Source organism: Aquarana catesbeiana, linkage group LG05 (genome assembly GCF_042186555.1).
Source record: "Aquarana catesbeiana isolate 2022-GZ linkage group LG05, ASM4218655v1, whole genome shotgun sequence".
Taxonomy (NCBI): domain Eukaryota; kingdom Metazoa; phylum Chordata; class Amphibia; order Anura; family Ranidae; genus Aquarana; species Aquarana catesbeiana.
The window spans coordinates 375,305,147-375,377,235 of NC_133328.1; positions in this window are offsets into that span (position 1 = coordinate 375,305,147).

Here is a 72,089-nt window from a genome sequence, read left to right on the forward strand (position 1 = left end):
AGGTTTTTGGAATAAACTATTGGGGAGTGGGTGTGTGTGTATTTATTGTGGTTTGTGTGTTGTTTTAGCAGTTGATGTTTTTATGTTAGGTGTGGAATTATTTTAATGCAAAGGGGCTACAACTGTGTTTCATTTTTGATTGTTGTAAAATTATAATACATTTTCTGATTCTGAAGTGTTTTTGTGGACTTTGTTTTGGGCATTTTATTAAACTTTTTTTTGTAAAAATATGTTCACTTTATTAATACAAAATAGAAAAATGTAGCAATAAAAATGTACAAAAAATATAAAAACAATGATACATCTCAACTGGAGATAGGAGTAGCTGCTAAACTTAGATCACCAACATGTTTCAGAAGAGAAAACAAAATGTTTTTTTTTTAATTTAAGAATTTTTATTGTGTTTTACGAAGAGAAAAAGAATACAGAAACATCGCCAATTGGGCATACCCTGGCGTCTTAATGTTTAGATAAACGGCAATGAGGGTAGAGCTTATTTAGGTGTAGCATTTATCGAACTATTTCAAGAACAAGTGGTTAGGAATAAGTAAATGATTATACTATAGATAACTATGGTATGATACAGCAGTCCTGTAACAGTAAGCTAAGTACTGTGGGTGTGGACATTTGTGAACAATAAAAGTAAAGGCATAACAATGTGAACTGTATTGAGTTTCATAACAAGATGTCCGAGAGACTGCAGTAAGGAAAGGAAGCTGGTGCAGGATCCAGCCAAGCTAAAGATAGAGTTGTTACGACAGTGGAGTACTTCTAGAGTCCAGAATCCAAAGTTGCCAGTTTCTGTTGAAGCGCTTAGTGGACATGTTGGCCTTGGCAAAAGAGAATTCCATCTGGAAGTGTGGGTTAAGTAGGTGGATGGTATCTCTTAGTACAGGTGGGTCGGTTGATTTCCACTTCTTTGCGATTGTCAGTCTTGCAGCAATGAGAATATGTGTGACCAGAGTTTGCAAATGGTTAGGCAATGTGGGGATCGAGAGTCCTAGGAGTAGGTCAAGCGGGGACAGAGGTTGGGATATACCACACAGAGACTCAATTAGATTTTGCACCTTTCTCCAAAAATTTTTGACAAGGTGGCACTCCCACCATATGTGTGAAAGAGATCCAGTTTCAGCACATCCCCTCCAGCAATTTGATGAGGTGTTCGGGTAAATTTTCGCTAGCCTTTCTGGGGTAAAATACCACTTATGAAAAAGCTTTTGTAGTGCTTCCCAGTGGTTAATGCAGTGTGATAGGCATAAGGGTAGTATGAGGGCCTTCAGCCAGTGCAGTTCTGAAGGTGGTTGGTCCAACAGTGAGGACCAATACTGCAAGGAAGAAGACAGCTGGTTAGTAGTTGGTTTGGTGAGCAGCTTGTACATAAAGGAGATTCCTTTGGCCTTGGGTGTAGCTATATTGTAGAACTTGAGCACAGGGAGTAAAACACTGTCCGAGGTTGACCAGCATATTTTTGATAGGCTAGATCTAATCCTTAAGTAAAGAAAAAACGTATGTTTGGTTAATCCATACTTCTGCATTAAATGTTCAAATGAAAGCAAACCTGATGGTGAAAAGAGCATACCTAGGTAGCAGATGCCGGCTTTTGTCCATTCTAAGAGAGGTAAGTCTGGGGAGATAAGGTGTAGCGCCTCCGTGGGTATTGCTGTCAGTGTGTCCTTTGATATCCCTCCTTTGAGTTGCAGTATTGAGGTCCAAACTCTTGTGGAGGACGTGATAGTATCAAGAGGGTATCGTTTGGGGTGAGGGTTGAGCCACAGTGTGGCTAGGAAGAGTTTAGGGTCTGTGGATAGTAGGTTGGCTTCAATTTGTTTCCAGGTTGTGTGGTGTTTATCTGACCACCATGTTCTCAGTTGATCCAGAATAGTTGCTCGGTGATATGCTTGAACATCTGGGGCACCCAGACCTCCATGTTGAGCTGGGGTTGTAAGTATGGCTTTTTTTATTCTAGGTTTTTTTTGTTGCCAAATAAAGCCATTGATGATCCCTTGGATTTTTTTGATCTGATTTTGCGCTAGAGGTAGGGGTAATGTACGGAAAAAATATAGGACATGGGGGAGTAAATACATTTTTGTCTGAGCTATCCTACCAGCCCAGGAGGCTGGGACCTTAGTTAGTTCTTTTACTAGTTGTATAAGCTTGCCCACGAGGTCTTCCAAATTGATTCTTAACAGCATCCGACTTGGGAATGTTAGTTGAATACCCAAGTATGGGAGAAAGGACTTAGGGGCCCAAGCAAAGGGGGAGCTGGCGGTAATGGTGTTTAAGGTTTGAGAGTCTAGGCCAAGGTTAAGCATTAGAGATTTGCAGTGGTTCAGTTTGTACATTGATACAGCGCTGAACATGTCAAGAACTCGTTGGACTGCTGGTAGAGACGAGAGCGGATTGGTTAGGGCAATGATCACGTCGTCCGCGTATAAGCCGATTTTGTGATCAGTTTGTCCACTTTTTATACCCGTGATCGAGGGGTCAGATCTAATGAGTTGTGCTAAGGGTTCCATTATCATGGCAAAAATTAGAGGGGACAACGGGCACCCCTGTCTCGTGCCATTAATTTGGAATGGGTTGGAGACAACACCCGACGTCCAAATGCGTGCAGATGGGTGAGTGTATAGGCCTAATATGGCAGAGAGAAAGGTGCCCGAAAGTCCAAATTTTTGGAGCACTGCCTCCATGTATTGCCAATAGACCCTATCGAACGCCTTCTCTGCATCCAAAGATAGGAAGAGAGAAGGCGTTCAAGTGTGCTCTGTCCATTCGATAAGGTCAATAAAACGTCTAGTTCCATCTGAGGCCTGTCTGCCGGGCACAAATCCCACTTGGTCTGGACTAATAATCTGGGGGATAATGGTAGAGAGGCGTTGTGCTAAGAGTTTGGCATAAATTTTGGTGTCTGTGTTAAGGAGTGATATCGGCCTGTAGTTGTCTGGGTTGTCTGGGGGCTTACCTGGTTTGGGAATGGTAACCACTAAGGTATCGAGGGATTCCTTAGGGATTATGCCTGAGGTAGCAAATTGATTACACATGGCACATAGGTGGGGGGCTAAGGGTTGGGCAAATCGCTTATAATATTCTTTGGGTAGTCCGTCAGGTCCTGGCGCTTTATGTAGAGGTAAGTTGTTTATCACTTTTTGGATTTCGGTCTGTGAAAAGGGAGTTGCTAGGCTGTCAAGTTGTTCTGGAGAAATCGAGGGGAGGGAGATAGAGGAAAAAATGTTTTTATGTCATCTTGGGTAGGTGCGAGATGTGGATCTGTTTTCGTAAGGTTGTAAAGCTTTGTGTAGAAATTGCCAAATTCATTGGCAATATCTAACGGATTGGTCAAGCGTTTGCCCTGGGGGCTGGTGATAAATGCGATTTTTTTTATTGGAAAGTTGCTTTTTAAAATGCTCCTGACTTATTGGCTGATGAGTAGATCTGAAGTCGTAGTCACTTGATAAAATAATCAAAATTTTTGTGGAGATGACCACTTAGTTGGGATCTAAGCTTTTTAAGTTCTGAAGAAAGAATATTAGAAGGGGATCTCTTGTTTGTTTGTTCAAGAGATTGAATTTGTGTCAGGAGGGACTCGGTTATATGAGAGTGTTGTTTTTTAGCCTGGGCCCCAAGTTTAATAAAAAGACCTCGTAGACAAGCCTTGTGAGCATTCCAAACAATAGCACAGTCAGTTACAGAATTAACATGCCGGAAATAGTTATCAATCTCGGACTGTATCTGGGACTCAAAGGTGGGATTGTTGAGAAGGGAGGGCATCTAGACAGGATCATCGTGATCCATTGATTTTCGTCACAGCCGCTGCAGAGAATCCACATGTGGTGGGTGCATTAATCAACCATTCCAGGAGGGACAAGAAAGGAGCCGTGTAAGGCTGTATAGACGGATACCATATGGTAACCGGGAGGAGGACACCGGGACGGCCATCCGTCTATATAGCCTTACACGGCTCATTTCTTCTCCCTCCTTCCTTCAAATCCCTTCGGTCTGATAATGAATATCAGAGACTGACTGTTGCAGCTACAACTGTGGAAGATATAAATGCAGCTTTATTGAGACCAAGACCCCCTGGAATGGTTGATTAATGCACCCACCACATGTGGATTCTCTGCAGTGGCTGTGACGAAAATCAATGGATCACGATGATCCTGTCTAGATGCCGGCGGTGGTAATTGCTTTTCAACTACAGGATACGGTGAGATGTATGATGTCTCTTCACTGCTGCTAATTTAACCAGTTATATTCAACCAACACAATATTTTTGTTACACTCAAATTGATACAATGTGTCACTAATTTATGAACTTTCCATATGTATATTTCCTTACAAGAAAGTTGTTTCTGCAACAAGCTTGCTAAACGGGATGTATAAGGAACTCTCACATCACAACAGCACCAGTCACTAATCATCCTTTAAAATCTACAATGAAGACAAATTACCTTTAACATTTTATACATTGACTATGAGGTCTATTTAATACTCTTACCGGTGTTTTCTTTTGCACTTCAGGATATCCATACCAGTAATCACATCTGATCGATCGATTGTGATCTGTGTGTGTGTGTGTGTGTATGTGAGAGTGAGATTTTTGAAAGGTGGATTTTGCTAATGGTGGCCACCGCTGTCCCCCCAAGACACTAGGTCTTTTTAATATGTATTGGAATTAGAGGTACACGCTTTTTGTATTTTTGCATTATTAAATTGATGTAAGTTTTGAGCTAATCATCTTGGCTAAGATATTTTTTCTACAAGGATAATCAATAAAAAGTTTTATAGCTTTACCACCGACTTGTCCCCTTTGAAGAATTCCTGTGTGAATTTCACAAATTTGTTTTTGCTAGATATCGCTGAGGGCCTACTTCTCGCAGCATTGGAAGTATCAAGTGTAGGGTCAATTACTTCATTAAAATCTCCACATATTATCGGGGGGGAGGATCTGTAAGGAGCTAGTTTGGCAAAGAGATTGGCAAAGAATTTTTTTTGGGCTGTGTTGGGGGCATAAATGTTAACTATAGTGAGAGGGCGAATGTCAAACGTGGCTGATAGGATTAAGAATCTGCCATTTTCGTCACTTTCACAGTGGTTGAGCTTAAAATCTAATGATGCCTTTACTGCAATCATTACTCCTCTCTTTTTTTTAGGGACGCTTGCAAAGAAGCAGTGGGGATATTTTTTGTGATTGCATTGTTGTTGTTTAAGCTTAGCAAAGTGTGTTTCCTGGGCGCAGATTACATCTGCACGCTGTAGTAGTGCTTCTTTCCATAAGAGGTTATGCTTAAATGGTGAGTTTAGGCCTTTAACATTGAGGGAGGTAATCGAGAGCATCATAGCGGTAGTGCAGTTGTGAGGGCCTGGGTAGAGGGAGAGAGACTTCACCTACTGTAGATGAATGTGAAATACACAAGCAGATGAATAAATGCCGTATATGGTAAAGGTATATGACAAAAACCAGTACATTGCCAAATACAAACAAACTAAAATTCTAGGAGAGAAATATAATCAATGTAGATTGATCTATACTGTAATCAAGAAAAAAAAGAAACAAAAAATCAGAAAATCAGAAAAGTGTGCGCTTAGCACAACTTTAAACCTGAGGGGTAGTGAGGAGAAGGTACAGATGTGTCGCCCAGGCTGGATATGAGTAGATCTGGGGACCTGGGCTTAAACCAAGGTTAGGTCTTTTTGGATGTTTTGTTCGCCATATTTCTGGAGTCAGATGGCTTGTAGGTGGGAGTAGCTTGTTCCGCTTCTCTTGGAGCAATGGGGAGTAAACCCCAGTTGGTGAGCTTCTTGTAGCCATCTTTCGGAGAAAGAATAGGTACGATCTTTTGTTGGTGAGTAACCAGCAGCTTCGTAGGGAAGCCCCATTTGTACGTTATATTGTTCTGTTGAAGGATGGAAGTCACAGGGGCGAAAGCTCTGCGCATCTCCATTGTGGCAGGGGACAGGTCAGTGAACAGCTTAATATTAGTGTAAGGGGCTGGCAGGTGTTTCACAGATCTAGCGGCAGAGAGAACTTGCTCCTTAACATGGAAGAAATGTATACGCGCCAAAATATCTCTAGGGATATCATCGGAGAGGTGTGGCCGTTTAGCAATTCTGTGGGCCCGGTCGATTAGGGTGTCGCGGGCATTAAGGTATGGAAGTAGGGCAGAGATAAGTTGTTGCAAGTAAGGAGTTATTTCGTTTGGTTTGACCGATTCAGGGATGCCTCTGAATTTGATGTTGTTCGGACTAGAGCGGTCTTCTAAATCCGCCAATTTCATTTTAATACGGTGAATTTCTTCCGAGTGATGCTCATGAGCATCTAACATTTCATTGTGCGCCTTAGAGTATTCTTGCAGATTTTCTTCTAGAGCGTCTGTACGCTCTTCTAGGCAGTCTATTTTGTCATGCATCTGGGATAATGACATCTGGAGCTCTCTGTGCAAATCCTGCTGCAGTGTAAGAAGCATAGATTTGAGCATAGCTTCAGATACTGTGTTGTCAGTGACAGGTATAGCAGCCAGGGAGGGAGTATTTTGGGCTCCGTGTGTCCCTGCAACAACATGGGACCATAGCTGCTTCTTTGCATGTGGCTCTTTATTTGGGGAATGTGCAGGGGAGGTAGCCAGCCTCTTACCTCTGTCTTGCTGAAGTCCTCCTGGGGATTCCTCTGGAGGGGGATGTGTGTCCATGCTGTTCCTGTTAATTGATGTGGTTGTTTTTCCCTGAACAGGGAGCGCTGGAGAAGTGGCAGGCAGGCACTCTGTGTTATTGTGGAAGAGCTCGCTGTCGCTTTCGTCAGCGCCATCTTGGGCCTTCTGCATGGCGGCTGCCGTCGGATAATAGTCGGTGAGATGGCGGGGATTTGGCGGCTTGTAACGCCGCATCCATATGCCCTGGAGTCTCCCCAGTCCTTCCCTGCTTTTGTGGTGTAAGCAGCGGGAAGGAAAGTAGCTAAGGGTTGCCGGTATCCAGACTGCGGAGCGGAGCTCGGACTTCAGGCAGCCATCCTGGTCGGCAGCAGGCCATGCCCCCTTTTATTAAACTTTTAGTACAATACATTGTAGTACTTCAAAAAAGAAGATCACAAGCTATACTGAGGTTTGCCACTGGCTATTGCTAATTGATAGTAAGTTGGGGACTTTAGCTTTTATATCTGTTGTGCTGGTTACTTTCACCAGTCAAGTCAGGTCAAATTTAAATTAATCTGATTTTTTGTTGCTGTATTTAAACATGTAAAGGAGGACCCTATCCCCATCGTATATAATTCTTTTTTTTTTCATCTCACACAACAGTCCTTTGTCTATTAGCCTTCACAATGGCCAGAATTGATTTTCAAGAATTTCTATCCATAGACTTCAGTAGAATTCAGAGTAAAGCTCACAATTTTTGGAGCTTATGATGGGTTTTGATGAATAGCCTGCAAATTGAACCCACACTGATTCCCTCACCCCTACTAAACACTAATTTTTGGGTCAGCATTCTCCAAACAGAAATCTAGGGACCATGGTATTGATAACCCATACATGTTATGCAGCAGTTGCTGTAGAACATGAAATAATAAGTGCAGAGTGCAAGAAAGTTATAACTGGATAACTGGACCATACTTATGGAGAGATAATTTCCACTCCTGCTTTCTCTTAACCCCTAATTTGTTTATTTATCCACTTCTTTAGGTAGGAATACATACAGCTCTAACAAGAAATCTTTTTAGAAATGTCTTTTAGAATGATAAAACTTGAATGTCTTATGTTTATTTTAACTGATGTGACAGCAATAAACAAGGCCGACTATTTAGTTTAATGCTTTAACCATTTTTCTTTCATAAGTGACTTCATTCAGTGCTTACATGAAAGAGCGTGACATGAGTTTTTTATTCATGGATCTTCAAGTGGTTTCTCTATTCACATATTTCAAAATAGGTGTTTTACACTTTTTTATACCTTAAAGTAAATGTCATGTCAGCTGGAGGAGCACAATATAAACAATATATTCCACCAAACAAAGCACCTTGAATAAGGAGGCATTTTTTTCTGCTAAAGTGTGCCTAACAAAACATAAGCATACTGTCAGATTTTGTAGCAATCTGTAGAATCCTTTGATTGAGGGAATAAAATGTGTATAGGCTTAAGCTCAACTGTAGTCAAAACTTAAATGTCCTGCTGGGTGTCATCATGCAAAAAACTAAAGAAAGTCTCAACAATATAGACCAAGACAGCAAATAAATCTGGTAGGGGTTTTGAACTAGCTAAAACTAAAAAAGTCAGGAGTAGGGCTTTATTCCCCATCTTACAAGATAACAATTTTTTTTGAGGATCAGAGTCCACTTTGGCTGGATCATGATGTTATGTAGTTGTAGTGCTGTGCCTAAATTTAGACAGACTCTTGGTGTAGGATTAAGTAAGTACATAGAAAGGGTTTATTAGTGTTAAGGCTTAGTTAAGGGGGCAGGGTGGAGTTGAGCTTCATTTTTTTATCACGTATGTACTTGGGGCAGCTTAGATGTTAAGGGCACACTTTAGGGGTTAATTGTTGGGGGAGGGGGTTAGGAAGGGCCTATTTTCAGAGCTGGGTTAAGGGTTAATGCTTAGTGGGCAGAACAATGGCTTAGTGGTTTGCCTTTCCGCTTTGCTTTACAAGGGTCCTTTAGTTAGAGTCCCAAAAAGGACACTACCTGTGTGAAGTCTTCATGTTCCCCCTGTGCTTGCATGGGTTTTCTTCCACGCTCCAAAGAAGCAGGCAGGGTAATTGGCCCTAATATGTACAATGAACATATGCACGTGAGAGATCTTATATTGTAAGCTCCTTGAAGGCAGGGGCTGATGTGAATGTACAATATGTAAAGTATTTTTATCACTATATAAATCCCGTAATAAAAAAAGCTAATATAGGAGGGAAGGGGGGGAGGGGGGGGTTAAGGGTAAAGTTATCAGTATTGAAGGTTAAAGGCATTATAAACATTTCTACCTGCACCTTGTGTTTTTTCACCTGCTTAAGATATGCATTGATCAAGTAGACTCATGGTGTAATTTGTTGGCCTGTACCCACAACCCTTTCTGTTTGTTTTAATACAAGAGGCATGCCACACGACACTGGTTAGTGCAATACCTCTGTCTGTGTCGTGAGAACCAACACTTCCTGTGAGGAAACTATACACTCCACAATAGCTGATTCCCTCAGTCTAGTGCTCTGCAGGTGAGAGCTGAATCCCTAAATTAAATTTGACATAAATTAAATTTGACACAGACACAGCAAACAGGCAAAGCATTAACAGAGAGCTCACTATGCAGTGTATCATATCATTTGCACTCCAACATTTGTGGCAGAACACTCTCTAGAATTGATCTGATCACTCCCTGATACTTCTAGTGTACTAAGCACATACGTATCCACCTGTTAACTTCTTTTACTTGTGCACTTAGATTTATTGTCACATATTTCCTAGAAGCAGTCCTAGTAATCTGTAACATAACTTTTTAAGTCAATCATTCAATTGTGTTAACTTGTGTATCTGTTTGTCATTAATACTGCATTGTTAACATTTTCTCTTGCTCCTATCAGTCCCTCAGCCAGAAGCCACTCCCTGGTTTGATAAAGCAAGGGGCGTTGATCCCCTTCCATACCAACATGTGCACTACATCCTTCCCTCCTATAGAATGTTGTCTTTTACTACCATTAATGCCAAGGGTCTTAACCACCCTTTTAAACGCTCACTTGTCTGGGAGGAAGCCATATCCTAAAAGACTGATATTCTCTGTGTCCAGGATACACACTTTACCAAAAACAAAGCTCTAGCCTATACTCATAAACAGTACCCACACTGCTTTTTTGCCAACGCAGATAAAAACAACAAGAGGTGTAATGATAGCAATACGCTCCTCTGTAGCATTCCATCTTCAACAGGTTGAACAAAACCCTCTAGGCAAATTCCTCATCTTTTCTGCTTCCTTTAATAATTGCCCACTTGTCATAATCAACCTATACTTGCCTAATGTAGGACAAAAATCCTTTTACCAGAGTATACTAAACAAGCTATCTACCTACCCCAAAGAACGTATCATTCTCTGCAGAGACTTTAATGAGATAGTGGACCACTCCCTAGACTCCTCCAATTCTCGCAGGAAAAGCTCATCCGCATTGTCCTCACTTCTCCTCAGGAAGGACATTTAGAGGTGTGCTCATGGTACGGAATGGGATTATACCTATTTCTCACCTACTCAGGGATCATATTCCAGACTTGATCTATTCCTCACATCTAAACTCCTGCTACAATAAGTTACCTCAGCCCACATTGCTCTGACCATGCCCCGGTAACCATCTCTCTAAACACCACACATAACTCCAAATCGAACACGACATGGAGAATGAATGCCTCTCTACTGACTCATGCGGCCTACAAACCACAGATCGGGGCTGGAATAGAATCGTACTTTTCTGTTAATACTGGTTCAGTAACCAATTCCACAACGGTATGGAATGCACATAAATTGGGAATTAGAGGGTTGTTTCTCAAATTCGGTGCCCATGAGAAAAGAAGATGGTCAGATATTACTACCCCAGCACTTAAACCATATCAGGGATCTCAAACGTAGTAAAAAATCCTCTCCTACTGCACAACACTCCAATGAGCTCCGCCAACTTCGACTAGACTTAAGCTCCCACCTCCGCAAAAATGTCGACTTCTTCATAAAACGTCTCTGACTATCTTGGTATTCCCAAGGAAATAAGCCAGGCAAAGTTTTAGCCAACCAATACAAACGTAGAGTAACTCAGTCCAAAATATCATATCTAACTGACCACCAAGGTCACAGATGCACCAACCCACTAGGCATAGCCAACAGTTTTAAAACCTTCTACTCAAAGCTATACAACATCGCCACATCTTCCTCAGAGCCGCCCCCCCACAGACGTTACCATCCAGTCTTTCCTATCATTAGTCCAGTTCCCAACGATCACTCCTTCCCAATTGAATGCCCTTTCACAATCATTTACAGAACTGGAACTCAAGACAGCCATTAAATCCCCAGACGGGTTCTGTAATGAGTACTACAAGACATTTTCTGACTTACTCAACCCCCACTTATGTACCTCACTAAACAGATTTGCAGCGATGGGTGACATCCCCAAGGAGTCCCTAGAAGCCTTAATTATCACCATTCCTAAACAAGGTAAACTCTTTGATGACCCGGCCAACTACTGACCTGTCTCCCTACTCAACACTGATCTAAATCTTTATGCCAAACTATTAGCAACTCGCCTAGCTATTCTCATCCCTTACCTAGTACAAGTAGGGTTCATTCCACACCGTCAAACCTTGGATGGAACACGCAGGTTTATCATCTTCAGACGCCTTCTCTGTTCGTCTCACTAGACACGGAGAAGGTGTTCCATAGATTGCATTGGATTCCAACCCTACAACTAGAGTCTGGTCAGGAGGGTAGTTATCAGACTCATTCTCCATCACTAATGGCACCAGGCAAGGATGTCCATTTTTCCCATAAATTTTTGCCATGATTATCCAGCCCTTAGCTGCAAACTGAAGGTATCACCGTCCTCCCACAAAATATGGCTCTACACAGATGACATCATAGTCTCGCTCTCTAATCCCAAACAATTCCTACAAGCTCTTCAACAGGTACTTAATAATTTTAGACAAGCATCTCTATATAAGCTTAACCACTCCAAATCCTCCATTATGGGTATTCATCTTACTTCTGCTGAAACAAAAGAATTGTCACAGATAACGCATTTCTCATGGGCATCGAACTCAACGCTGCACTATCTGGGGATTCAGTTAGTTACTCCCTCATTGGCTCTTCTTCACAACAATATTGACTTGATTACCAGACTCCAACAAATAAGCTCTGAACTACGGGCATTGAAAGCCTCCTGGGCAGGGCGCATAGCCCTAGTGAAGAGGTTTCTCCTTCCTCATATTTTATACCTCTTTAGAACCCTCCCAATTCCAATATTGCCTTGCTATCTCAACAAATTACAAGGTATCCTCAACTCGTTCATTTGGGAGTGCAAACGCCCCAGGCTGCACCACTCAACATTGTATATAGCAACCAAATATGGTGGAATGGGAGCCCCAGAGATCCAAATATACTAAAAAGCGGCAATACTCGACCAAACAAAACATTTGTGGAACCCATCCTCATCGCCTGCCTGGAACAAATTGAACATACCGCGATATCTAAGGGTCTTCAACTACTTTTTTGTGCATCATGGTTCAACTACCACCCACGTAGGTCTTTCTTGGGGCAGCATGCTGTATATGAGAAAAATCCAATAAAAATTATGTGAGAGAATAAAAGACATGGCAAATAGCATTGAACTGATACACAAACATTGGTGGAACCCATCCTCGTCGCCTGCCTGCAACAAATTGAACATACCGCGATATCTAAGGATCTTCAACTACTTTTATGTGCATCATGGTTCAACTACCACCCACCTAGGTCCTTCTTGGGGCATCATGCTGTATATGAGAAAAATCCAATAAAAATTATGTGAGAGAAAAAAAAGACATGGCAAATAGCATTGAATTGATACAGTGCCGATACTAAGCATTTGCACAATAACTTGTACTCGTGCAAATGCTCTGATACTAAAACCGATACCTTCAGCCTAGGTTTACAATGGTGCGGTGCAGGGAACCACATGTGATTTGGACAGGAATCACACTGCATTTCCTGTTCAAATCCCATGAGATTCATTGCAGTACGAGCCCATTCATTTTGAGAAAATACACAAATCCTTTTAACAACAGGTTTGTGGACTGCCTTAAAGCTGTACATTGTGTTATGGAGCTACCAAAGTTTTCAGAGACAGCACCAGTGACGGCAAACTTTGGCAGCCCATATTTTGCTGTGAAACTGATATTTTTTTATATTTTCTTTTACAGCTTTGCTTAGAGACAGAACATAAACTCACTATTATGTTTTGGGCCTGTTTTGACTGACAGAAGTGATAGTTCCAAATACTTATTTTTTTACGTCAGAAAATGATTTTTCTTGCCGTTTGACCAAAGATAGGTGTGTTTCCAAGAAAGGACCAAAAGGACTACATGCATAGTGAATGCTTCAATGAATGCTCCCTAAAAACAATATAGCTACAGGTGTCAGGTATTTTTATGACAATGCTAACAGACCTAAGTGTGGACACACTAGCCACAGAGAGGTGTTTGTCTTCCCATAAAATTACACCTCAGTTTGATGGCACAGTTCACAAGATCTTATTTTTTGCAGCACTGCATCATCTTAAAGGTATAAAATATGTGTAATAACATAGTTCACTAAAACACTTCACACATTACCCCACATTCCCTGCAACCCCATTCCCAATGACAGGGAATAAAGATTTGCTTGGAGTTCAGTGGTTTCTCGTTTTCTTGCTCTGGCACCAAAAATTTTAAAGGAGCCAGACCAAGGACTGTGAAGAGTAAACTTGAACCTCAGTCCTCACTAACCACCTCTAGCAGCAACTGTTTTCTACCAAGTTTGCTTCCTCAATTACTGGAGTGGAAATAAAAGCTCTCCTTCAACCACCGCCATGCCCATAGGCGTGCGCACCCTAATCACCCTGTGCAATGCAGTTTCCCCCTGCTTAACCCCCATGGTAGTGGAGGCTACAGAGAAAGGGACTGGGAAATCTCTGTCCTCAGTCCCTTTCTCTGCTATTTCACCAATGCCCCTCAATGGGGCTCCTAACACATTATAAAAAAAAGAAAAATAATAACTTTTTTTATTTTACTTTTTTTGTTATTTAAAAAAAAAATAATAATTTTGTTCAATTATTATTAAAATTATTTAATTATTTAAAAAAAATGTAAAAAATAACAAAATAAAATAATAAAAACCAAAAACCACTGACACCAATCTTATCCCTACTAACACCATCCCCTGCTCTACTGCGCATGTGTGTTTAACTTTGGGGTGCACACCCTAATGTAATAGGCTGCGCACACCTACTGTATGTCCATGCCCAGCATCTGAATGCGAGTTTGGCCAAGCTCCTAAAGCTGCTAATCCTCCAGTGCTATCTAGTGAAAACAGTTCTGTTTTACTTAGCTGTTCCTGGCCATTCCAGCTCCACTGTGCTTTTTTTTTAATTGTTTTTGTTTTTACTTTATTGTTTTAGCTATTTTTAATACTTATTTTTTAAAAAGATTTTTTAGAAAAAATTAGTAGCTTACGAACGCATGGTCAGTAACAAGTGACTGCTGCTCTCTAATCACCCCAAACTTAAAGAAAGGGGACCCTATAACCACAAAATAAAGCTAAAGACCCTCTAAAATATACTCAATTACTAAACTACCAGCCCTCGAAAGAAAACTCCACTAAGGGACTGCTGCCTTCAAGCCCAAGCTAATGGAAATGTAAAAAAAGAAGAAAAGAACCCCAACTAAATTAAGAACAGCAACAAAGAAGTTAACAGCTGTAAATAGAACAAGCAATTAATGCTGCTGACAGATATTAGTCCCTGAAGTAACTCTTGTGTTCAATAATGCTCTGTGAGCACCACCACAGGAATACACAGAACTCAAGCACATTTTAGTAAATTCTTCAACACTAAGCTATCCCTATTGAACAAGCTCTAATTGTCCTGTCACTATCACCAGTAACAACACACTATTGTGAGGGGTTGGTTATCCAGCTTCTGAACGTTATTGGCTTCACTAATGCCGCGTACACACGAGCGGACTTTACGGCAGACTTTGTCCTGCGGACTTTTCGACGGACTTTACGATGGACTTTCCGAATGAACGGACTTGCCTAAACACGATCAACCAAAGTCCGACAGATTCATACGTGATGACGTACGACCAGACTAAAACAAGGAAGTTCATAGCCAGTAGCCAATAGCTGCCCTAGCGTCGGTTTTTGTCCATCGGACTAGCATACAGACGAGCGGACTTTTCGACCGGACTTGAGTCCGTCGAAAAGATTTGAAACATGTGTCATTTCTAGGTCCGTCGAACTTTTGGGGAAAAAAAGTCCGCTGGAGCCCACACACGATTGAATTGTCTGACGGACTCCAGTCTGCCAAACCAAGTATGCCGTAAAGTCCGGCCGTGTGTATGCGGCATAAGGCTCAAACTAGGATCAAAGGCTGAGCACTCAGAATCTGGTGCAGCTGTGCATGGTAGCCAATCAGCTTCTAACTTCAGCTTGTTAAATTAGGCTTTGGCAATAAAATCTGGAAGCTGATTGCTTTCTATGCAAGGTTGCACCAGATTTTGCACTCTCCAGCTCTAGTAATTAACCCTCACTGTGTCACACTTTGACATGCAGAGTAAAAAAGAGAGCAATAGCTGCCTGAAAAAAAGTTCCAGACCTTCTCTCACACTACTAAAAAATGGGGTCTATTTCTGTTTGAGTGATGTGATCGGCAGTTTTCCAAAGTTGTGTAAATAAACTGCTCCAGCGTGCATGTCCAAGCTATGGAGGTGTAGAGATGCACAAAGACAGACCTCTGAGCCCTAGGCCCACTTTTTCAGCTTAACAATACCAGAATACTCCTCCAAATGGCCATGCCTGAAAGTAAGAAGACACCCAGAACTACCCCAGAAATGACAAAGCATATATACTAGAGTTCTTCAAAGCTCACAGATTTGACAGAGAAAGGAAAGCAATATGGTGACTACTTATATTTTCTCCATCTCAGACACCTCTCAAAACTAGTATAATAATTGTGCTTTGTTATAATTTAGTTAAATGTGATCAAATAAAGGACATAACAGTAATAAACAGTAATAAATTAAACATAACATAGTGATCACATCAAAGTGATGAGGCAATACATCAAATAGTGAATGAGGTTCAGTTTGTGTTGACTCGGTTGAATTGATGATAGGCAACTCCTATCCTCATATTGATTAGTGGTTCCAAATTAATAATAACTACTGCAGTAGGGAACAGACACAAAAGATACGCTCAGCATCTTTCCAAATTACTGTTCTGCTTTATTATGACGCAATTGAAGGTTTTTATGCACATGATTACGTAGGTATCACATTAATATTACAATTGTAGGTTTATGGTAACAAGGGGCGTTACATAGGCAAGCTTATTCTAATCAGGACTCAAAAGAATGTAAACATTTACTGAAAACATTATTAGTGCTGTGTGCACAGTGAGGGCAGAGTGCAATACATACAAAATACAATACAATTATATACAGAACTTACAAATTTCCATTACAGTCTCCCCTCTTTTGATCAATATTTTGATCACTAACCATACCTGCTATCACCTTTAACCTGGAACCTCCACATGCTTAGGTGGAGGTAGTCCTGGCCAAAGAGGCAAAAAAAACTCCATTGTGGAGAAAATAATAGCTGAGCAACTTTTTCATTACAAAATGACTTTTCATTGTGAAGAACAAATGATTGATAAGACATATTTACAGAGTACTGGCTGTACACTCCTGTGGCCAGAATGGCCTTCTAGCTGAATTGTGGACATGCTGACTTATCAGCATATGTAAACACAGACAATTCTACATAAAATGGAAGACGTACAAAAGACAAATATGACTTCAACATGGCTAAACTATTTTTCAAATATATATATCCCTTACAATTAAAGTAATTGAATCAAAAAGTACCCTAGACTGTGATCACAAGAGGGAAACAAATCAAACACAGAGATTTCTTTAATTAAGTCATTTTTGCAGTGTCTGGTGTGGATCCAGGTGACTTTTCCTTCAAGTTTTGCAAAAACTGTACATGAAATAGATGCTGTATTGAGTCTCCAAACATTTCCTTATATATAAATGTCTCTTAAGAATCCAAAAGTCACCTGGCTTTAGTTTTAGATCCTTCCAAACTTTTAGGATCTGGAATTAGGGAGAAAACACATAAATGAGTTTGTAAAAAAACCTTAAAAGATCATCAGCATTCTCCGTGAGATCCGAATGGAGGACTTCGGCTGCTGAGACAAAATATAAGCAAGTGAGTAACACACTCCCAAACCAAATCTCATAGGGAGAGAGTCCAATATCCCCCTTAGAGGCCTGATAAAATTTAAGAAAACATTCAGGCAAAAGTTTTCTAGTTTCTTACTTTACTTTGTCTGATACATTGTAGACAGTAGGGGGTGTAAAAATAAAACCTCAAAACTTCTAGTAAGGACTCTCCTATAAAAATTATTTCCTCTGTTACTCTCTGTACTTTCTGCACTCTGTACTTACAAACTGTAGTGATATAATATATAATTAATATTTAGGTATTATTATAATGATGATGATGTAAGTACTCTTCCGCAGCAACCCAATTCTTCCAGAGAGATGCACTTTATTGACTTCCAACACAGAACAAAGTCCAAAGTCCACAGATGACAAAGAAATCCGACAGAGGAAATATAATTCAGAAACCCATCTCCTAGGCCTGTGCGTTCCCAGCCATGCACAGACAAGCCCCACTCATACACATACAAGCCTCACTTACAAACCTATAGACTGAATGCCGTGTTATATTCACCAGGCATTGAATGGCTGAGCAATTTGATTGGCCTTTCAATTCAGGACTTTAGTCTTTCAAACAGACAACAACCCCCAGCCGTGAACAGCTGTAGTCATAAACCACCCCAATTTGCACTCCCGCATATCAACATCAACAAGTCCTCTTTAGATATGTGTATACCACCTGAACACCCTTTGAAATGTTCAATTAGGTTAACAGCCCATACCTCACACCCCTAGGTAGACTTGCATGAGACTTGCACATCAAAGGATCTTCAACTGTTCTCTTAAAATTGAGTTGGCTTGGACAATTTCTGCTCAACCCATACTCCAATACAATATTATACATTGGCCAATATATTACAACACAAACTACTTCTGATAACACTTTTTACTGTGGCCTTTGCAGTAGCATTTGCCACTGGACATCCAAAAAACATGTCCATACAGACAAAATGCATACTCGTAAGATCCTAACTTGGACATCTGGATATATCTTTTTTTTTAATCTCTGGAAGGGATGTTCAGCTTTTGGTAACACCTTTGGTAACAGGTAAAACAAGAAGTGGTATGTTATAAAAACAACTGTGGTGAACCCTGGCTCTATCCCACGCTCATTTACTAAGGCAGCCATAACTTCTTGTGACTGATGACACGTTCCATGTGTCAAGCTGGAGGGAAAAGAGTGGCTGGCAGACATAAATGATCACCTTTTCCAAAGTCCTGTTTCATAAGAAGTTGCCCCCTGTGGACCACTTGTTCTTCTCGTTCTGGGGTCCTTAAAGTTGAATTATTAATCCCAGCTATACTGGGCCAGAACTAGGGTGGAATCTGTGAGTTGCACAGACCCATCAAGTGTCCGGGGCTGTAAATGCAGCATCCTTAGTCACCTGGTCTGCTTCCATGTGTGAAAGTTAATATGGCTACCTCAGCAAGAACCTGGAAGGCTGAAAACAGCCGATCAAATTAACTTGGCATGCTTTATTGGTTTACCTGCCGAAGTAAAAACAAACTTCTGGCCCTTCAAATGGAACCAAAAGCTCTCTATATCTCGACTATCTATATAAATATACACTCTTTTTATAGCTCACAGGCTTTGCTAAAACATGGAGCTCTGCTTCTTGAGCTGGGCAAAAAGGATCCAATGACTTTGAATACAGAGTATCCTTCTGGGTGATAAACTGCATACTCAAATCTACAAAAAATGTAATATCTGGGTCTTCAGGGAGTGTGTCCCGCACTGGGCTCACAGCAGCTGATTCCTGCACCATCAATTTAACACATGTGTCTTTTCCTTTCTTTTGAATAAATGTACGCATTTTTCATTGTTAGATTTGTACATAAACAAACTCATATTTTAAACCTTTCATTAGACAAACATTTAGTTAGCTGTAAATTTGCTGCACAGAATGTCGGACCATTGACCAAAACAATATCTAACTTTGTCTAATAGCACCTTTGCATAAAAGCTGCAGCTCTGATATATCGGGATGAACCCTTCATTACTGGGTCCAGCTTGCATAAATATATTACAATGGCTTGTTTTCTATCACGCTGTTTGTGTAAGAACTCCAGTTTCATGTTTCAAAAGACAACTTCTTCCTGGCAATATTATAATAAATGATAACAATACCCTGCGGTCATGGAGAGATGCCCATAAATCCAAACTATTCTTCTGCTTATACCACTGTACTTTACAAGAAAAAGGGGCACATCATTTCACAATCCACACATTCTGCTTTGGATTTCAAAAATAAAAATAAATAAAAACAAAAGGACCAATCTGTATGATGGACCAGAAAGCATCAAAAACTATAAAACAACTGGCTGCAGGTGGCATCTATCCTAACAGGGTGTGTGGACTTGATGTGATGGGTCTGTTATATTTAAATTTTATTTATTATTACTCTTACATCATGGACCGCACATCAAGTTTTCATCAAAAACCTTACAATATCATTTTTGTAGAAAAACTTCTTATGTATCCCATCCATCTTGGCTTTGTTAAATATTATGGCAGCTTTATTCAAAATAACAACCTCATCTTAATCTTTTTTTCTCTCAATAAGGGCTTATTGTATAAATGTAAAATTACAAAATTGTTATCTTAATCTAAACTAATCCCATTTTTTACAAATTTCCCCAATAACCTGGATTTCATTTCCAACCAAAGGTTGTCTAAACCAGTTTCATTATATCTATATAATTGTTAAACTCATATTAGAAATTAATACTCATTATTACTTAATTTTACTTAATTTCCCTTTTTTAAATGCACTGTTTCCACTATCAAAGGATATTCAATTTGTGTAATACACGGTTAAATGTAACCTTCATTTTACCATGTTTGGAAAACAGATTCAAAATAATTGTGATCACATTGTTTACCATTAGATTCGTTAACCCGGCACATTTTGTTATAAATGTTTTGTCTAAAAAACAGAAATTGGCATGATGTCTTTCCAGCTTATCACTGACCACATTCTTTCAGGAAAGCACAAAGGAGGGGGTCACATCTGCATACATGACACACACAAGCAATAGAACTAAAGGTCCCAGCATTCGCACACACACCAATATCTCTCTAAAATCGCTTACATTTTTCCCATTTGTACACAACACATGCATATCATTCTCTCACTTTCTTTTAACTCTTTAATATTTTCCTGTCTAAATTCTACTTTCTTTATTTTGTTCAGATATCTTTTATATCTAGCTTCTATGATCAGACGGTCAGCCAGAGTACTCATCCCATCTTCTCTCTCTGACAACATATAAAGTATTCTGTTTTACCTCTCATTTCTCTGTTTCTGACTTTTACTAGTTGTAGTGCCTGATCCCAAATTCATCCCACAACTTAACAGGAAAATGTCCCTTTCTGTCTAGTTCTAATGTCACCCTTGATCCACCCTGCTCACATAGATAGCTGTTTCTCTAGCTGTTTACTCTGCATGATTCTTAGTCCCTGTGGACCTTGGTAACCCAATTACCCATTGTGGATCCCTGTCCACTCTAACCATTAATCTAGGGGCTCAGTATAGGCGGAACCACACCTTCGGTTCATATATAGCGCTTCTCTTGCGCTGGGCATTTTTGAGGGTCTCTTACCCTTCATTCCCTTACTTAATTCAATGCCCATAATGACTGGCCAGTCTTCTCTATGTGTGCCTATACCCTCTTGCCTCTAAACTACTTTATCTAGCAGATGTACTACATATACCTGTGAACAGCACTATTCTTCCCTTTCTTATCTATAACACTCCGATGGACAATAGACAGGGACAACATAACATATAACCACCAATCAATACAGTTCGATTAAGGGGAGTAAAATAGGTACCCTTTGTCCCGAAAATGCCTTACCGATCAAGGAAGTCTGATAACTCAAATGTAAGCAAAAGGCTTACCTCAGCCGGCTGATTATCAGAAATTCCCGGATCGTGTCAAGCTCCTCGTTTCGGATACTCAGGGTCACCTGGAATCCCCTCCTAAGGCAAGGCTCGCCATGCTGACTCGGTTGAATTGATGATAGGCAACTCCTATCCTCATATTGATTAGTGGTTCCAAATTAATAATAACTACTGCAGTAGGGAACAGACACAAAAGATACGCTCAGCATCTTTCCAAATTACTGTTCTGCTTTATTATGACGCAATTGAAGGTTTTTATGCACATGATTACGTAGGTATCACATTAATATTACAATTGTAGGTTTATGGTAACAAGGGGCGTTACATAGGCAAGCTTATTCTAATCAGGTCTCAAAAGAATGTAAACATTTACTGAAAACATTATTAGTGCTGTGTGCACAGTGAGGGCAGAGTGCAATACATACAAAATACAATACAATTATATACAGAACTTACAAATTTCCATTACAGTGTCTACATTTCTTGAAAAGCAACATCAATGTGTTTACAACCCTGTGGTGAAAAATAGTGTTCAGTTCACTCAATCCAGCAAATCTTCCAAAATATGTGAACAACTGTGCTCCCAAAGAAGAAAGCCACCACCAACCCCCCAAAGGTGCCTGTTCACCTTCAATATAGGCCTTCACAACAAAGGAAATGAACCTCAGTAGAAGACTACACCCTTGTATTATGTTTCTGCCCCCCTCTATTCTATCTGTTTAAATGCACTGCTAAGTCACTCATGTCACTGGATATAGAGGTGTCTGTGTCAACAGGTTCACTTGTAATTATACCTTTGATTGTCGGTATATATCAATACAGGGGGGGGGGTGTTGCCTCTACTAATGATTTTCCCTCTTGAAGGCTGCTGGCCCTGCTCCTACCGCTTCCATTTTTCTCACCTGCTTCATCTAACCACCTTCACCCTAATACTTCCATCCATGCAATTGTGCCTCTTATGGAATGGACACCCAGATTTTCTCTGTAGCTGTATCTAGGCCAATTTGGGGATACTTCATTGGGAATAGACATGCAAAATACAAGCTTTGTGCTTTGCTTCCTTTATCTGACCCTAATTTGTTCCATCATGCAATAATGCTATATGCCAAACTTATTGCAGGTCTATAGATGGCTGAAAAAAAATGTCACTGTCATAGCCCCTTAGCCCCTGATGGGAGCACCACAACCCACTGTTTATATTGTTTATATTGTTATATAATTATATTTATGTGTATATATATATATATATATATGTATTATATATATTTATTTTATTATTTATTTTACTCTAGGTCAATCTATTGGCTTTGCTGTCAGCCTGTCTCTGTGCTTGCCAGCTTGAAGAGATTGACCCCACTTGATAAGGATAACAATACTTCTCAATCTGGGTTAAACCCTCATCAGATGTGTACTCTGACCACACCTACACTTCCTTTTCCTTTACCTCTCCTTCTACAAAGCCCCCCTCCACCCCCCAAGGTGTTCACGAAACACTTGAAAAAATCAGCACACCCGAGCACAGCGCCCAACCCCCATAGAGGTCTACTGAAGCCAAAACTTTAAATTTTTTCTTGTTTTTTTCAAGATAAATTTGCAAGCTTTTGGTATAAAAGGCACAATAAGCTGACCACTGCCATGGGGGATAAGTACCAATGCAAAAAAAAAAAAATACTGTTCAGGAGTGGGTGGGCTTTTTATTGCACCTTAAAGATCAAAATTTAAAACACCCATCTCTTTTAAATTGGGGGATGCTTTAAATCTGCACATCAAGTAGCGCACCTGCAAAATATAATTGAAAAATGTAAAAAAAAAAAAAAATATTGCAGTTAAATGACAGTTTCTCCATTGTCAGATTTATAATATGCGGTAATTGACATCAACATGCATCCACAGCTTGATTGTTAACATTCAGTAACCATCCAGGGAAATGTCATTTGCAGCAGGATTGTGATTGGAGAAGATTGTTGTGGAGTGGTTCATCATGCCCATTGGCATTGTGTAGGAAGAGGGGAACACTTTCTAGCCAAACCCCCTCCCACCTTCCTGGCCAGCCAGGCTTTCTGTCTAGAAAGACTCAATGACCTCTTAATATACCATAAAATCAAGGCTAGGCATATCAAAAGCTTTTCTTTGAGTGGGGTTATAAACCCAGGATATAGCTAATAAAAGTCCTGAAGGAAGATAAGATCTAGGTCCTTTTTGCCCTGCACAGACTCTGATACAGGTACAGTACATTCATCTAGGGAGATAGCTAAGTACTTAGGATACTATACAGATCTATATAATTCTTCCCCTTCCATGGTAAATAAACTGTACAACTAGAAAAAGATGGGGTTATACAATAGTGAAACATTACCAATCCAATGTAATGATTTGGGCCGCTGCTGTCAATACTGTCCCCACTAGACAAAATTGGAATAAATGAATAATAGACAGTGCCTGCTCCACCTATAAAATATGGACTATACTTGATCCCAATATGATACTCCGTGTCTGTGACTAAATTTTATCTGTGTCATAAAGTGACTTCTATTGGATAAGCAAGTTAATAATACAATAGTGAAGTTGACATTTGGAGTGCATACATTAATAACTGTGTGAACATAAGTCCAATCTAAGTAAATGCAACAAATGATATAATGGAAATCTTTACGGTGGCAATTAAAGTACATATAGTGATGGCTGTGCAAACCAGTTTTTTCCTTGTGAGAAAGTGCTGTTGTGCTACGTGTCCCGTCAGTGTCATTGCATCCACCTCATGAAGACTGTGAAAGGTCCGCCCTCACCAGATATGTTGGACTCCCTTACCATATAGCGAGAGGAGTCCACTGTGCTTGTAGGTCATCAGTGGGGACCAATCCCAATACGATATCATCTGGTTCCTCCCTCTATGGTGGATTACCTCCAATGGTGACTCCGCAGCTCCAGGGACAAAATGTGCAATGTGCGGTATATGAAAAAAGAAACTCCTCATAGAGTAAAATCCTTGGATGATTTATTAAAAAACAGCAACATGCATAATAAAAAATTAGTATTGCTAAAACTGTCAATATGACAGAACTTGACGTCACAGAAGATAAAACCTCAACCCTGCTCGTGTGTGTAATGGTCGCTGCTTAAACATAGCATGCGAAATGATAGATTTTTTGTAAGAAGTGTTTTTATTAGAAAAATACTCCGAACATAATTTAAAGAATACAGAAATTTAAAATATGAGCTCCGGTTTCACACATGGCAAAACATATTGGGTACATGTGCCAATCAAGCAAATCATTTTTCGCATAATAGGTTACAGGGAGTGTGTAAGTACTACCGCTCCAAACAATGTCATTGGTGATGATAATGCTTGCCAGTAATAGAGGGGACCCCAATGCATTTCGACGTTTATAAGGTCATTGTCTTCCTCAGGGGGTCCTTTAAGCTCTGTAGAGGCATCAAAGAAAAAGTGATCATATATTCTTTATATATCATTAGATGTAAATATATATATATTATATATATATTTAATCACTTTATATTTACCCTTAGTACCGTATATATATATATATACCTTCGTCACTGAACAGGGACCTCTCCCACTCCCCCAGGTACAGATTGGCGTAGGATGGGGCGCAGCATGTCCCCATCACTACGCCCTGCACCTGGAGGTAGTGGGAGCCGTCAAAACAAAAATAGTTATTGTTAAGGATATGATCTAAGCCCTTCAGAATGAACTCATTTAGATCCCTATTGTATCTTGATCCTTGTTGTAATACGTTATCAATCGCTTGAAGACCCTTCCCATGTGGGATAGAGCAATATAGGGCTTCAACATCGATTGTAACGAGAATTGAATTTTCAGAAATATTTTGCTTGTTTATCATTTGTAAGAAATGAATGGTGTCTTTCGTAAAGGAATGCAACGCAACCAAAAAATGGCTGAAGGTAAGAGTCAATAACCCGACTTAAATTTTCGGAAATTCCACCATTGCCTGAGACGATTGGTCGTCCTGCAATGGTGGTAGTACCTTTGTGAAGCTTTGGGAGACTATAAAATGTAGGAGTACAGACTGGGGGCAACCTCATGTCCTGGCTTAAACGAATTTATCTCATACACCCCCTTTCTCAAGGGTTTTAGCTCAGGGAGGACAAACTAGAGAGATATAGATAAGATAAAATATACTATGAGGTCATACAAATATTCCTCTTCCGTCTTACAAATACCAGCAATGCTTTTCAAGATTATCCCTTTGCTGTTTGCTATTTTTTAGCAACAATTAGGGATATTCAGATATTGTGCCATATATCATCCGCCGTCTTATCTTAAAAAAGAATTCGGTGTGATACAAATAGGAGATAATATCAAACAAACTAAATATATGCATTTATTATGGCAACATACGATCATAATATGACTCTAAATCTTTCTGAGTACTTACCAGTATGTCCTCCCGGGCGGTTCCCCCCTGTAGGGGTGAAGCCCTTGGGAATGGTCTCCATAGGAGGGAATATGTTTGGATCTTTCCCTTTGGGCACAGTTGTTGTATTTATACCCTTTTGCTTTTGCTCATTAGACATATATATGTCAACAAATTATTTTGTAATTTTTGTATAACTCCGTAAAACTGATGTATAACTTTTTGGAAAATTATGTATATATTATTGATCTCTGTCTCTTTCTCTGTTTCCCCCAGATGCCGGATTATCACCCCGTCCTCCCTCTGAGCCTCTGGGTTATACAATTGCCGACTCGGCGGCTTCCCGGCAAGGTAGGGAGATGTTTAATGCACATCTTCCTTTTAGCAACACCAGTGGCTTTCTCTTCTGCCACTAGGTGGAGCTTTCTTTCTCTGCCGGCGGCATTCTGTACACACCACCGGACTGGGGTCCGGGCAGAGCGCATGCGCGGGGGGACTCTTCGGCCATTGTCGGAGAAGCGACCACCACGCGTGCACGCGCCTTGTCCCCAGTCTCGTCTATTAAGGCGGAGGTGGCGGAGGTTTCCGAAGCGTCGCTTGTCAGAACGCCGGGACGACCACAGGGGGGACGCAAGCCTGCCTCCCCACGGCCCCTCCCCTTGGAGGGATGGCTCGCAGGCTTCAAACATCTGACAAGTATTAGGCACTTATTCAGGCAGTATAATTAAAGACACCCTGAGTTCAGATAGCTCAGCTGATCCCTGACATAGCACGATAACCACAAGCTCATGAAGTAAGAACACATGCAAACAGAGGGCCATGCTGCACTGCTGTCAGCTTGTTTTAAAATCTTCTATATGTCTGACACTGTTTTCTGTCCATTAAAGGTTTGTCAGGTTTGCCAAATTCGGTTATCAGATACTGTGCATTTATCTGTGGTACTCTACAGACATTCACAACTCTGCTATTAAGAAACTAATAGGTGAGCCCCTTTTTTCCTTAGCTTTTAATGTAAGGCAAAAGTTATTTTTACACGCATTTTGTAATAGCAAAAAGTCTTTTGCGTTTTTTCTCTCTAGCACAAATCATATTCATAGTAGGGTTTTATCCTTATCTTTTCACTCCACCAATTGCACCCCCACTAATGATCAGTCACTACTGGCCACTTTACCCATACAGCCATATCACCTTATTATCAGTATTTATATTTCACCTTCCTCACCTTCACTATGCGGTGTATTTCATACACCGACCATCATCCATTGCACCATTTTTTCCTCACTTCATGCAGTGGTGTTTAATTTCACATTTTTTTTTTTCACTCACTCCCAGGTTGTGGTGGTGGTTTTGCGCTTTGTGCACTATTAATCCTTTTAACAATAGGATTTATTTATTCACGTCTTTTTTTTTGCCATTTTAATAATAATAATTTTATACTATATTTCACGTCAAACACCTTTCTCCTTCTCCCCTTTGGGCACATTGCACTTTTTACTACAAATTTCTCAATACACCAGCATTATGGTGTATAGTAGATTAAATATAGCTACAGTAGGGTCCAATATTTCTGCTAATAAACATTTAAATATTTTTGGTCATACACATGGGCTACCTGGCTCTATATAGCCATATGAATATAGATTCTTAGATACCTAATATCTTGCGATCACATTAACCTCTCCCTACACTCAAGTGAACTCATTTACATATTTGATATATAGTCTTTTGAAAGACAGACAGGATACTAAGAAACTTTTCTCATTATGATAAATTTATAGGTGTTCTGTTTCTTCCTGCCTCCCCCCCCATCTATGGAGGAGAGCCACACATCTGTGATCGCTCGTAAGCCCCACGGGTTGGCTTTGTTCTCCTTTGAGGCGCAGGCAGGGACAACGGTACAACGGAATCCAGCACCAGGAATGGGGGATTCCTGATTCTTTCAGTGTTTTTAAGATATCTCCGGTTAAACGAGCATATACGGTACTAAGGGTAAATATCAATTGATTATTATAGAATATTTACATCTAATGATATATAAAGAATATATGATCACTTTTTCTTTGATGCCTCTACAGAGCTTAAAGACAATGACCTTATAAACTTTGAAAAGCATTGAGATCTCCTCTATTACTGGCAAGCATTATCAAATCACCAATGACATTGTTTGGAGCGGTAGTACTTACACTCCCTGTAACCTACTATGCGACAAATTATTTGCTTGATTGGCACATGTACCCAATATGTCTTGCCATGTGTGAAACCGGAGCTCATATTTTAAATTTCTGTAGTCTTTAAATTATGTTCGGAGTATTTTTCTAATAAAAACATTTCTTACAAAAAATCTTTCATTTTGATGATTGCTGCTAAAAAACCCCACGGGGAATCTTCACAACCTTTTTTTGGTAATATCTACTTCGGAGTGTGCAGCCACACTAGCTTCCTTTATATTGTCAGGTGATGTTAGAGTTTAAACATAGCATGCGTTCCACTATCAGGGCTGGTAGTAACTTATGGAAGAATCAGCTTGATGCGTTTTGTCATCTACAGTATCTCACAAAAGTGAGTACACCCCTCACATTTTTTTGTAAATATTTTATTATATCCTTTCATGTGACAACACTGAAAAAAATACATTTTGCTACAATATAAAGTAGTGAGTGTACAGCTTGTATAAGTGTAAATTTGCTGTCCCCTCAAAATAACTCACACTCAATGTTTAAACCGCTGGCAACAAAAGTGCATACACCCCTAAGTGAAAATGTCCAAATTGGGCCCAAAGTGTCAATATTTTGTGTGGCCACCATTCTTTTCCAGCACTGCTTTAACCCTCTTGGGCATGGAGTTAACCAGAGCTTCACAGGTTGCCACTTGAGTCTTCTTCTACCCCTCCATGATGACATCATGGAGCTGGTGGATATTAGAGACCTTGCACTCCTCCACCTTCCATTTGAGGATGCCCCACAGATGCTCAATAGGGTTTAGGTCTGGAGACATGCTTGCCCAATCCATCACCTTTACCCTCAGCTTCTTTAGCAAGGCAGTGGTCGTCTTGAAGGTATGTTTGAGGTTGTTATCATGTTCATGCTCTGCTTAAGTATGTCACAGTACATGTTGGCATTCACAGTTCCCTCAATGAACTGTAGCTCCCCAGTGCCGGCAGTACTCATGCAGCCCAAGACCATGACACTCCCACCACCATGTTCGACTGTAGGCAAGACACAATTGTCTTTGTACTCCTCACCTGCTTGCTGCGACACAGGCTTGACACCATCTGAACCAAATACGTTTATCTTGGGCTCATCCGACCACAGGACATTGTTCCAGTAATCCATGTCCTTAGTCTGCTTGTCTGCAGACTGTTTGCGGGCTTTCTAGTGCATCTTGTTTAGAAGAGGCTTACTTCTGGGATGACAGCCATGCAGATCAATTTGATGCAGTTTTCAGCATATGGGCTGAGCACTGACAGGCTGACCCCCCCCCCCCCCACGCCTTCAACCTCTGCAGCAATGCTGGCAGCACTCATACATTTATTTCCCAAAGACAACCTCTGGATGCTGAGCATGTGCTCTCAACATCTTTGGTCTACCATGGCGAGGCCTGTTCTGAGCTGAACCTGTCCTGTTAAACCGCTGTATGGTCTTGGTCACTGTACTGCAGCTCAGTTTCAGGGTCTTGGCAATCTTCTTATAGCCTAGGCCATCTTTACATAGAGCAGAAATTATTTGTTTCAGATGCTCAGAGAGTTCTTTGTCATGAGGTGCCATGTTGAACTTCCAGTGACCAGTATGAGAGAGTGAGAGCGATAACACCAAATTTAACACACCTGCTCCCCATTCACATCAGTGACCTTGTAACACTAACAAGTCACATGAAACCGGGGAGGGAAAATAGCTAATTGGTTCCATTTGAACATTTTCACTAAGGGGTGTACTCAGTTTTGTTGCCAGCGGTTTAGACATTAATGGCTGTGTGTTGAGTTATTTTTAAGGGGACAGCAAATTTACACTGTTATACAAGCTGTACACTCAGTCACTACTTTACATTGTAGCAAAGTGTAATTTCTTCAGTGTTGCCACATGAAAAGATATAATTAAATATATAGATGAGATACTGTATGTGCAGAGAAATACATAGAACGCAGTAAGATAAAAAACCTTCTGCCTTTTCAACTCCTTTAACGGACTGTAAATTATATACTCATTTGGCTATTATAAACTATGTTAAACTACCTGTTATCTGACTATTTGTTGCCTCTGCAGGTTTTCAATGTATAGTGACTCATTTACTGTGTACTGTATGTTCAGTTGCTATTCTACATAATCACAGTTCCAGCCGAATGTGGCTCCTTAGATTCACTAAGGTATCATTTAGGTATCATTTAGGCGAATACAGAGGTTTCTATTCTTCTAACCACTTGCCGACCAGCCACCGCAGTTTTACTGCGGCAGTATGGCGCGGCTGGGCGAAACTACGTTATGTAACATCGCTTCGCCCTGTGGTCACTAGGGACGGGCACCCGCTACTCGCCCCCAGAGCCAATGCGAGTGCCCAGCGGTCGCGATGACCGCCGGAATCCCGCGATCGCTCGTAACACAGAGAACCGGGATCAGAGAACACAGTTTGGGGTTCTCTGAGGGGAGAAGAGACTGATTGTTCATACAAAGTATAAACAGCGATCTGTCATCTCCCCTAGACAGTCCCATCCCCCCTTTAGTTAGAACACAGAGAGGGAACACAGTTAACACCTTGATAGCCCCCTAGTGTTTAACCCCTTCCCTGCCAGTGACAGTTATCAGTAATTAGCACTATTCGCTGTATAAATGCCAATGGTCCCAAAAATGTGTCAAAAGTGTCCGATGTGTCTGCCATAATGTCGCTGTCCATATAAAAATCGCATATCGCCATCATTACTAGTAAAAAAAAAAATAATAATAATAAAAATGCTATAAATATATATAATGCTATCCCCTCATTTGTAGACGCTATCACTATTTTTTTGTTTATAGCGCAAAAAATTAAAACTGCAGAGATGATCAAATACAACCAAAAGAAAGCTCTATTTGTGGTGAAAAAAGGACATCAATTTTGTTTGGGTGCAGTGCCGCACGACTGCACACTTGTCAGTTAAAGCGACACAGTGCCGATTCGCAAAAAATGGCCTGGTCATTCAGCAGCCAAATCTTCCGGGGCTGAAGCGGTTAAACAAGACTCCATAAAAGAATACAACACTGAGTAATAAATATACTTTACTATGAAAAATATACGTTTTGGATGTGTTGCTAGGTAAAAAAACTCTGTTCATGAAAAGAGAGGGTACCATTGGATTGTAAACCAGGATCGCATCTAGCTAAATTTTTACAGTAAGTAAATGAAAGAATAGACATTAAGTGTCACCCAAGGACTTTAGCTGCCTAGCACATATGTTAGTGAGAACATGTAGAAAACCATTATAGATAAAACAGTGTTTAATATCTGCTCAAGTCTCTATGGTTTAAATTGCTTATCTAATTACTAAATTTGCTTTTATCGTCTCCAGATAACTTCACATTTAACTCTATGAAAGTAGTTCATGAAATAAATTGTTAATTTAACCAGTTGTGGATACTAAGCATACTTTACATGCCCAAAAAAACAGAATCGAGTTGTCACATAAATATAGCAGTATAGTAATAACTGCTGTTGTGAAAAGAAATGGACCATCCGATGCAGTGTTTATAAACGCTATTCAGACACAAGATACAAAGCAAATTTTTTCTTTTGTATCTACTAAGGATAAGCTGAGAATTAGACTGAAGTCCAAACTTTGTCTGTTCAGCTTTTGGTGAAGGTCAGACCAAGCCCCGGTTCACACTGATGCGATTTCTATTGCGAGTTGGATCTCAATGAGTAGGTCACATCCCACTTTTGACATGTGTTCGGAAATACAAAGAAAAGAAAACGGGGGAGGGGGTTTGGATAAACACCCCAGGGACTTTTAAGGTGCTTAGAATAAATAATAAACAAAAAGGTAGAGAAACATGTACGATATAATTATAAAAAAAATATATTTTTTATTGAAAATTAATTCTAAAAACATGTGTCCCTAGAGAATGAGACACCATCATAAAAAGACAGTACATCAATCACAATAGTTAGAACCTTCATGGGCGCATAGAAACCGAGCCACTTAATTCCGTAACAATCTGCCGCTCGGCATGTTTCGCTCTAGTACGAGCTTCTTCAGGAGTTTATGGCAAAGATTGTAATAGGCTCAGGCTGTCGTTTCCAGGTAATACATTGAGATTAAATAGAATAACTTGCTGCAGTACTTTCAATATACAGGCTCTCATAACATGGATTTTCTGTCTTGATTTGGCCACAGAGAGATATAAAGTTTTGTATATCCTTAAATAGAATCAATAATTAATTGCTTAAAGTGAAAAACACCTCCTAGCACAAGATGAAAGCAATGACAGTAGTAGATCAATAAATTATAGAGGAGCCCTGGTCCAGAATTAAGGAATCAGATAGGGAGGGAATTCCCATGCAGCAGATTTTGAAAAGATCAAAGGCAGGTGGACTGTGGAGCGATCCACACACTCCTTGTGGTGTGGTGCCTAAGACTGTCTTAAAAGTCCCTGGGGTGTTTTTCCAAACCCCCTCCCCCGTTTTCTTTTCTTTGTGCATTCAATATAGGATGTGGTGCATTGTGCTGACTATTTCTGCCCTTATTAATATATGTGTTAGGAAATAGGTTGTTTGGATCAGCTTGGTCCAAACAAACTATTTAAAGTGTAACTTTAGTCAGAAAATGAAGTCCTGCTAGACAACTTCAGGCTGGCCTCTTTTGTCAGGAATAGCTATGTTAAACATTGAAAATAAGTGTCTATACTGTTTAAAATCCAGTCATTTTGCATTTTTAGGCACTGCCAAGTTTGTAGAGGCCAATCTGCTGACCCCCTCAAAGAGGAGTTCCAGTCTGTAAAAAAAAAAATAAAAAAAATTTAAGTCAGCAGCTACAAATACTGTAGCTGCTGACTTTAAATATAAGGACACTTACCTGTCGAGGGATCCCGCGATGTTGGCATCCCTAGGTAATTCGTCAACCGGCATCTGTAGTAAGGGAAACAGGAAGTGAAGCCTTGCACCTTCACAGCCTGTTTCCTACTGCGCATGCGCGAGTCGTGCTGCACTTTTCCAAATGGTCCCGCCATCTTCTGGGACCTCTGTGTGGGTTAAGGAGGAAAGGCCGGAAATGTCATAGATCAGAACAATCTTACCAGGGGGAGGGGGAAACGAGGTACTCGTTTCCCCCTCCCCCCAAAAGGTGCCAAATGTGGAGGTCTGAAGAATGTCTGCAGAATATTCCAAAAACATCCTCTTTGCAAAGCTATAAAGAAGGTAACCCTTTCCTCTCTGCAATCCCCAATACATTTCCTAAAATACAGTGTATACAATAAGCTACCATCCCCCACCCCTTTGTATTCATACTCAACAAATACAACTATGCTTTCAATAGATGTAATATATTCATGAGAATCAATAATGAGGTGAAACTAAAATTAGAAATCAGTGAAACAGCCACATAATTCAATTGAAATGTCAAAACCTAGGGATAACTATGAGAGGCAAGGGAATATGGAACATGAAGTATTGATTTCCATTAATAATGAAAGCAAATTACATTAGCCTTTGTTACTCAAAGTTCACACATAATCAGGTATCTGTGTGCTGTTCCAGAAGTTTAAGAGATACTGATTTTAAATGTTAGTAGATTTACATTATTATATAAAGTTAGGAAATGTCTCCAACAAACTCACACCTCTATGCTAGTAGAGAATTTGTGTATATATGTAAAAATGATTTATATCTAATTCAGAGTATAGGCAGGTGCTTCCAAGAGATTTACTGTATTGTGTTTTTTTTTTTTTTTTGACTGTTGTGGTTCTGATTTCTATGGTTGCATTTCTTTGTAAACTGTATATTGCAATGTGAGTTAATTGCACTGTTTAATTATGTTGCCCGGGAAAGTTGGTAAGTCCTGAGCAGGAAGGGTTAACTCTGCTGGTTAGGTTTTCCTGGGCTTTTTTGGAGGTACCGCCCTCTGCTAGGGCAAACAGTTAATAGATAGACTTTCAGCTCTAATTGTGGAGATTTCTCCCAAATATGTGCATGGCTTCATAAGTTAGAAAGGATTGCATTAAGTGAATAATAATAATAATAATAATAATAATAATAATAATAATAATAATTAAGGCTTGGGTTGGCAAACCGTTTATTGCAATCTACCTGTCAATAGTGGACAGGTGACAAGTAGATCGCGTCCAGGGGCGGACGCACGCGAGCTGCCTCCCCTATCCATGTGTCTGCCCCTTTCAGGATGCCGGTGCATGGATTCCAATACGGGGTGTGTGTTTTTTTGAAGCACTGATTAGATCCAATGCCTCTAATAGGCTTCAAAATAGGGTGGGCTCAGGTCACAGCCCACCTAGGTGTGTTACAACAGCGAATGAATATTCGCTGTTGTAACACTGATCCTCCTCCTGGCAAATCAGCAAGCTGGTTTTGACTCCCATCACCAGCTGAAAAGACAGGCAATTCTATTGGATGCCTAGGAGGATGGGAGGAGCCACACGCTACCCGTCACCCACCACCCTCCTAGATGGGGTAAGTGCCAGACTAAAGCAGGGGGGTGGTTGTTTGCCGGCCCCCCCAAAAAAACACCAGCCACCACTGATCATTTCCCTTCTTTGCTGACCTCCGAGATACTCCTTCCACAAATGCCAACAGCACAGGGTAGGAACAACTTAGTATGCTGCACCACTGACAAGCAAAAGGAAGGGGAACCGGGAAAGGAGGGGCAGCAAGGATGGCATTTACTGGAACAGATCCACTGTAGTTTCCCCCCTGCAGTAGCTTCTCCTCATCTCCCTCCCACTGGCTTTCAGCTGCTGCAGAGGGGAAAATACAGGGGATAAGTTCCAGTAAATGCTGCCCCCCTTCCTGTCCAGGTTTCCCTTTCTTCTGCTACCCAGCCCCCCCATGTGCTCCCCTGGTCTCCCCACCCCCCACAGCACTGTTGGCTTCCCCTCCTCTCCCTCCCACCAGTTGCTGTGGGGATTATTTCAGTATGGAGAGCTGAGGATGGGGCCACTAAATATGTCAGTTACTGACCCCATTTTTTTTCTGAATGAACACAGTGAGCTATCAGTACCGATCACTCTCTGTGTTCATTAACCACTTGACCAGCAGAAGATTCCCCCTTCATGACCAGGCCATTTTTTGTGAAATGGCACCGCAGTATTTCAACTGACAATTGCACGGTCATGCAACGTTCTACCCAATCACATTTATGTCCTTTTTTCCCACAAATAGAGATTTCTGCGTTTTTATTTTTTGCACTATAAACAAAAAAAGACCGACAATTTAAATATATAAATATATATATATATATATATATATATATATATATATATATATATATTTTTTTTTTTTTTTTTTTACTTATTTTTTTTACTTATGTTCACTAGACATGTGCAGAACGAAAAAAAATGTTTAGTTTCGAATCATTATTTACATAAATTTATTTAGTTAAATTAATTGTTTAATCTGTTTAATTTGATTTCAGAATTTTGTTTATTCATATTCGAATCGATCAAAATTTTCCGAATTCAAATCGATTTGAATAGTTTTCTAATCAATTTCGAATAGTTTTCAAATTTGAATTCTAAAAGTTTTCAAATTAGAATAGTTTTTGAATCAGAATAGTTTTCGATTTGTTTTCCAATTTCCAAAGAGAATAAAATAGAATAGAAAGTAAAGGAATGGAATAGAAAAGAATAAAAAAGAATAGACTACAATAGAAAGACTATAAACATCTTCTGAAATTCCAATAGAAAAGAATAGAATAGAAAATAATAGAATTAAAAAGAAAACAAGAATAGAATAGACTATAATAGTATAGAAAGGAATAGAAAAAAAATAGAATAGACTAGAATAGAATAGAAAGAATATAACCATTTCCCAAAATGCAAATAGAATCAATTCAAATTTGAATAGAATAGAAAATAATCGATTAGAATAGAACAGAAAATAACAGAATAATATAGAAAAAAAACAACATAATAGAATGAATATAACCACCTTCCTATTCTAATCTATTCTTTTCAAATTCATATTGATTATATTTGAATTCTGGGAAATGGTTATATTCTTTCTATTCTATTATATTCTATTGTTTTTTTTAATGCTATTCTTTTTCTATTTGTTTATTCTATTCTATTATTTTATTTTCTATTCTTTTCTATTCAAATTTATTCTATTCAAAATTCCAATTTAGGAAGATTACTATTATTATTTATGGTACTTATATAGCGCCATCAATTTATGCAGCACTTTACATATATATTGTACATTCACATTAGTCCCTACCCTCAAGGAGCTTACAATCTAAGGTCCCTAACTCACATTCATATACTAGGGCCAATTTAGACAGAAGCCAATTAATCTACCAGCATGTCTTTGGAGTGTGGGAGGAAACCGGAGTACCCGGAGGAAACCCACGCGGGCACAGGGAGAACATGCAAGCTCCAGGCAGGTAGTGTCGTGATTGGGATTTGAACCAGCGACCCTTTTTACTGCTAGGCGAGAGTGCTATCCACTACAACACTGTGCCACCCTATCTATTATATTCTATTGTTTTTTTAAACTTATTCTTTTCTATGCTATGTTCTATTATATTCTATTCTTTTTTATTCTATTCTTTTTAACCACTTCAGCCCTGGACCATTTGGCTGCCTAAAGACCAGAGGACTTTTTCCAATTTGGCACTGCTTTAACTGCTAATTGCGCGGTCATGCAATGCTGTACCCAAACAAAATTTGCGTCCTTTTCTTGCCACAAATAGAGCTTTCTTTTGATGGTATTTGATCACCTCTACAGTTTTTATTTTTTGCGTTATAAATGGAAAAAGACCGAAAATTTTGAAAAAAAATTATATTTTTTACTTTTTGTTATAAAAAAATCCAATAAACTCAATTTTAGTCACACATTTAGGCCAAAATGTATTCGGCCACATGTCTTTGGAAAAAAAAATGTCAATAAGCGTATATTTATTGGTTCGCGCAAAAGTTATAGCGTCTACAAGCTAGGGTACATTTTCTGGAATTTACACAGTTTTTAGTTCATGACTGCCTATGTCATTTCTTGAGGTGCTAAAATGGCAGGGCAGTACAAAACCCCCCCAAATGACCCCATTTTGGAAAGTAGACACCCCAAGGAAATTGCTGAGAGGCATGTTGAGCCCAATGAATATTAATTTTTTTTGTCCCAAGTGATTGAATAATGACAAAAAAAAAAATTACAAAAAGTTGTCACTAAATGAGATATTGCTCACACAGGCCATGGGAATATGTGGAATTGCACCCCAAAATACATTCAGCTGCTTCTCCTGAGTACAGGGATACCACATGTGTGGGACTTTTTGGGAGCCTAGCCGCTTACGGGGCCCTGAAAACCAATCACCGCCTTCAGGATTTCTAAGGGCGTAAATTTTTGATTTCACTCCTCACTACCTATCACAGTTTTGAAGGCCATAAAATGCCCAGATGGCACAACCCCCCCCCCCCCAAATGACCCCATCTTGGAAAGTAGACACCCCAAGCTATTTGCTGAGAGGCATGTTGAGTCCATGGAATATTTTATATTTTGACACAAGTTGCAGGAAAGTGACAAATTTTTATTTTTTTTTTGCACAAATTGTTTTGGTACAGTGAAGCACAACCGTGCAATTGTCAGTTAAAGCCAAATTTTAAAAAGTGCTCTGGTCAGGAAGGGGCTAAAATCTTCCAGGGCTGGAGCAGTTAAGGATAGAGCTCACATGAAGCCATTTATCATCACTTAGTTTTTTGGATCCTTTTTAAATCATAATAACAGAAATCACCCAAAAGGCCCTGATAAAAAGTTTACATACCCTGGAATGGCCTTGGTATAGACACAGGTGGGACACACAGGTTAAAATGGCAATTAAAGGTTAATTTACTACATTTGTGGCTTTTTAAATCACAATAAGTGTCTGTGTATAAATAGTCAATGAGTTTGTTAGCTCTCACATGGATGCACTAAGCAGGCTAGACACTGAGGTAGAAAAGAACAGTCAAAAGACCTGCGTAACAAGGTAATGAAACTTTACAAAGATGGAAAAGGATATAAAAAGATATCCAAAGCCTTTAATATGCCAGTCAGTACTGTTTAATCAACTGTTCTTTTCTACCACCTCATGGCTCATTGTCTGGCATGCTTAGTGCATCCATGTGAGAGCTAACAAACTCATTGACTATTTATACACAGACACTAATTGTGATTTAAAAAGCCACAAATGTGGAATATTAACCACTTCAACCCCGGAAGGATTTACCCCCTTTCTGACAAGAACACTTTTTACAATTTGGCACTGCACCGCTTTAACTGCTAATTGCGCGGTCATGCAATGCTGTACCCAAACAAAATTTGTGTCCTTTTCTTCCCACAAATAGAGCTTTCTTTTGATGGTATTTGATCACCTCTGCGATTTTTATTTTTTGCGCTAAAAACGGAAAAAGACCGAAAATTTTGAAAAAAATGATATTTTCTAATTTTTGTTATAAAAAAAATACAATAAACTCAATTTTAGTCATACATTCAGGCCAAAATGTATTCGGCCACATGTCTTTGGTTATAGTGTCTACAAACTAGGGTACATTTTCTGGAATTTACACAGCTTTTAGTTTATGACTGCCTATGTCATTGAGGTGCTAAAATGGCAGGGCAGTACAAGACCCCCCCAAATGACCCCATTTTGGAAAGTAGACACCCCAAGGAAATTGCTGAGAGGCATGTTGAGCCCATTGAATATTAATTTTTTTGTCCCAAGTGATTGAATAATGACAAAAAAAAAAAAATTACAAAAAGTTGTCACTAAATGATATATTGCTCACACAGGCCATGGGCATATGTGGAATTGCACCCCAAAATACATTTAGCTGCTTCTCCTGAGTATGGGGATACCACATGTGTGGGACTTTTTGGGAGCCTAACTGCGTACGGGGCCCCGAAAACCAATCACCGCCTTCAGGATTTCTAAGAGTGTAAATTTTTTATTTCACTCTTCAGTGCCTATCACAGTTTCGGAGGCCATGGAATGCCCAGGTGGCACAAAACCCCCCAAATGACCCCATTTTGGAAAGTAGACACCCCAAGCTATTTGCTGAGAGGCATGGTGAGTATTTTTCAGCTCTCATTTGTTTTTGAAAATGAAGACAAGAAAAAACATTTTTTTTTTCAATTTTCAAAACTTTGTGACAAAAAGTGAGGTCTGCAAAATACTCACTATACCTCTCAGCAAATAGCTTGGGGTGTCTACTTTCCAAAATGGGGCCATTTGGGGGGTTTTGTGCCATCTGGGCATTCCATGGCCTCCGAAACTGTGATAGGCAGTGAAGAGTGAAATAAAAAATTTACACCCTTAGAAATCCTGAAGGCGGTGATTGGTTTTCGGGGTCCCGTACGCGGCTAGGCTCCCAAAAAGTCTCACACATGTGGTACCCTGTACTCAGGAGAAGCAACAGAATGTATTTTGGGATGTAATTTCACATATTCCCATGGCATGTTTGAGCAATATATCATTTAGTGACAACTTTGTGCAAAAAAAAAAAGTGTCTCTTTCCCGCAACTTGTGTCACAATATAAAATATTCCATGGACTCGACATGACTCTCAGCAAATAGCTACTACTTTCTTCTACTACTTAATAGCTTGTCTACTTTCCAAAATGGGGTCATTTGGGGGGTTTTGAACTGTCCTGGCATTTTATGCACAACATTTAGAAGCTTATGTCACACATCACCCACTCTTCTAACCACTTGAAGACAAAGCCCTTTCTGACACTTTTTGTTTACATGGAAAAATTATTTTTTTTTGCAAGAAAATTACTTTGAACCCCCAAACATTATATATTTTTTTAAAGCAAATGCCCTACAGATTAAAATGGTGGGTGTTTCTTTTTTTTTTTCACACAGTATTTGCGCAGCGATTTTTCAAATGCATTTTTTGGGAAAAAAACACACTTTTTAAAATTTTAATGCACTAAAACGCACTATATTGCCTAAATGTTTGATGAAATAAAAAAGATGATCTTAGGCCGAGTACATGGATACCAAACATGATATGCTTTAAAATTGCGCACAAACGCGCAGTGGCGACAAACTAAATACATTTTTAAAAGCCTTTAAAAGCCTTTACAGGTTACCACTTTAGATTTACAGAGGAGGTCTACTGCTAAAATTACTGCCCTCGATCTGATGTTCGCAGTGACACCTCACATGCATGGTGCAATTGCTGTTTACATTTGACGCCAGACCGACGCTTGCGTTCGCCTTTGCGCAGCAAGAGCAGGGGGGACAGGGGTGCTTTTTTTTTTTTCTTTATTATTTTTTTGCTTTTTTATCTTATTTTTAAACTGTTCCTTTCATTTTTTTAAATCATTTTTATTGTTATCTCAGGGAATGTAAATACCCCCTATGATAGCAATAGGTAGTGACAGGTACTCTTTTTTGAAAAAATTGGGGTCTATTAGACCCTAGATCTTTCCTCTGCCCTCAAGGCATCTGACCACACCAAGATCGGTGTGATAAATTGCTTTCCCAATTTCCCAATGGCGCTGTTTACATCCGGCAAAATCTAAGTCATGAAATGCTCGTAGCTTCCAAGTTCTTAGGCCATAGAGATGCTTGGAGCCACTCTGGTCTCTGATCAGCTCTATGGTCAGCTGGCTGAATCACCGGCTGCATTCTCAGGTTCCCTGTTGAGACAGGAGAGCCAGAGAAAAACACAGAAGACGGTGGGGGGGAGCATTCCCTCCCACTGCTTGTAAAAGCAGTCTAGAGGCTAATTAGCCGCTAGGATTGCTTTTACATGAAAGCCGACCGCTGCCTGAAAAGAATGATACCAAGATGATACCTAAACCTGCAGGCATCATTCTGGCATAACCACTCAAAGTCGTGAATGGCGTACCTGAAGACAAAAAAATGGTTAACAATAAAACACAGTAATTGGTAAAGTATAAAAAATTGCATACCTGAAAAGCAAACATGATAAAACATAATAACAATAAAACATTGCAGAATAGAATACAGTAAAAAAGAGCAGAACAACAGAGAGAGAATAGAGAGAGATAGAACAATAAAACGACAACTATTTTTTAAATTTTATATATATATTTTTTTTTTTTTACACTTTTTTTTTGTAACTAACTTTTATAACTGTAACCGGAACCAGGTTCGGGTCTCTCAAAATGCGATGGCATCTTGGGAGACCCTGTGAAAGTGTGCCTAGTCTGTGCAATGCTGTACCCTACGCTAATACTCAACTAGTGAATGTTAGCGTTCAAAACATTCACCAATGCAAAGACCAGGATTGTCAGGACAGGAGGGACAATAATAGCGGGTGTCACGTCTATATCCGCGCTTGCTACAGACACGACATCTGCAGAAGTGGTGGGTTCCCAATTATTAGGATTGGCGAATGCAGCAGGAAGGGCACTATGGGCACGACAGGCCTGTTTGTCTTCTTCTTGGTGGCAGCGGGACACTACTTGTGCTTGCCACCTCACCAGCTTGAACTGCACTTATGGGACTCGCCACGTCACCAAGTGTTACTGCAGTGCTCGTTTGACTATGACCGGGGTGTACTAGGCCGCTGGTGCTTGCCAGTTCACCAAAACACTACCAAAAAAACTGTTAGCAATCGCAGGGATCAGGCGCGACTCTGCGAACGCTGTAGTTATGCATTTAGTGTTTTGTAGGTGACAGTGATCGATCGATACTGCACTTGGGTGGGCTGGGCTGGGCCGGGCGGAGGGGCAAAACGCAGGTGCTAGCAGGTATCTGGGCTGATCCCGCTAACACTGCGTTTTTGGGAACCCTAAACTGCTGGGGACGCTATTATAGATCTGATCAGATCAGATATTGATCCAATCAGATACTATACCACTAAGGGAGGTGTACTGTACGGTGCGTGCGTGGGTGTTAGTGGTACTGGCGCTAACCTGACGCTGCCTGGGGCTGGTGCTTGCCAGTTCACCAAAATGCTACCAAAAAAACTGTTAGCAATCGCAGGGATCAGGCCTGACTCTGCGAACGCTGCAGTTATGCGTTTAGTGTTTTGTAATTGACAGTGATCGATCGATACTGCACTTGGGTGGGCTGGGCGGAGGGGCAAAACGCAGGTGCTAGCAGGTATCTGGGCTGATCCTGCTAACACTGCGTTTTTGGGAACCCTACACTGCTGGGGACGCTAGTATAGATCTGATCGGATCAGATATCGATCCGTACAGATAATATACCACTAAGGGAGGCGTATGCTGCGTACGTGGGTGTTAGCTGTACTGGCGCTAATCTGACGCTGCCTGGGGCGATGCATATCACTGCTATGAGATCAGGGGGCTAAACCTTTATTCGGTAATAAACGGCGGGTGCTCTGACACTATAAAAAATAAACGAACTAACCAGCATCACCCGTAACAGTTATACAGTGATCAGTGGTGAAAGGGTTAACTAGGGGGCAATCAAGGGGTTAAAACATTTATTAGGTAGTATATGGGGTCCCTGACGCTATAAAACGCTGACAGTGAACCTAAATATTTACCTCCCTAACTAGCATCACCAGTGACACTAATACAGCGATCAGAAAAATGATTGCTTAGCGACACTGGCGACGGGGGGTGATCAAGGGGTTAAAACTTTATTAGGGGGGGTTAGGGGGGTACCCTAGACCTAAAGGGGGCTTACAGTAACTGTCCTACCACACTAACTGTCACAAACTGACACCATGCAGTAATCAGAAAAAAAAAAAAAAACTGCTTGGTGTCAGTGTGACAGGGGGGGAGGGGTGATTGGGGGGGATCGGGGGGTAAAGGGGGGTGTTTTGTGTGCCTGGCATGTTCTACTGTGTGTGTGTTTTCACTCACAGTGCAGTCTTCTCTCCTCGGCGCTGGAACGGAAAATACCGAGCCGAGGAGAGATGACATCATTTCCTTTGCTGCTGTTTAGCATACAGCAGCAGAGGAATTATCTGACTGGCCGGCGGCGATCGCGAGAGGGGGGCCACAAATGGATGGTCTCCCCCTCACCTCCGATCGCCGCTGGACAAAAGCGGACCGCCTCGGGCACCGGGGGGGTCCGATCGGACCCCCCGCCCGCGGGAGGCAGATCACGTATATGTATTAGACAGGTATCTGCTCCCTCCTCCCCCCTGAAAGGTGCCAAATGTGACACCGGAGAGGGGGAGGAATCCAAAAAGTGGAAGTTCCATTTTTGGGTGGAACTCCACTTTAACTTGCTGACCAGCCGCCGCAGTTATACTGCGGCAGGTCGGCTCTATTGCGCAAATCGCCCTAAATGTACGTCACTTCGTGCCAGAGCTGATGCAATGTCCGCCGGCCACCCATGATCGCTCCACACACAGAGCCAGAACGGAGATCTGTCAATGTACACAAACAGATCTCCGTTCTGTCAGGGGTCAGAGTGATCGTCTGTTCCTAGTGATTAGGTACAGCAATCTCTCTGTACTCCGTGTCAGCCCCCTCACCCCTAAAGTTAACCCTTTCCCTGCCAGTGTCATTTATACAGTAATCAGTGCATTTTTATAGCACTGATTGCTGTATAAATATCACTGGTCCCAAAAAAGTGTCAAAAATGTCCGATTTGTCCGATCTGTCTTCCACAATGTCGCAGTCACGCTAAAAATTGCTGATCTTTACTAGAAAAAACATAAAAATTAAAAATGACATAAATCTATCCTCTATTTTGTAGCCTCGATAACTTTTGCACAAACCAATCAATATACGGTTATTGCGATTTTTTTACCAAAAATATGTAGAAGAATACATATTGGCCTAGACTGACTCGATCCGATCCGATCCAAGTAAGGGACCGGTCCCAGCCCCTTACCATGTGATCAGCTGTCAGCCAATGACAGCTGATCACATGATCAAAACAAAAGCTCTGTGATCATTTTTTTTTCTCCTCACGCTGACAACGCGAGGAGAAAAAAAAGCCGATCACAGGCTTATCTGCAAGGGACATCAGTCCTGAAGAGGAAGAGGCAATTCTGCCTTATATGTGCCACCAGTACCCCCTGCCAGTGCCACCTGCCATTGCCACCTGACAGCGCCCACCAGTGCCACCTATCAATGCCCACAAGTGCCACCTATCAATGCTCACAAGTGCCACCTATCAATGCCCACCAGTGGTGCCAATCAGTGCCACCTAGCAGTGCTGCCTATCAGTGTAACCAATCAGTGCCCATTATTGCCACCCATCAGTGCCCATCACTGCCACCCATCAGTGCCCATCACTGCCACCTATCAGTGCTCATCAGTGCCGCCTCATCAGCGTACATCAATAAAGGAGAAAAATTACCTTTTTTAAAATTTTATAACAAAATATTTTTAAAAAATTGTTTTTTTTTTTAAATTCGGTCTTTTTACATTTTTCTAACAAAAAATAAAAACCGCAAAGGTGATAAAATACCACCAAAAGAAAGCTCTATTTGTGGGAAAAAAAATTATAAAAATTTCATTTGGGTACAGTGTTGTATGACCGCGCAATTGTCATTCAAAGTGCGTCAGCGCTGAAAGTTGAAAATTGGTCTGGATAGGAGGGGGGTTTAAGTGCCCAGTAAGCAAGTGGTTAATTAAACACCATTGTTAGTATCTAGCTAGACCCATGTACCTCTTTGCAAATTCTGACAAAACTGATTATAACATTTCATCCTATACAACTAGAATGAGTTAATATCTTGTGAAAAGTCATTTTTTAGAGATACATTTTCAGACAATTTTTTCATGTCAGGTTTGCTTTAAATAATATCTTCATTCAGTTATATTCTTTTAGGCTTACACACGAAAAAACTGTGATAACATAAAAAGGGCTGGAAGCTATCCTTCGAAAAAAATTGCAGCCCTAGGCTGAAGTCTGTATAGCCTTTCCATAATCTGGGCCTGATTATATTAGGTTATTCTGCCACTTTTAATTAAATTATTTTGACAGATTCCTTTATCTCATGTCAGATTTGTTTATTCATATTTGTTCAGAGCTAGCAAGTGTGCCACTATTACTTTATATATTGCTTCTTTTATTATTATACTCAGAAAACTGATTTGTAATCAGTGCATTTAAATTAGAAACTTAGTAACCATGAAAGGAATTGAGGGTCTGTTAGTGAGTCATTTTCAAAGCTTCCCTCCCACTTGATTACTACAAGATGCAAACATCAGTCAGCCACTAGAATGTCATTAAGGAGTACCATGTTAAATTTACACATGCATTTGTGATGATTCACTTTAAAACAGTTGTTTAAACTCACATTGATTCATTATTGCGATGGCAGACTGCCATATCATATTTATTACTTGTCAAAATTATTTAAAGTGTTTTAAATCCAGAACACATTTTAATGTCTTTAAGGATCAGCAATAATCTACTTTGGTATTTGTTTTCTTTCTTAAACATAAGACAATTCACTGTACAATAATACATTTAAAATTATATACCAATAATGACTTTCTGGTTGGACTACTTAAATCTATGGTTATCTCAGGATCCAATTTTTTGAGAGGCAATATATGTTGGCACATCATCCTCTATGACTGAACATGATCTGCTTATGGCCTATGTTGTTGTGCTTTTGTTTGTGTCAGATGAGTTTTTTACATTCCCAAAACACATCTATGGGAATGCAAAGCATGCTTGAAACAGGACAAATGCAGATCAAAAAAAGGCTAACTGCATCTGTCAATGAATTCTGAATGATCTCAGAAGCATTTCAACCTGAAGTCATGGACACAAGTTCAATAAAATAAGCCCTTAACCCTTTTACTGCCAGGTCCTGTGCTCTATTTTGTACACTCAGGTGGCCAGACCATTTTTGCAATTTTTCCTTTGCTTTTTTATTTTTCACGTATGGCTTTCAGAGATTGTAAAAGACCCTCCAAACCATATATTTTCTGAAAGCACATGATCATTAGAATAAAAAGAAGGTGCTCTGTATAACCTCATTGAAGCATCAGCCTTCTTTTCTGTATTTGTTAAAACGTAATAAAAACAATTGAAATATAGAATAAAAAGAAGGTGCTACTGATTTTTTAGATTGCGTGGAATTTGTGCAAATGTTTATCAAACCAATATACAGTGGGGCAAAAAAGTATTTGGTCAGCTACCAATTGTGCAAGTTCTACCACCTAAAAAGATGAGAGAGGCCTGTAATTGTCATCATAGGTATACCTCAACTATGAGAGACAATGCGGAAACAAATCCAGACAATCACACTGTCTGATTTTTGAAAGAATTTATTTGCAAAATATGGTGGAAAATAGGTATTTAGTCAATATCAAAAGTTCATCTCAATACTTTGTTATATATCCTTTGTTGGCAATGACAGAGGTCAAACGTTTTCTGTAAGTCTTCACAAGGTTGTCACACACTGTTGCTGGTATGTTGGCCCATTCCTCCAATGCAGATCTCCTCTAGAGCAGTGATGTTTTGGGGCTGTCGCTGGGCAACACGGACTTTCAACTTCCTGCAAAGGTTTTCTATGGGGTTGAGATCTGGAGACTGGCTAGGCCACTCCAGGACTTTGAAATGCTTCTTACGAAGCCACTCCTTCGTTGCCTGGGTGGTGTGTTTGGGATCATTGTCATGCTGAAAGACCCAGCCACGTTTCTTTCTTTTTTTTTTTTTAATTCTTTATTTATTATTTTATGAATATAAAACGACACCCAACCGGTAACTTTGCAAATTACATACCAAAAATCACATATTGATAACATTGTCCCCAGATCCCTTCTCCCCTACCCTCCCCCATCCCCCCCATTCCTGCAGAGGACCACCAAGGGAACAGCCCTCAAAATTAATCTAGCCAGACTCAAATTGATCTCCCGCCATTTATACCATAATTATAATCTCCTCTAGGTAACTCCAGGTCCTTTTAAATTTTTGCCAGCCTGCCCATTTCCCCATCGGTTCCTCTCCCTCGTCCGGTACCAATCACCCATCATCCAAACTCTCGACATTGTATATTTAATTCATGCAAAAGAGCCAGTCTCGTATATTTGGGCTTGCCAGATCAAGCCATTTTGTGGCAATCTGCCTCTTAGCCGCATCAAGCATTATAGGGACAATAGAGGATTGGTATCTCTTTATCGGCATCACAGTCCCATGGAAGAGACATACCCATGGATCCTCTGCTATTACTTCCTCGGTGATCTCCTGGATCAATGTTATGATTTTTTTCCAGTAAATATTGATGATGGGACACTCCCACCAAATGTGAGCCATTGTTCCTAAATAGACGCACCCCCTCCAACAAGTATCAGATTTCGTACTATCAATTTTGCTTAATCTGTCTGGGGTGGCATACCATCTTGCAAGACATTTATAATGAATTTCCGTTCTCCTAGTATCTAGTGCTGAATAATGTGCCAATTTCAAAATCTTTTCTATCATAGCTTTACTACATTGTGACCCTAACTCCCGCTCCCACTTTTTGATGTAAGGAGGCACCTCCAGTTCCATCTCTGCTCCCAGAATCCCATAAATTTGAGCAATAACGCCACCTGTTTGCTCCCTCACACAGAGCTGCTCAAGCGGTCTGTACTCCTCCTCACTTCTGAGTGGTTTCGGTAACTTATCTATAAAATGCGAGAGCTGGAGGTACCTCCATTCATCCATCACCCACAACCCCGGTTCAGCCCTTAACTCAGCAAACGTGCGTATTCTCCCCTTGCTTAAAACATTTTTTAATTGAATACCCTCATCCTTTAACCAATTCCCTCCCATCTCCCTCATCCCGGGTTCAAAAAATAAATTATTTTTCATGTAAATCAATGGTGAATTGTGTGTCGATTTATTCTGGGTGTGTATCCGGTCCCAATATTTTAAAGTGTTGCATGTCAATACAGCCGTGTTGGTGCCCAGTGCTCTATATTTTGGGGGATTCCACAAAATGTGACCTAGATCAGTGTTACTCAAATAGTGTTCTATATTGACCCATCTCTTCTCCGATCCCTTTTTGAACCAATCAATAACTCGTGATAGAACTACTGATATATAATACCTATTGAAATCAGGTAGAGCTAGTCCACCTTTTTTTTTCCCCCTACTTAAAATTGCATACCCTGTTTCTCCGAAAATAAGACCTAGCGTGATTGTCAGTGATGGCTGCAATATAAGCCCTACCCTCCAAATAAGCCCTACCCTGTTTCCCTGAAAATAAGCCCTACCCTGAAAATAAGACCTACAAGGACTTTAATTAGGGCTTATTTGGGGGGTAGGGCTTTTATTGCAGCCATCACCAACAATCACGCTAGGTCTTATTTTTGGGGAAACAGGGTAGGAGATATGTGTTTTTTTTGCCACCCCAGACAAATTTCGCTATAGAGCTGCGTAGAGCTCTGAAATAGTACTTAGGAAGAGGGATAGGCAACATCTGAAATTTATACAGTATTTTGGGTGTCAGTATCATTTTAACCGCGTTTACGCGCCCAAGCCATGAGAGAGGCCTTAATGATATTCTTCTGGCTTCTTGCCTGATCTCATCCAGCAACGGAATGTAATTTTTTAAATACAATTTTTTAAAGGTGTTAGCTAACTTTATCCCCAAGTACTTGATTTCCTTTTTCCAGGGAAAGGGGAACACTTCGGCTAAGTGGGCCTCCTCTTGTTTTCCCATGCTGATGTTTAGGATCTCCGACTTCCTCAAATTTATTTTAAAATTAGAAATATCCCCGTATCTTCTAAGGATCCGTAGCACGTTTGGAAGAGTGATTCTGGGATTCGTGATGAAGAACAAAACATCATCGGCAAATGCCGCAAGTTTATGTTCCTCTGCTCATATCTTCACCCCACTACAATCTGGATTGTTGCGAATAGTAGCCCGTAGAGGCTCAAGGGACAAAACGAACAGAAGAGGGGAGAGTGGGCAGCCCTGGCTAGTACCGTTTACCATATTGAAGGGTTTAGAGAGAGCCCCATTTACCTTAACGGAGGCCGTAGGGTTATAATAAAGTATTTTGACCCACGAGATAAACCTCAGACCAATCCCCATGGCTTCAGGAGTTTTCATCATGAACCCCCAGTCTACCCTGTCAAACGCTTTTTCGGCGTCCACTGACAGGAATAGAACTGGGGACCCACCCCGTTTACTGGTTTCTAACAGAAGCGCTGCTCTCACCCCATTATCCCTGCTCTGTCTCCCAGGTACAAACCCTGCCTGGTCTGCATGCACAAGAGTGGTCATTTTTTCCTTCAATCTGCTAGCCAACACTTTCGCATAAAGTTTAACGTCTGCGTTCAGCAGAGAGATGGGTCTGTAACTCGAACAGAGCCTGGCATCTATCCCCTCTTTTAGTATCAGTGTGATCGTCGCAGCTAGTGCCTCTCTCTCTATTTCGCAGTTGGCACCCAATTTGTTCCAATAATGACAAAGCCTAGGAACCAGGATATGTTTCAGTTTTTCTAAGTATATAGTAGTAAATCCATCTGGACCTGAGCTCTTACCCTTTGGAGAATCTTTCAGGGCTGCCAAAATTTCCTCCTCCTCAATAGGTCTATACAAGGTAGATCTCTCCTCCCCGGTTAGCTCCACTAACCCCGCCCCCTTCAGGAAATCCTCATCCCTGCCCATACGAGTGGGGTCCTCTGCTTCATGTTGCCCAATAGAATATAAGGCCGCATAAAACTTTTTAAACTCTTCTGCCATGCCTCTACTAGTCACTATTAACTCACCTCTTTTATTTTGTATTTTTTCAATAAAGTTCCGGACCCTTTTTTTTCTTATTAATCTGGCCAAGTGCTTGCTCGACTTATTCGCCCAGAGATAGTTATCCTTTGTTATCTTATTGAGAGCTCTTTTGGAATCCTGTTCCATCAAGTCCCTCAACTCCTTCCTTTTGGTGGCTAGTTGAAGATAACAGTCCTGATTCTGCCCCTTGGACTTTTTATGTACCTGTTCCAGAGAGAAAATTTCCTCTATCAGCCTTTCCCTTTCTTCCTTTCTCTTTTTTTTTAACCCTGCTCTTATGGAAATGAGGACCCCTGTAATATATGCTTTGTGCGTTTCCCATAGAATAGAGGGGGAAACCTCTCCAGTATCATTTGATTTAAATAAAAAATCGGCTTCATCCTGAACCCTTTCTACTACTTTTGGATCCTTCAGCATATATTCATTCAACTTCCACGAGAAGGGTTGTCGTTGCCATTCTGGGATCCTCACCTTCATCGTGACCGGTGAATGATCTGAGAGGCATAGGATTTCTATTCTGGTTTCCTCCACCCACTCCAGAAGACTCTGGTCCACAAATATATAATCTAATCTTGAGTAAGTCCCATGCACAGGGGAGAAGAAGGTGAAGTCTCTTTCTGTAGCATGCTGCAGCCTCCAAGCATGCATCAGCTGGCAACGGAACAGCCTCCGCCCGATTGCGCTAATTGAGGCCTTCCTTATCCCCTGGGCATGGGACGTACTATCCAGGTCAGGATCGAGGCAAAAGTTGAGGTCCCCCGCCAGCACTACCTCCCCCTCCCTGAACTTCGTCAGCTTTGTCAACACTTGTCCCAGAAATACCGTCGGAACTTTATTGGGGCAATAAACGTTCACCAGGGTAAACATCTTATTCCCCATTTTACCCTTCAAAAAAATGTAACGACCCTCCGGGTCCATCATACTCTCTACCAGTAAGAAATTCGAGGCCTTTGAAAACCCTATAGCTACTCCCTTCGATCTTTTAATAGGCATATCCCCATAGAACCATTGGGGCAACCCTGGAGAGAACAGCCTAATTCAAGAATCCAGGGCCAAATGGGTCTCCTGAAGGAATACTATATCGGCACCAAAATGTTGTAGTTCCCTCAATATTTTATGTCTTTTTATAGGCGAGTTTAACCCTTTCACATTACATGACAAGAATTTGAGCTCTGGCATATCAATCACTCAATCCCTTCTCCCCTACAAACTGCTCCCCTAGGGCCCGACCTGCAGGAACACCCACCCATCCCAACTCCCCTCCCCCTTCTCCCTCCCCTACCCCCCCTCCCTCACCCACCCTTCCCGCCCCTGTCCCAGCTCCCCACCCTTCCCTTGGCTGAAAACCAGCCCCGAGCCCGCAGGTAGGGGAAATACCCAATCCCATATTGCGCGCCTCCTTTCTCAGGGTGAAGTTCCAACACCAGCATCCAGGACCCCCCCCTCCCTATATAGGGAGGAGGGGGGCCGGAGGGGCAGAGAACCAGCTCCCTGACCGAGCAAAACAACCCCATCAGCAGACCCCCCATCCTGCAACTGCCTCGTATTATCAGGTGGATCTCTCCCCCCCAGTCCCCAATCCATGCATTATTGTAGCTTGAGTCCAGAGTCACGTCCCATGGATTTCCCAAAGAAATTGACAGCTGGGGGAGAGAGAGAGAAACCCCCCCGCGAACCTCCCACCCCCACTGTCCACTCCTTGTGCTCCATCTCTCCCTTCATGGCATATCAGGGATGGGTATACCCAGACTGTCACAAAAGTCCTGCATCTCTTCCTGAAATCTCATTCTATGTGATCTCCCGTCCTTCACAACAATCAAGGATGTTGGGAACCCCCAACTGTACTTCAAATTGGCCCTCCTAAGTTGATCTAGAACTGGCCTCATCTGCCTTCTCCGCGCCAAAGTTCCAGCTGAAAGGTCTGTAAAAATCTGTAAATTTTTCACTTTCAAAGCTTATTCGAGGAGCCCCATTTAGGTTCTTCCATATTTTTTCTTTATCCTCATACGAGTGGAACTTCACGATTACGTCTCTGGGGATGTCTTGTTTTATATTTGGGGGCTTCCTCACTCTATGAACCCTATCAATCCTTAGGGCCTCTTCTTCGCGCCTACCCAAGATAGGGTTGAATATCTTTCTCATCTTTTCCTCCAAATCCTCGTTCTGTTGCTCCGGGATGGATCTTATACGCAGGTTTTGGCGCTGACACTTATTCTCCTGTTCTTATATTTTAAATGTAAACATGCGATTTTCATTCTGCATTTTCCTGACTTGTTCTTTTAAGTCAAAAATTTCTTTAGCTTGATTTCCTGAAGCCTCTTCTACTTCCTCCACTCTACGCAAGAGATGTCCCATGTCCGTGCGTACATTTAAAATTTCAGCTTTTATTACACTTTCTAATTTAGCGAACATTTCGATCATTTCGGTTTTACTTGGTACGAGCGCCATTATTCTTTGCTCTTCAACACCACTACAGGCGGATGCTCCTTCCAGCTCTAGATCTTCCCTGGTCCTGTCCCCCTGTCCCCCCTTTTTTTTCTGCTGGTCTTTCTTCTTATCCTTCACTCCTGATTGTTTCGCCTCCATTCCGGGGCTCTTTAAACTTGCTTCTTTTAAATATTTTTGTATGGAACTGGTGATCAAACTCTCCCTCAGCCACGTTTCATCTCCAATGCCCTTGCTGATGGGAGTAGGTTTGCACTCAAAATCTCACGATACATGGCCCCATTCATTCTTTCATGTACACGGATCAGTCGTCCTGTTCTCTTTGCAGAGAAACAGCCCCAAAGCATGATGTTGCCACCCCCATGCTTCACAGTAGGTATGGTGTTCTTTGGTTGCAACTCAGCATTCTCTCTCCTCCAAAAACGACGAGTTGTGTTTCTACCAAACAGTTCTACTTTGGTTTCATCTGACCATATGACATTCTCCCAATCCTCTTCTGGATCATCCAAATGCTCTCTAGCAAACCTCAGACGGGCCCGGACATGTACTGGCTTAAGCAGGGGGACACGTCTGGTACTGCAGGATTTGAATCCCTGGCGGCATAGTGTGTTACTGATGGTAGCCTTTGTTACATTGGTCCCAGCTCTCTGTAGGTCATTCACTAGGTCCCCCCCATGTGGTTCTGGGATTTTTGCTCACCATTCTTGTGATCATTTTGACCCCACGGGGTGAGATATTGCATGGAGCCCCAGATCAAGGGAGATTATCAGTGGTCTTGTATGTCTTCCATTTTCTAATTATTGCTCCCACAGGTGATTTCTTCACACCAAGCTGCTTGCCTATTGCAGATTCAGTCTTCCCAGCCTGGTGCAAGTCTACAATTTTGTTTCTGGTGTCCTTCGACAGCTCTTTGGTCTTCACCATAGTGGAGTTTGGTGTGTGACTATTTGAGGCTGTGGACAGGTGTCTTTTATACTGATAACAAGTTCAGACAGATGCCATTAATACAGGTAATGAGTGGAGGACAGAGGAGCCTCTTAAAGAAGAAGATACAGGTCTGTGAGAACCAGAAATCTTGCTTGTTTGTAGGTGACCAAATACTTATTTTCCACCATAATTTGCAAATAAATTCTTTCAAAAATCAGACAACGTGATTGTCTGGATTTGTTTCCACATTTTGTCTCTCATAGTTGAGGTATACCTATGATGACAATTACAGGCCTCTCTCATCTTTTTAAGCGGGAGAACTTGCACAATTGGTGGCTGACTAAATACTTTTTTGCCCCACTGTATTTGCAAAAAAATCACTAAAACCATTATTAGCAGATAAAAACACAGCTAATCCTACATTTTCATTTTTACATTGCGCCTTTTTGCAAAATGGTGAAAATCGAACGTACGCAAAAATGTAACTATCCAAATTTCCCTAAAAATCTGAAGGTTTTCATTTTTCCCTTACAGCTTTCAGAATTTGTGAAAGACCCCCAAAACCATATATTTTCTGAGAGCATATTACCTAGAGAATAAAAAGAAGGTGCTACAGATTTTTAAGACCCCGCGGTATTTGTAGAAATGTTTATCAAACCAATATATTCGCAAAAAACACACTAAAAACATTATTAGCAGATAAAAACACAGCTAATTTTACAAAATTCCTGCTAAATCCCTATTAAATATAAAAGATTAACCTGTATGGAGTTAATAAATAACAAATATTTGTAAATTTTAAATTGCGCCTTTTGAAAAATGGTGAAAATCGAACGTACCCAAAAATTTCTCTATAAATCTGGAGGTTTTCATTTTTCCCTTACAGTATTCAGATTTTGTGAAAGACCTCCCAAACAATATATTTGCTGCAAGCCTAAGACCAGTAGAATAAAAAGTAGGTGCTATTGATTTTTAAAGCCTCACGATATTCGCGCAAATGTTTACCAAAGCAATATTTTCACCAAAAATACACTAAAATCAGTATTAGCAGATTCAAACACAGCAAATTGTTTTGAAAAGTTGTTAAAAGCGTAACCTGTATTGAGTTAATAAATAACAAACATTTGTAAATTTTAAATTGCGCCTTTTTGAGAAATAGTGAAAATTGGAGGTACGCAAATGTTTTAGAACATCTGGAAGTTTTCCTTTTTCACTTACAGCTTTCAGAATTTGTAAAACACCCCCCCAAACCATAAATTTTCTGAAAGCTCATGGCCAGTAGAATAAAAAGAAGGTGCTACAGATTTTTAAGGCAGCACGATATTTGCGCAAATGTTCATTAAATCAATATTTTCACTAAAAATACACTAAAATCATTAATAGTGCACATAAACACAACATAATTTACAAAATTCCTGCTAAATTGCTACTAAAGCCTCATTCACATATGGCATACTAAAGTGTATGCCCATGGAGCGCCATGTTTACCCGCACTGGAATGCACTGGTGTTCTATGCATCCCCGTACAGGCAGTCCCATTTATGTCAACTGGGATGCAACGGCTGCACGGGCATACCTGCTGTTCCAAATCTGATATCCATGTGGGTACATGACCCCGAACGCAGACAGTATGAGCTCAGGGACATGCATGCGGACCTACATGGATGTAAAATTGGGAGCAACGGCTCTGTTCATGCAGGTGCTACATCCCAAATGAAATCAATGGGACTGCCTACACAGAGATGCACGGAACACCTGTATATCCCTGTCAAGGTACGCTGTGTATGCCCTGTGTGAACAAAGCCTTAGGCCCCCTTCACACAAGCACACTGATCCTATCTGCCTGTCCGTTTTTTAGGCGGGCCCAATCAGACCACCCATTGTTCTCTATGGAGAGGCTGATATAAATGGACATGTGTTCGTTTACACCCGCCTGCATCCGATCAAGTCCAGTCCGCTAAAAACAGAGGGATGGGGATCGGATCAGATCAGATGGTATCCAATGGAACTGAACAGGCGGTCCGTTTCCATCCGACCGCCCCATAGAGAATAGCGAGCTGTGTCTGTGTCTGCTCTGCTTCAGCAGAGCGGACACGGACCTGTCATCTCAGCAGGGATCAGCAGACAGATCCACAGTTGAGCAGGCAAATCTGCTTGACAGAGTCCGTTTCATGTGAAAGGGGTCTTACTAGGAGTGGCCAGTCCATTAGTGGCGCTGCCCCCCTGCAGGGTGCCGGACTCATATGTTTGTATGAGTTTTTTGGTTGGGCTTGGGGCGCAGAGTATTGCACCTCGAACCCCTCCACTTGTGACAATAGCGAACTAATATTCACTATTTTCTTCCAGCTTCTCCCCAGGAAGTTGAGGAGTGGTGAGTGCGGGGGGAGACAGTCACCGTGGAGGGGTGAGTCCGCTCGACATTTGGCCCGCGTGTACGGGGCTTTACAATGTTATTTTAAAGTCTTCGCACAATAAAAATGTAGGGGGGCACTAGTGAGTTAATTAAACAATAAATAATAAAGTGATCTGTGCAAAGTAATAACATGATACAACAATGCACAAATCATAAATTAATAGAGTGATTCAACGTCCATAGGTTCTTCTGTGATATTTTCAAAGCTCAACACCATCACCATTTGCAGACACTTGGCAGTTGCACCCGATGTGTGTGATTACATTTTCTACTCACCAGAAGACCATGACCTCTTTAACTAAAAAGAAGGTCGCAATGGACTTGCTTCTGTGGTAGCTGGAGATGAACCAGGGTATCTTTCAAACTACAACCTCCTCTCCACCGAGGTAACCAATTGGTAATCAATTAAAAATAAGATGGAGAAAGTGCCATAGTGTAAAACCATTTATTAAAAAACATCATGCATAACAAATGCCAATTGGCTGCTTACATTTAAAAGTGCCTTCTCCTGGCACTGAGGACACTTGCATGTAGTACTTTGGCAGGGGTTGTAAGTTGCCCTGGACTCATGGGCTAGCATGTGTTCTACCGCCGAAGTGCGATAAACCAGGAGTTCGGGACCTGGAAATGACGTGACCGGAATGCGCCTTGACTTAAGTTTCATCTTACGACATCATTATTTTTAGAGCCCGAAAAATACGGTATATTAAAGGGTCAGTTAGATGGCAGTAATTAATTGGTGTTGTGTTGTTCATTGTGCAAAGGCCCATTTCTGTTAAATTTTTAATTAACATTAACAAAACTATGTTTTTAAACAATGCAATACATTATACATACAGTATTTCTGCACATTTACAAATGTTTTCCCAGCACTTGAATCATCCCATGGGATACAACAATACAAATTTGTTTTTAGAATAAGAAAGTAAGAGGAAATATTCAGAGTTAGGAACACAGACAGCAATAAAAACCTAAGAGGGTCTGACTCCTACCCTTCTCTATCCAAAATTAGAAAATATATAAAAACACTTTTCAGTATATCAACTTCATCTTCATATTTAGGAACATATAGGGGTTGATTTATTAAAACTAGAGAGTGCAAAATCTGGTGCAGCTGTGCATGGTAGCCAATCAGCTTCCAGAGGTCTTTTGTCAAAGCTTAATCGAACAAGAACAAGCTGAAGTTAGAAGTTGATTGGCAACCATGCACAGCTGCACCAAATTTTGCACTCTCCAGTTTTAGTAATTCAACCCCTTAGAGACTGATATACTAAGGATTTGAGAATGTGTGAGGAATAAGTTTAATTGTATAATCATATGCAGGGGAAATAACTTTTCACATGATACATGATAAGATAATTGAAGTATATCATTATACATTTTTATTGTGTGAAGACTTTTAAATCACATTATAAAGCACATTCAGCCCGTACACATGGGCTGAATGTCAGGCAGCATTGACCAGGTTCAATAGAAACCGGCTGACATGTACTGCAGCTGGTCTGACAGAAGTTGGCTGCCCCCTGTCTGAACACAACAGAACAGCAGGGGAGATCGCTGTACTAACATCGGATTGTTAGTATAGTGGCTCCGACCTGAGCTTCAAGCCCGCTGGGGTGAACAAAAAAAAAACTATCAGTGCATTTTAGGCTTTAGTCAGCCTCATAATATACAGATTACTTGGTAAATTCATCAGGCAACAATGGTGATGCACCGAATACAACATACCCAAATCAGCCAATCAAATCAGATATTGATGACTTTTGAATTATTACTCAATTCAAAAGCAAGTATTAGAAGTATTAAAGAGAATCACAGGAAAGGAAAAAAAAAAACTTTTCAGCATATTTTTCAGCAATAAAAATATATTTTAGCAATAAATATTCAATGTGAATCTCTACATAATAAAAAATGAAGACTGCTGTATGCATTGTCCTTCTTTTCTGTGTTGTTAACAATAAACGGGGCGTATCAGACTACACAGATAAATCCAACACTTGCCAACACATCAGTTCTGTCAGTGTTAAACTGAAGTCCTACACACCAACCAAGATCTAATTAAAAACTTTGACCAAAAGTAACTTTATAGCTTGTATAAAAAAAAATGTATACACATAATCTAATTTTATTCATTTGATAGAAATTTTTATACTGAGCAGCATTTATGTTTTTAGGAAATCTGTCATGAAAGTAATACAGAAGGTACATTTACATACCTCCTTCAGAAAATGGTAATTGCCCGACTGAAAATATGTCGATACTTTTTGAATCACTGACCCAGAAAAATTATGCAGCAAATCAAAATTCATGATCTGCATATTAGCTTGGGGACAGTAACTTAGATAGTACTAAAGCCAGAGGGTGTGTATGACAGCAAGTTTATAAGCAATCTTTGAAATAGGATTGCAACTGTAGTTTTCACAATTCTCTCATGACATATTTCCTTTAATGACCAGTTAATATTTATTGGGATAACCATTCTTATACTACTGAAAAAAATGTGCGGCATAGAAATTTTTCCCTGTATGCACCCTAATGGATCTTAATTATTCATTTAATATAGACACTGCTGCCATGGATTTAGACTTATTTTACAGCTATACATTTCCCTAACGTACATATTATAGCATTTTCAGTTTTGCTTTTGAAAATCAATTTTGAATAGAATGTAGTTTTTAAAGCATATTTAAACCACAAAACAAAAATGTGATGCATTGCAGCTTTCCTCAAATGAGGTGGCTGCAACTGTTCTCTTTTTTCAGCCTTTTTTTTATTGTTTATTTTCACCTAATAATCCTGTGAATACCATACTTCATATCCCTGAGTGGCTGTGCTCACTCACTCTACTTTCTCTATTAAGAAAGCTTTTGTTTCCCCCCAGGCTGGACTTCAAACAGGTCTTCCTCTCTTCATCCCTCTAAAAGGGCAATGGGGAAGTAGTAATTTACAGAGGAATAAAATTCTATCCGTAATTTTCCTTTCTTGGTGCATCTTTACAATTTAAAGCTCCAACCCCCCACTCTCCCCAACCCCATAGGACTAGCTATCTATAAGTTTAGAGATCATCATTGATGACCTTCCTGGTGCATTATGGCAGCATGCGTATCACGTACCTGGTGCTGGAGGCCAATGGAGAGAGAGGGCTTCCCTGGAGGCTAAGTTTCAGACCCCCCTGAGGGTGAAAACAGGAGAGGTCAGGACCAAAGTAGCACAGGTCGCCTGCTGGACTGTGTGCAGGAGGTTCCAGAGTACAGCTGGTGGCGCCCGTGAGGGGTTCCAGGGCTCTGATAATGCCAAGACTGGAACATAGTCAGAAGGAAGCCTAGGTCAGGAGCCAGGTGGGTATCAGAGCAGACTTGGTCAGATGAATAGCCGAGGTCAGGAGCCAGGTGGGTATCAGAGCAGGGATGGTCAGATGGATAGCCGAGGTCAAACACAGGAAGCCAGCAGGAGACAGGTCAAGGACAAGCCGGGTCGGTATCTCAGCTACTCACTTCCGAGCAGGCTCAATCCCAAGCCACAGCATTGAGTGCTCCCTGCTGTCTCATCCAATTAGGAGGGAGAGTCCCCTAAAAGCTGAGTCTCTCGTGTATGCGACTGGATAACAATGGGGCTCAGATAAGTGTTGGAGGGGCTGGGGAGCTGCTGCACACAAAAGGTTTTTTTACCTTCATGGATAGAATCCATGAAGGTAAAAAACCTTCAGCCTTTACAACCAATTTAACCTATGGTGAACTCTGTGACTGAAGTGTTGGTCTGCGGAACAGCAATACAAAAAATACTTGCTGTTCATGCCTTTTGACAATGAACATCATTTTAGAGGTACACTGGATAATTTCATTAGGGCAGTACTGCTGGTACAAGTGCTCATTAATCACAACTAAAGAAGCTCAAGTTTCATACTGTGCTTCTTCTTCCAAAAAGAGTTTAATTTCTCTCAGGCTTACTCAAAAGGCAAGCCTAAGGGAGGGGCCCAGTACCACCACAAACCTTTGTCTTCTAAATCCTCCAAGCCTGCAGACAAGTCACCTTTAGCTTGAAGGGACCCCCACTTATCGAACTTGCTTGTGTGCATACATCACATACCATGGTCCAGTATGTGGGCTTAGGACAATGTGCATGCTTATGCTATTTTACAAGTGCACAATTCAAGAAGCCTTTGACATCCATAACTTAATAAAAGCACAGCACACTAAGATGACATTGCTGAGTGGTTGCTACCACACAGTTCGCAACCAGGCCTGCATCATAATTTCCTCTGTGTGACCCTGCTTGCTTTATCCCGATCTCCTGTTGCTGGCCTTTGGTTGTGTCCTAACTTCAGCTGAAGTTACAGCTCTGTCGCACCAGTAAAGTAGCAGCCCATATCTCCAAAGAGAGATCAACACCATCATTCACCCGCAGAACCACCTAATACCTACAAAGAACCATTCTACTGGTCTGAGCACAGTCTCTAGTTCAAACCAACTTTGTCCTCTGGATGCTGTTTCTGTACTGCTGCTGCTCATTTGATATCAACCCTAGCCTGGCTTCTGACCTTGCTCTTGCCTTCTGAATTGGTACCACTGCTAACCTGTTGTTGCTTAGGCTGGTTTGTCTTGACTACAGGTTAAATTCCTGCATCTGCAATCTCCTGTGCACTATCTGTGTACCAGCATTCTGTGCAGGTTCCGGTCTAAGTATTCACAGCAACCAGCAGTAAGCCTATCGTTGGACTACCCGCTGTGAACATCAAGGAAGCATACTTTCCAGTGCATCAACACTACCTTCATTTCCTGGAGGGCACTCAACACCCTCAATTCTAAATCATAAACACATGAACAGTATGTTAACCTATTTCATACGATACATAAACTGAAACAAAATATAGTGCTCACAAAACCTCTATATCAAAATGGATGTCAAATTAGCGTATAGTGATTAGAAAGTCCAAAATAATGTGTCTTCATGCAGGCTTCCAGTCCTGCATACAACCAGGGGAAGCAGCAATCCACCACCTCATGATATACAAAACTCTTTAAACCTGTTGTTTATTTCAGAAGGTCAAAACCACAACGGTGTTTAATTATAGTGTTTTAAAAATCAAATCAGCATCTGTGACATTCCATCAGCATCTAGGAATTTCCACAGTGCACAGTTCACAAACAAGCAGAGACAATTCAATAGTTTGATCATTTCAAAAGCCATAGATTTAAAACTGCAAATTCACATTCAGAATGTGCACAAAGCACTGTGTGTATTGCATAAGGTATAAAGCCTGGCTGCAAAAGTATTAAATACAGAATGGTTGGCGATGCCTAAACCAAGCTTACTTCCAGCATACAATTGCCCAGCCAGTTTGACTATTCCACCAAACAGAACCTGATGTAATGATGTATCCTGTGTGGCCACCCCCTATGTGTTTCATCACAAAGGATTCCCTAGGGGCATCCACAGGATGTGTCTGATCTCATTATCCACACAAATATAACTCTTTCTTATACTATATTAGCCCTGTTTGAGAGCATATAAAAATGTAATAAAATAGGAATCTCAAATCACTAAATAATAAATTACATAGTTGGTAAGGTTGAATACATTTCAATCCAGTTAAACCTATATTTGTAGTGGGAGAGGGGGGTTGGGTATGTGTGTAACTGCATATCACTATGGACTCCCATTTCCCTGCATATTGTGCTTGCTAAGAAATTCATCCAATTTTTTTTTAAGTTAACTATGCTGATATCACTAACTGTGGAAAGGAGTACCACATTTTTACTGCTCTGACTGTAGAGACCCCTTACACACTTTAAGAATAAATCCCTTCTCATTCAACCTTGTGTTGTGGCTACATGTCCTCTTCAGAGTTTTTAGACTAAACAGTATGTTCCGAATACTAATGCCACCTACACGCGGTCGGATTTTCCATCGGAATTTCTGACAAACAAAATTTGAGATCTGGATCTCAAATTTTCCGACAAGAATATCCGGTGTCGTAAATTCTGATCGTGTGTACACAATTCCTGACACACAAAGTTCCACGCATGCTTGGAATCAAGCAGAAGAGCCGCACTGGCTATTGAACTTCATTTTTCTCAGCTTGTCGTGCGTGTTGCACGTCACCGCATTCTTGGCCATCGGAATTTCCGACAAGATTTGTGTGACCGTGTGTATGCAATACAAGTTTGAGCCAACATCCGTCAGAAAAAAACATGGACTTTGTTGTCGGTATGTGCGATCGTGTGTACGCGGCATAAAAGTGAAAAACCTGTGCTCAGGTGCCCATACAGCTAAAATGTATCAAAACAAAAATAAAATAAAATACAGCCAAACATCAGCACTCACTGACATCAGGATACAAAATATCAAAAATCATATAAGCACAATTTGCTGCTCTGTCCCCTTAAATATTAAATCTTGTAAAAAAAAAATATATATATAGATATATATAGATATATCTATATATATATCTATATATAGATATATATATAGATATATCTATATATAGATATATCTATATCTATATATATAATCAAAGTGAACACCACATAAAATAAATATTGATAAATATGCAAAATAACATACAAATAATTCACTCATGGAGTGTAAATTAAGTGCAAACCAATAAAGTGATGAAAAGGGAGTAAATCCAAGTCCAAATATTGTGAAAGGATCACAAAACCACTACCACTACCTTCACATACAACTGCTTACCAGAAGCTCAGACCCCGAATCATGAGAGATCTAACAGAGCTTTTACAAAACCCACATAGGTAGATCACTGATGGATGGTAGGATGGATTGCTCCCCTCTTGAGGTCTCACAGTATTTTTGTCAAAAATCAGTATCCAGCATGGAGGAAATGCAAGAAACATAGAAAAGTGATGGCAGAAAAAAGACCAAGTTTTTGTTTGTTTTTTTAACATACATGTTTTGAATTTTGTTATGCTTTTTTTTTGTTTGTTTGTTTTTGTTGTTAACTTTTTCTCTAAGTATAGATCTACGGTATGTTTAATTAAAAATAAACACTCATGCTTGGTAATATAGAAAAATGTGGGACTGCTGAACGCAATTGTAGCTGAATATTAGGTTAAAAGTCATAAGCACATGTGTTTATCCAGGAAGCTGACACGCAAAGGCAACAGAATGCTGGTCAAATTAATGGCGCCTGTGGATGACCCGACAGCCCAGTTTCCAGCATCTATTAAGCCTCTATACACCTTCCAGAATCTCTCCAATCCCAGAAGACACCTCATACGGAGAAATGTGTTGGGTGGAGTCAGGTCTGTTATGTCATCATGCTGAAGACGCTCAGATGACACTGCGGCAGAGGCGTCAATATTAGCTGTCGTGTTACATGCTTTTATTTCTTAATTTCGTGTACAGTAAGTGCATTACCTAGCTAATAAATAAGTATTATCAGATGGGTTGCGCTATGAGATTCTCTTCCTTATGTTTATTATCATGAGTGCCAAAGTCCATCTGGAAGGTGTATAGAGGCTTAATAGACGCTGGAAACTGGGCTGTTGGGTCATCCACAGGAGCCATTAATTTGACCAGCATTCTGTTGGCTTTGAATGTTGGCTTCCCAGATAAACGCATGCACTTATGATCCCTATAACTTGAGATCATTTGGGTCCGGTAAGAGGCTACATTACAGGCACTGTTGGAGCACCTTTGTTATTGATTGTTTACAGCAAAGCACAAGAGCACTTTTCTCAGCACTTGTATACATAGACGTTACTTTTTGCTACTATGTACTTTTGACTTTCTTCACAATTAATACATTTCATAAGTTATTATGATCTATGTTTTTTTGCACAGTAGGATTCACATTAATGAGTAGTACATCTTTATAGAATTGAATCATGTTGTAGATGTGATTTTTCATTCAGTCATGCGTTGCACAGTCTGTTTTTTTCATAATTAAGTAGACAGTGCACTTTTTTCTATTTTATAGATCTATTTTTGTCCCAAGCATGTTTGAAACCACTTACTGTTGACTGATTCACTACCTCTGCTTTAAGTCTATTCAAAGCATCAACTATTTTTTCAGTAAAATAATCTAAGATTAGTTTTCCTCCAGTTAGTTTGAGTTCATGTCCCTGTGTTCCTGATCTTGGTTTCATATTGAAAATACTGCCCTCTTAAACCTTATTCACCTCCTTGATGCATTTAACCACTTAAGGACCAGCCTCGTTTTGGATTTTAGGTGTTTACATGTTTAAAACAGTTTTTTTGCTAGAAAATTACTTAGAACCCCCAAACATTATATATTGTATTTTTTCTAACACCCTAAAGAATAAAATGGCGGTCATTGCAATACTTTTTTTTGCACCGTATTTGCGCAGCGGTCTTATAAGCGCACTTTTTTTGGAAAAAATTCACTTTTTTTAATAAAAAAATAAGATAACAGTAAAGTTAGCCCAATTTTTTTTTATATTCTGAAATATAATGTTACGCCAAGTAAATTGATACCCAACATGTCACGCTTCAAAATTGCGCCCACTCGTGGAATAGCGTCAAACTTTTACCCTTAAAAATCTCCATAGGCGACGTTTAAAAAATTCTACAGGTTGCATGTTTTGTGCTACAGAGGAGGTCTAGGGCTAGAATTATTGCTCTTGCTCTACCGGTCGCGGCGATACCTCACATGTGTGGTTTGACCACCGTTTTCATATGCGGGCGCTACTCACGTATGCGTTCGCTTCTGCGCGCGAGCTCGTCGGGACAGGGCGCTATGAAATTTATTTATTTTTTTTTATTATTTATTTTACTTTATTTTATTTATTTTTGCACTGTTTAAAAAAGCATGGCAGGTCCTCTTAAATATGAGATCAGGGGTCAAAAAGTCCTCAGATCTCATGTTTAGACTAAAATGCAAAAAAAAAAAAAAAAAAAAAAAAAAAGTCGTTTAAAAAAATGACACAAAAAAATTGTGCCTTTAAGAGAAGTGGGCGGAGCCGACGTCATGACGTCGCTCCGGCCGTCCTATGGTATAGAGACGGGTGGGCGCCATCTTGGCCTCACTCGTCTCAATACCCAGGCACAGAAAGGACCCAATCACCTCCGCCGCTACCGACGGCTCCGGTAAGCGGCGGAGGGCGCGGGAGAGCGGCGGGAGGGGGGTGGCACCTCTCCCGCCGCCGATAACGCTGATCTCGCGGCGAACCCACCGTTATCGTCTACAGAAACGCCGGCCACAAAGATGGATACCTCGGTTGTGGCAGCAGCTGCTGTCGTTACCGAGATATCCATCTTTAAAGTGATGACGTATATATACAGTGGCCGGTCGTTAAGGTTTCAGTCAGACTCCCCTTTCCCTTCTTTCCTCCAGACTGTACATATTAAGTTCCTGAAGTCTCTCTTAATATGTTTTATCTTTCAGACCTTTCACCATTTTTGTTACCTGTCTCTAGACTCATTCTATATTATCAATATCTTTTTACAGAAAAACAAAGATCCCCTCTGTGGTATGGAGCTGAGTGAGGGAAAGATGGCCCCCACCCGGCTCCATACCATTGCAGGGCAGAAGCGACAGCAAAACGTCACTTACGCCCGTAGCTCTTAAAGCAACATTTTTTTTTTTTTTTAATGACTTTTTTTTATTTTATTGCATTTTAGTGTAAATAAGAGATCGGAGTTCTTTTTGGCCCCAGATTTCATATTTAAGAGGTCCTGTCATGCTTTTTTTATATTACAAAGGATGTTTACATTCCTTGTAATAGGAATAAAAGTGACACTATTTTTTTTACTGTTGTCTTATTTTTTAATTAAAAAAAGTGCGCTTGTAAGACCGCTGCGCAAATACGGTGTGACAAAAAGTATTGCAATGACCGCCATTTTATTCTCTAGGGTGTTAGAAAAAAATATAAATAATTTTTGGGGGTTCTAAGTAATTTTCTATTAAAAAAAAAATTATTTTGACTTATAAATAACAAGTGGTTAAGTGATCAATGATCCTTCTTTTCAGGATTGATTCTATTAACTTGACTACAACTGATGTTAAACTCACTGGCCAGCTTATACCTTGCTGCCCTTCTTGTGGATAGGTACAATATTAGTTGTCCGCCAGGAACTTCAGCTGTTAGCAGAGATTAATTTAAAAGATCCGGTAACGGTCCGACAATAACACCTCAAAGTTCACTTAGAACTCTGGAATGAATACCATCAGGGCCCATTGCTTTATTAATCTTTAATCGAGCCAGTTCCTCTGCTACCTCTGTCTCCAGAAATCCTAAAAATGAACCGTCATTACTAGAACAAATGCTTTTACACTTTATTTCTGAGAAGACTGAACAGAAGTAATTGTTTTAAATGGTTTGCTACATGCAGGTCTCCCTCAACATAAGTGTTGTGCTCAGTTTTTATTTTTGTGATCCTATTGTATTTTTTCCTTCTATCGCTGAAGGACCTAAAAAAGGTTTTATCTCCTTTCCTAATAGATTTAGTAATTTCTTCCTCTTCCTGTGCTTTGGCAGCACTGATAATGTGTTTGGCCTCCTTTTGTCTATTTTTATACACTTCTCTGTCAGCTACACCTCCTGTTTCCCTGAATCTCCTACTGTATATGCAGACTTTTTCTCCTTCACTATCCTACTTACCTCTTTAGTGAACCATATTGTTTTTTTTGGCCATTTATTTTTACTATTCCCGACATATAATCTAGTTTCCTCCAAGATGGTAGACTCAACAGTGCCCAATGATTACTCACTCCAACCTCTCTATTATTTTTTATAAATTCTCCCATTTCAGAAAATGTTGTCCTTTCAAAATCTAAAACTTTTGTTTTTGTATATGATTTTTCAGTTCTTGTTTTAATATCAAACCAAAGACATTGGTGATCAATAGAACCCAAATTGTCTCCTACCTCAACTTCAGACAATCAATCCCCATTTGTCAGTACTAGGTCTAGAATATGATCACCTCAGGTTGGGCTTTTTACTAACAGTGTCAGAGAAACCCCATTCATTGCCTCCATTACATCCCTGCTCCTGCTTGCAATAGCAGTTTGAGAATTCCAGTTGATGTCAGGCATGTTGAAGGCACCCATAATTAAAACCTCTTCCTCCATTGCTATTTGAGTTATATTGTCAATCAACAAGTAATCTTTAGTCTGTCCTGGGGGTCTGTATACTACACCAATTCTAAGGGAAGATCCCGCTCGGGTTGGAAGGCACACCCAGAGGGTTTTGAGCAATTCATTTGTTTTTTGAATTATTGTTAGCATTATGCTATTTTTGACATAGAGTGGGGACGGAAAGTATTCAGACCTCCTTAAAATTTTCACTCTTTATTATATTGCAGCCATTTGCTAAAATCATTTAAGTTAATTTTTTTCCTCATTAATGTACACACAGCACCCCATATTGACAGAAAAACACAGAATTGTTGACATTTTTGCAGATTTATTAAAAAAGAAAAACTGAAATATCACATGGTCCTAAGTATTCAGACCCTTTGCTCAGTATTTAGTAGAAGCACCCTTTTGATCTAATACAGCCATGAGCCTTTTTGGGAAAGATGCAACAAGTTTTTTACATCTGGATTTGGGGATCCTCTGCCATTCCTCCTTACAGATCCTCTCCAGTTCTGTCAGGTTGGATGGTAAACATTGGTGGACAGCCATTTTTAGGTCTCTCCAGAGATGCTTAATTGGGTTTAAGTCAGGGCTCTGGCTGGGCCATTCAAGAACAGTTGTTGTGAAGCCACTCCTTTGTTATTTTAGCTGTGTGCTTAGGGTCATTGTCTTGTTGGAAGGTAAACCTTCGGCCCAGTCTGAGGTCCTGAGCACTCTGGAGAAGGTTTTAGTCCAGGATATCCCTGTACTTGGCCGCATTCATCTTTCCCTCGATTGCAACCAGTCATCCTGTCCCTGCAGCTGAAAAACACAACCACAGCATGATGCTGCCACCACCATGCTTCACTGTTGGGACTGTATTGGACAGGTGATGAGCAGTGGTTGCTTTTCTCCACACATACCACTTAGAATTAAGGCCAAAAAGTTATATCTTGGTCTCATCAGACCAGAGAATCTTATTTCTCACCATCTTGGAGTCCTTCAGGCTTCCGTCAGGCCACTCTGCCATAAAACCCCGACAGGTGGAGGGCTGCAGTGATGGTTGACTTTCTACAACTTTTTCCCATCTCCCGACTGCATCTCTGGAGCTCAGCCACAGTGATCTTTGGGTTCTTCTTTACCTCTCTCACCAAGGCTCTTCCCCCCCAATAGCTCAGTTTGGCCAGACGGCCAGCTCTAGGAAGGGTTCTGGTCGTCCCAAACGTCTTCCATTTAAGGATTATGGAGGCCACTGTTCTCTTAGGAACCTTAAGTGCACAGAATTTTTTTTGTAACCTTGTCCAGATCTGTGCCTTGCCACAATTCTGTCTCTGAGCTCTTCAGGCAGTTCCTTTGACCTCATGATTCTCATTTGCTCTGACATGCACTGTGAGCTGTAAGGCCTTATATAGATAGGTGTGTGGCTTTCCTAATCAAGTCCAATCAGTATAATCAAACACAGCTGGACTCAAATGAAGGTGTAGAACCATCTCAAGGATGATCAGAAGAAATGGACAGCACCTGAGTTAAATATATGAGTGTCACAGCAAAGGGTCTGAATACTTAGGACCATGTGATATTCCAGTTTTTTTTTTAATAAATCTGCAAAAATGTCAACAATTCTGTGTTTTCCTGTCAATATGGGGTGCTGTGTGTACAGTAATGATTTTAGCAAATGGCTGCAATGTAACAAAGAGTGAAAAATTTAAGGGGGTCTGAATACTTTCCGTCCCCGCTGTATATGACAACTCTACCTCCCCTCTTCCCTACTCTGTCATTCCTGTATAGTTTGTACCCTGGTATAGTTATTTCCAAGTCATTTGAATCATTGAATCATGTCCCTGTAGTTGCAACACGGTCCAAGTTGTCCATAGACATAAGAGCTGTCTGTTCACAAAGCTTGTTGCCTAAATTATGAGCATTACTGCACATGATGTGACAAACACTGCTATCTACCACTTTACTTTTAGCAACAGAAACTTTTACTGAAGTAATTACACCATCAGCCCAGTCCTTAGCAATACAAACCCTCAGATTACTCCTTTGTATTACATAGTTAGTCAGGTTGAAAAAAGACACAAGTTTGACAGGTTGAAAAAGACAAAGTCCATCTAGTTCAACCATAAAAAATAAATAAATAAATAAATAAATAATTAATTAAATAAATAATTATTAAAGTATTAAATTATCACACTATTTATTAAAAGAAAGATAGGTACTCATAAAATATAAATAGAAATCCAGCACATCACAATGACACCACTCATGATGATGTCACTGCTAAGCTCCGTCTGACACGTTTCATCACAATGGATGTCATCCTGAGCCTGATTGTTTTAAAACACATGTGAGTGTAACTTTTATCTTTATAATAAAGCTGTGGGATGTTATGGAGAACACTAGGTTTTTTTAATCTTTTTTGAGTTCATCATACTGTGAGATTTCTGTATTGAGTGAGCTAAATTTATCTAAGAAGTCAGCCCTGTTCTAGCTTTAAAGGGTAAGTTCACCTTTGTACACTTTTTTTTTCTAAATTCCAGCTCCCCTATGCACCACTATAGCATCCATGTGCTTTTTTTCCAAAAATATCAAAGCTTTCCATTAAATCTACAGTCACTTACTTTTCTTGTCCTAATCCATGTTTCCAGACGTTTCCATTAGTAATGTCTCATCTCATTAGCACACACCCTGCATCATCCACCCTCCCATTCCCAGGTGCATGTTTTTTAAATGAAATGCAATCAATCAGTGATCACCCTTATCACTACATACACAGTATACAATCAGATTGCATAGTGTATGGCCATGTTTATGCACCTAAAATTACTAGTTGCCCTTTCTGTGCCATTAATTGTCAACGACACACCAAACACAGAAGCAAACACACATTTTTCCATGTGAAAAAACAAGGGGCAAATATTGCAAAACGCACAGTAAAAAACGCACAACCCACAAAACGCCAACATGTACCATTATTCACATGTAGTGCAGCCAATTGAAATCAACAGGCTGCCCTATGCATGTCTGAGGAAAAACAAGACACAAAACGTGTGCTCCCACTATGCTAGATGTGAATGGGGTCTCAAAAGTGAAATTGGTGCGATAACACAAGGACGAGACTCCATACACATCTGTGCGTTTCCTTGCATTTCAGAAATTCGCTGCACCAAAAATTGCAGTAAAAAACTCACCAAGCTCCACTCTAGGGATGAGCCGAACACCCCCCTGTTCGGTTCGCACCAGAACTTGTGAACTGGCAAAATATTTGTTCGAACACGCGAACACCATTAAATTCTATGGGACGCGAACATAAATAATCAAAAGTGCTAATTTTAAAGGCTTATATGCAAGTTATTGTCATAAAAAGTGTTTGGGGACCTGGGTCCTGCCCCAGGGGACATGGATCAATGCAAAAAAGTTTTAAAAGCGCCCGTTTTTTTGGGAGCAGTGATTTTAATAATGCTTAAAGTGAAACAATAAAAGTGTAATATTCCTTTAAATTTCGTACCTGGGGGAGTCTATAGTATGCCTGTACAGGGGCGCATGTTTCCCCTGTTTAGAACAGTCTGACAGCAAAATGACATTTCAAAGGAAAAAAAGTCATTTAAAACTACTCACGGCATTTAATGAATTGCCGGTCCGACAATGCACATAAAAGTTCATTGATAAAAACGGCATGAGAATTCCCCACAGGGGAACTGGAACCAAAATTAAAAAAAAAATGAAGTGGGGGATCACCCTAAATTCCATACCAGGCCCTACAGGTCTGGTATGGATTTTAAGGGGAACCCTGCGCCGAAATTAAAAAAATAAATGGCGTGGGGTCTCCCCAAAAATCCATACCAGACCCTTATCCGAGCACGCAACCTGGCAGGCCGCAGGAAAAGAGGGGGGACGAGACAGCGCCCCCCTCCTGAACCGTATCAGGCCACATGCCCTCAACATTGGAAGGGTGCCTTGGGGTAGCCCCTCAAAACACCTTGTCCCCATGTTGATGGGGACAAGGGCCTCATCCACACAACCCTTGCCCGGTGGTTGTGGGGGTCTGCGGGCGGGAGGCTTATCACAATCTGGAAGCCCCCTGTAACAAGGGGATCCCCAGATCCTGGGCCTCCCCCCTGTGTGAAATGGTAAGGGGGTACAAAAGTACCCCTACCATTTCACAAAAAAACTGTCAAAAATATTAAACATGACAAGAGACAGTTTTTGACAATTCCTTTATTTAAATGCTTCTTCTTTCTTCTATCTTCTTTCTTCTATCTTCTATCTTCCTTTTGTTTCTTCCTCCATCTTCTTCTTCTTCTGGTTCTTCTGGTTCTTTGGTTCTTGGTGTTCTCGTCCGGCATCTTCCTCCGCGGCGTCTTCTTCCCTTCTTCTCCTCGGGGGCAGTGACCCCATGCCCCTCTGATGCATGGGGACTCGATGGAACTTCCCTGTGGCATTCCCCGTGACATCAGAAGGGGGCGGGGTTACGTAACGGGTGACCCCGCCCCCTCTGACATCACGGGGAATGCCAAAGGGAAGTCCCTGTCAAGTCCCCATGCATCAGAGGGGGCGGGGTCACCGGGTGGCCCTGCCCCCTGTTATTTAAGAACCATCAGAAGAGGAGAAGCCTCACACAGCAGGAGCCTCCCTCCATGCCATCATGGATGCGGAGCGGCCCAAGGAGAAGAAGGGAAGAAGACGCCACGGAGGAAGATGTTGGACGAGAACACCGGAGGAAGAACCAGAAGAACCAGAGGAAGAAGAAGAAGGAGGAAGAAACCGAAGGAAGATATAAGATAGAGAATAGAAGAAAGAAGATAGAAGATAGAAGATAGAAGAAAGAAGAAGCATTTAAATAAAGGAATTGTCAAAAACAGTCTCTTGTCATTTTTAACATTTTTGACAGTTTTTTGTGAAATGGTAGGGGTACTTTTGTACCTTCTTACCATTTCACACAGGGGGGAGGGCCGGGATCTGGGGGTCCCCTTGTTAAAGGGGGCTTCCAGATTCCGATAAGCCCCCCACCCGCAGACCTCCACAACCACTGGGCAAGGGTTGTGGGGATGAGGCCCTTGTCCCCATCAACATGGGGACAAGGTGTTTTGGGGGGGCTACCTCAAAGCACCCTCCCAAAGTTGAGGGCATGTGGCCTGGTATGGTTCAGGAGGGGGGGCGCTCTCGTCCTGTGGCCTGCCAGGTTGCGTGCTCGGATAAGGGTCTAGTATGGATTTTTGGGGGGACCCCACACCATTTTTTTTTTTATTTTGGCGCGGGGTTCCCCTTAAAATCCATACCAGACCTGAAGGGCCTGGTATGGAATTTAGGGGGACCCCCACGTCATTTTTTTTAATTTTGGTTCGGGGTTCCCCTGTGGGGAATTCCCATGCCGTTTTTATCAATGAACTTTTATGTGTACTGTCGGACGGGCAATTCATTAATAGCCGCAAGTAGTTTTAAATGACTTTTTTTCCTTTGAAATGTCATTTTGCTGTCAGACTGTTCTAAACACGTGAAACATGCGTCCCTTTAAAGGAATACTATAGACAACCCCCAGGTACGAAATTTAAAGGAGTATTACACTTTTATTGTTTCACTTTAAGCATTATTAAAATCACTGCTCCCGAAAAAACTGCCATTTTTAAAACTTTTTTTTGCATTGATCCTTGTCCCCTGGGACAGGACCCAGGTCCCCAAAAACTTTTTATGACAATAACTTGCATATAAGCCTTTAAAATGAGCACTTTTGATTAAAAAATAGTTCTGAAGCTTCTTTGGGGCGATTGCTGTGTTTAGGATGGCCCATTCAGGTGGATGGGCTGCCCTATGTGTGATGAGTAAAAATTCCCTGAAACACCTCCCCCCCTCGCTAAAAAAAAAAGTTCCCACTATGCAGAGTTGTGAACGGGGCTTGACAGCTGAGTGTTTATGTCCATTCCCTCCTATGTATTTGTATAAAGATGGCCATACACTATGCAATCTGATTGTGTATTTAGTGAGAAGGGGGATCACTGGTTGATTGCATTTCATTTAAAAAAGTGCAGCTGGGAATGGGAGGGTGTCTGCTAATGAGGTCAGCTGGTCAACTCCTTCCTGTGTGATGACCCACAGTCTGATCAGGAAAAAAGACATTACTAATGGCAATGGAAACATCTGGAAACATGGATTAGGACAAGAAAAGTAAGTGACTGTAGATTTAATGGA